At 35.0% G+C, this 63,379-nt stretch overlaps 4 protein-coding genes, 1 long non-coding RNA gene and 3 pseudogenes across 5 annotated transcripts; 6 read left to right on the top strand and 2 right to left on the bottom strand.

Annotated features, from left to right (window-relative positions):
- The first annotated feature begins 7,277 nt into the window (after window positions 1-7,277).
- LOC147533455 (inositol-tetrakisphosphate 1-kinase 3-like) lies at window positions 7,278-12,189 on the top strand. Its single transcript, XM_086646830.1, has 10 exons — window positions 7,278-7,837; window positions 8,578-8,659; window positions 8,922-8,954; window positions 10,105-10,225; window positions 10,415-10,507; window positions 10,896-11,015; window positions 11,114-11,290; window positions 11,370-11,425; window positions 11,532-11,616; window positions 11,811-12,189. The coding sequence occupies exons 1-10, from the start codon at window positions 7,647-7,649 to the stop codon at window positions 11,906-11,908; spliced, it is 1,056 nt and encodes a 351-aa protein (XP_086502956.1). The 5' UTR covers window positions 7,278-7,646; the 3' UTR covers window positions 11,909-12,189.
- Window positions 12,190-13,084: 895 nt separating this feature from the next.
- Window positions 13,085-13,462, bottom strand: PSRP6 (plastid-specific 50S ribosomal protein 6). The gene has a single exon (XM_086650040.1). It carries the CDS (start codon window positions 13,460-13,462, stop codon window positions 13,085-13,087), a length of 378 nt encoding a protein of 125 aa, XP_086506166.1.
- Window positions 13,463-21,594: 8,132 nt separating this feature from the next.
- On the top strand, window positions 21,595-22,284 carry LOC147533453 (agamous-like MADS-box protein AGL61 pseudogene; annotated as a pseudogene).
- A 1,181-nt stretch (window positions 22,285-23,465) lies between these two features.
- Window positions 23,466-24,287, bottom strand: LOC147533452 (uncharacterized). Its single transcript, XR_015228030.1, has 2 exons — window positions 23,881-24,287; window positions 23,466-23,802 (listed from the first exon to the last, which is right to left on the bottom strand). It is a non-coding gene; the product is annotated as an uncharacterized LOC147533452 (long non-coding RNA).
- A 4,645-nt stretch (window positions 24,288-28,932) lies between these two features.
- LOC147533451 (agamous-like MADS-box protein AGL62 pseudogene) lies at window positions 28,933-29,466 on the top strand (annotated as a pseudogene).
- Window positions 29,467-36,642: 7,176 nt separating this feature from the next.
- Window positions 36,643-37,233, top strand: LOC147533450 (agamous-like MADS-box protein AGL62 pseudogene; annotated as a pseudogene).
- Window positions 37,234-42,777: 5,544 nt separating this feature from the next.
- Window positions 42,778-44,855, top strand: LOC147533449 (small ribosomal subunit protein uS17-like). Its single transcript, XM_086647881.1, has 6 exons — window positions 42,778-42,874; window positions 43,048-43,088; window positions 43,211-43,311; window positions 44,127-44,271; window positions 44,375-44,464; window positions 44,549-44,855. Exons 1-6 carry the CDS (start codon window positions 42,863-42,865, stop codon window positions 44,640-44,642), a joined length of 483 nt encoding a protein of 160 aa, XP_086504007.1. The 5' UTR covers window positions 42,778-42,862; the 3' UTR covers window positions 44,643-44,855.
- Window positions 44,856-55,884: 11,029 nt separating this feature from the next.
- LOC147533448 (formin-like protein (DUF1005)) lies at window positions 55,885-58,336 on the top strand. Its single transcript, XM_086648728.1, has 2 exons — window positions 55,885-56,889; window positions 57,317-58,336. Exons 1-2 carry the CDS (start codon window positions 56,261-56,263, stop codon window positions 58,026-58,028), a joined length of 1,341 nt encoding a protein of 446 aa, XP_086504854.1. The 5' UTR covers window positions 55,885-56,260; the 3' UTR covers window positions 58,029-58,336.
- The last annotated feature ends 5,043 nt before the right edge of the window (window positions 58,337-63,379 follow it).

The raw sequence follows: 63,379 nt of genomic DNA, 5'->3' as shown, positions 1-63,379 counted from the left end.
TGAGTATGTTGTAATAAGAGTACAAATTATGACATCTAGAACATGTTGGCCCAGGAAAATGGAATATGATTTCAGGGGATCACATTCCCATAATGTGATTTCTATGAATAAGATTATTTTAATTTGTTATTTACTTGGATAGTGATTAAGAATTCGGTTCCTAACAGATTCCTAACTTGGTGTTTGGTTCGTAAAAGATCATAATTGTGATATTTCGTACAAAATTTGTAATAACTTTACTTAAACTACATAAGTTACATTTTAACTTTGTTATATTCACTTTTGTAGATATGAAACTAAATCTCAATAACATCAATGTCCCCGCTGATATAAACCCTATAAAATTGGCGAAAATGTAAACCCTAGATTGTAGTTTGGCATAGACAAAGATCTCGGCTACTGTTTATCGATTATGATGGTAGGCGTAGGACAACTCTCTACCACAAAATTCATCAAAATTGGGATGAACAAAGAACAAATTATCTCTTTTTACTCCATCAGCTTCACTCCATCAAACTCCCCTACTCCTAGAGCTTTAGGAATTAATTTCATCTTCTCATACGACAACTATCGGCTAAATTTTTTTTTATTTTTAAACGTTAAATTGGCTGGGATGAACATAAAACGAGAAAGAGAAGAAAAAATTGAAGAAGATGAGTTACTTTGAGTTAGAGCTGCTATGATGGTGGCTGAAAACCTACATTCTTTTTTAATTGTGATTTATATTAAGGACAATTTTGTCAATAAATATTAAAACAAATAATTTCGAGGGAATGAGGATCACAAACTTACCCTCTTTAGGGAGAATCCCATTCCCAAAGGAATATGATTTTCCAAGTATTCTCGCGAGTCAAACAATAACTTGAATTTTGATACACAGAAATTACATTTTATTCCCACATTATTCCCGCGCACCAAACATGACCTTAAGATAATTTTTTGTTAAAGAACCTTAAGATAATTGATATAACTTTTGGGGTCGACAAGTTTTTTAGGACAATTTCATAATAATTATGAGTATATTCTAGCACTTTCAACCGGAGACTTCAAAAAAATCTTAGATGTCCATTAAGTGTGAAAGGTAGATCTCTAAAGTATCCCTTTCAGAGGTGGTCATTTAGAAATACTTTAACCAAAAAACTTCTCCACTCCTTTAACAAAAAAAAAAAAAAAAACTTCTCCACTTGTAACAAAAAAAATGACATCTCCAACGTAACCATTGTAAAAATCATATTAAATAGCTGATGTGACTCTTAGAGACACTTAACTTAGAGTGTCATCTTGAAGAACTCTACAATATTTTCCTCCATTACATCACAATATCACATAATTTTTAATAGAGTGTCTTATTAGAGATGGTTTTAGAGCAGCTCCAGTGAGAGACTAAAGATAAAGGTTTTAGGTTTAGGAAGAGCACTACCTGGTATAGTGGTGCATGAAAGAGGGAGAGCAACATTTTTGGTATGGAGAGAAATAAATCTATTTGTTTACAAAACAACCCATAAATTTAGAGATACAAAATAGTTCCTCTTAAGCCAAAAAGGAGATGGAAAACTCAAAACATAGATTGATTAACAACATTACCATCTGCTTTAACAATAAAAGAGTTTCATACCTCTTAATATTTTCATTGATATCCTTACCTTGTCATGGATTAAACCCTTTAGGTTTCAAGAGTTTCAACTTTTGTAAACGTTATTTGATGATTTCAACTCCATTAACAATTACAAACTTTACGATGAAGAATACGAGCAAAGAAGGGTAAAAAAGTTCGATTCTTCATCTTTTTACCTGATCGATTTGTTTTGGTTAATTTCGATCGGAACCTTTATAAAATCTCTGCAATTTTGTTTATTGGACCGAAAAATCTCTGCAATCACAGTTCCAAGGTCGCAATTTCATTATCTATTTCTTTTGGTTATAATTCCTCATCTTCTTAATTAATTGATTTCATCCACTTCAGGTGAAAAGATAAATAAATTTCATCCACTTTGGTCGAAATTTTCTATCTTTTTCATTCCGCGCATTCAAAATTCCTTTAGAGATTAGAATTAAAAAAAAATCTATTATCTTACAAATATTTGTTCAAACATAGAGAATGACAAATGAAGAATTTTCTTTACCTGTGACATATCATCTTCATCGTATGTCTTTGTTTTAATTGATGTCTTTGTTTAAGTCGATTTCTTCAATTAAGTCGAAAGACTCTTCTTTCTTAATATCAGTTGACTCCTTCTTCACTAATTGTGGTTCTTCATTTATGAGATCTTGAGTCTTCTTCTAACTAAGAAAGTAATGATAGTGAACATATGTATTTCCTAGTTCTTGTTATGTCAATGGTGATGATGATGGTAGTGATCGATACTAGAGTTGAGTTATTTATTAAGCGATATGCTACAATTACTTAGAGGATGACATAATGTCACATTTTTCACTAAAAGACAGTTTTTTCAAAGTTTGACTACGATGTTGACCACTTTTTTATCCAAATAAGGAAATTGTCATCCTCTAAGTAAGAAATTCTAAGTAACTTTAGCATTTCCCATTTATTAAATGATCTTTATAACGCTTTCCTTAAAATAATTTGGTAAAGGAAGAGCAAATACATAATTAACCTTCTCTAATGCACTGCCTATACCAAGTAGTATTCTTCATATACCAAAATCCAAGAAAAATTATAAAAATCCAAAGTGTCGAGTCTTTTATAATGCAAACTAGAAACCCTCTAAATTTTTTGTGTCTCCAATGTAGATCGCTAAAATAACTTTGTTTGATAACATCTCACTAATAAATATAATAGGAATTAAAGAAGCTTGTAACTGTTTGGTCAGTTTATTGTGCATCTACTTCGAAATTTTGAGGTCACAGATTCGATTCACAGTAGATGTGAAATTCATCATTTATTGACTTGTGTTAAGGTAGTTTTATTCCTATACCGAAGACCAAGAAAATTTATAAAAATCGTAAGTGTTAAGTCTTTTATAACGCAAACTAGAAACTCTCTAAATTTTTTGTGTCGCGAATTTAGATCGCTAAAATAACTCCGTTTTAATCACATCTTACTCATAAATATAATAGGAAAGAAAGAAGTCTATAACTGTTTAGCCAGTTTATTGTGCATCTACTTCAAAATCCAGAGGTCACATATTCATTTCACGGTGGATGTCAAATTCATCATTTATGACTTGTGTTAAGGAGTATAAATAAAAGTATGAATGGGCTTTTATTCCCCTAGGATATTCGGAATGGACTTTCATGCTCCTATGATATCATTAAGGGTCTTTATATAACATTTAAAGCCCAAATGTCTTTGCCGATAGTAGTTATAGAAATTATTATATTTATTTATTTATTCATGATACATCCATGTCTAAAAAATAATGAAAAGAAGAGTTTATGTTGGTTTAAATAACTACTAGAGTATTCTCTAGGTGATTTAAAGATCTTCTAGGTGACACCCTAAATTTAGAGTATTCTCTTGAGAGTCCAAAATAACTACTAATCATTAAATTTCATATAAGGTGTCCCATTAAAATTAATTTTTCAGTAAAAATTTGAAAGATGCCCTATGTAATGCTTATAAGTTTTAGAAATTGAACCACTCATTAAAAATGCTCTTAAACAAAAATCTGAAAAATATGATGTGACACTTTAAATTTTTGAGTCTCAGTCGAGACGCTCGAGATGGTGTATGAAGTCAATTCTTTGTAAGAAATAAATATATAGCAGCCAAATATTGCGAAAGTTCTTTGACATATCCAAATTTCCAATCCAGATGGAACCCGAACCCGAACCAGAACCAGAACCAGAACCAGAACCAGGACCAGAACCAGAACCGATAAACCCTGGAGCACTTCAGCATCAAGTTTTATTGGAAGGCTAAACATTTGATTGCGATACCTGTCCCTACGAGGATAGTTTCGTCAATATCTCTATTATTTTAAAATAGGGAGTATTTTAGGAAGAAAGTGGTCTCGTGCTTAATTTAGGGAGTTAGTACAGGGAGGTATGCTTACTGTAGTGGGAGCAAGAAAATTAGAGACATTCTTATATTTAGGAAAGGGAGTTCAGTTGTTCCAAAGGAACTCCAATGTAATTTTTTAATTTTTCGGGGCCAAATCGAGATAATAAAAAATCATAATTATCTTTGGTCATCTTCATTTTTGTCGGTTAGATATAGATAAATCCGATGAATATTACGGAATATTGATCTAATCATATGTTGTTGAGTTGTAGATCTTTTCTTTCTCTCCCTCTCTCTAATCGTTTCCCTCTTCTCTCTCTCATCCTCCCTCTGTGCGAAAGAAATGGTAGTTTCATTCATTCGCCGAAGCAAAGACGAATGAGTTTTTATCAGTCTCACAACTCTAAAGGGATCTTCTCTACAAGCAATCGAACGGGAAATCCTCTTCTTCGCATGATGAGAAGAGGGGTTTCTGTTGACAAACCAACAACCTTTTTCTCTCTCCTCTTTTAATTCTAATTTGACTCTCAATTTGTGATAAACTGGCTTCCATATATTTTAGTGATCCAAGTTAGCTTCCAAATCATGATTCCGTTAGTCAAACTTAAAACTCAATAAATTAATTTTTAATTAGTCTTTATTTCAGATTTTTGTATCCTCTCTTTCATAAAGCTAGGAACTAACAGTGGCAACAGACAACTGCCATTGGTGACAGGGACGGAACTACAACTAGGTCGAAGGGGGTCATGGCCCCCCTCGACCAAGCCGTAGTGACCTCCACGATAATCTACAAAAACCATGATTCACAAAAAATAACCTATTAATACATATAATATTGAATACGTAACATCAACTCTTAGTAGCTTCTTGGTAGGATTTCATCATTATAACCCAAGTGACCTGTGTTCGACCCCTCATGATAGCAAATTTTCTTATTTTTTGTGTTTCAAGACTTCTCTAGGGGTGTTTGAAAAGGATATACAATCTATTTTCTCTAACATCTTAACCAAGGTTATCTATTAGTCTACATTGGTCCCCTTCGATCTTTGATCCTGATTCCGTCCCTGATTGGTGACGACGACCTTTAAACAAATTTTCGGTCTCTCTTCTTCTTTCTCTCACCACCACCACCACAATCATCGCCATCATCATCCTCCAAAATCTTAATTTTCTCTCTCAAATGATCTCTCAAACTCTTTTTATCTCTCTCTAAAGCATCCAAAATGAAACTTCAGAGAGAGGAAGAAAAGAGGGAAAAAGTTTAAAAGAAATACAAAGGGCCAAAACCCCTTTTTTGGTAAAGCAACTTACCCTTTCTTATAATCCAAGTCGGCTCTTTGTTGATGTTAAATCCCTGCCTTGGGATAAAACGGGAAGAAGAAGAAGAAGAGAGAGAGAATTAAAAACAAGAAGTATTAAAGGCAGTCGATAGTGGCACTCTTGAGTCTTGTTGTCGACGATATTTTACCACGACTTTCTCCCAATAACATAGACAAAGAACAAAAAGTTAAACATTTAAAAACAAGGCTACAAAGGGAAAAATTTACTTGTTAAGTTTGACCGACACAATGATAGTTTTAGGGCATCTCCAATGCAAAACTTAAAAAAAACTCTATTTGGCTTATGTGTTGAGTCTCAATTGAGATTCTCTTTCCTATGTGGCTAACTTGAGTGTCTCTAATTCTAGTCCTTCTCCAATGCAACACTCTAAAAAACTCTAGTAGATACACATGTCATACATACATTTAATAGGAAAAAAGTGGTTGAGAAAGAAAAGCTTTCTATTGGTTCAAAAATTAAAGTTGATGACTAGGACACTTAAGACTCTCAAAAGAGATCTCAAAAATAGAGTTTTTAGTTGAGACATCTTAAAACTTAATGCTTCCACATCAACTTAAGATCTCAATTGAGTTTTGCATTGGAGAGGTTTTTTCTCAAAAAAACTCTAAAGTCCTAGGTGGCACTTAAGACTTTAAGATTGAGTCTTGCATTGGAGATGCTCTTAGGGGAAATTGAAATCCCAATAAAACCAAAATTTCTGGTGAGTCACAAATTGGGCCAAATAAGAAGGTGGCCAATATATGGACAACCAATTTTTATATATGGACAACTATTTTTGGGCCCAGACGCAAGTCAATTATGTTTGACTTAATTGACTTGGATTCATTAAGGGGACAACTCCATAATGTCTTAAATATTAACATTAATTATTCAAAGGACCATTAAGAAAAACAATAATTAAAAATAAAAACCTAATTATCATTCACCTTTTTCTTCTTCTTTGGTAAAGGACAAATCTTTTTCATCTTTTTTTTTTCAGTTTTTGAAGTTTACATCTTGTTCACAAATGAAGCCGGATGTGGAGAATAATATCATTGTAAAAAGTGGAGAGAGAGAGAGAGGACAAAACTAGATGGAGAAGAAGGAATTGAACCCCTCTTGATGGAACATCTGTTCCCTTGGTTGTGCCAGTCTAAATATTGTAAAGACATTATTACTTTAAGTGATGAAATTCACATTATTACTCTAGGTAAAACAGTTACACCTACCCTTGCTGATGAAGGAATGTCTTCTCAAGCAAAACGAAATGGGGGACTTGCCTCTATCCAGTACCCCCATGACGTGCAGGTAGTGATTTTTTGTACCCCTGTTTCGAGGAAAACACCCGAAACAGTAGCAGTGAACTGCTATTGTTTCGGAAAAACCTCCCAATGAGCAGATCAATTTAGTGTTTCATCAAAAAAACCCACGAACTGTAGTTGTGATTGCTACTGTTCATAGCCTCATATGTCTTAGCCTGACGATTGTTATTTAATACCAAAAATCGAATCTTTAGACATTTTTTGATTTCAAAGAGTTCTAAAGTTAATGAAGAAGACCCAATCTGTCATAGATTGGAATAGCTTTGTCTAACAACTCATGTGTGAGAAAAATTCTTCAACAATTTCTTTGATTTTTTTGGTGTAATGATCAAAAATGTCTTTCTAAAATTTCTCGATGTACAAATTTGTAGGTGATGATAAAGTAGGAGAACAAGAAGACTAAAGTCTAGGGTTTATGAAAAAGATGAGTTAAAATAAAAGAATTAATTCTTTGAGGACTTGAGCAAAAGATAATACGGTGATGTCCCCTTAAACATAGTTGTCCATGTAAAATTTTAACTTTTATAATTGTCCACATAAAATAGTTGTCTATATAACAAAATTGGTTGTCCGTATATTGGCCACCAATAAGAACTAACAAAAAAATTGCGTTTCTCAATAAACAAAATTGCATCTCCCTATACTAGTCGTCTGAATATACTCTCTCTCGCACGCGCACATCGTCTCTCTCTCTCTAACAATCCTCACTGCTCATATAACGTTCTCTCTCATATTCTTCCTCCACAACTTCAAGCTTTTCCTACCGATTTTTTATCACTTTCTTCCCTCCTCCCTAGTATCTCTCTCTCTCTCTCTCTCTACTAGTAAGACTTAGAAAACATCAATCGTATTTCTAGGGTTTCGTTTCTATGCAATCAACTATCTGATCTATTTTCCCTTGCTTTTCGGATTTCTCTTCTGTTCTTCAAATCTTTTACGTTCTGTAATCTATTGTTGCTGGAAGAATTTCCGAAGGCGAATTCTCAGATACTTTTCTTTCTACTTCATTTTAGTATCTGATTTGTGAGCTTTAGAAGGTGATGAGGTTCAACGAAGAAATCTCTTATACAGAAGAAGAAGAAGAAGCAATAGAAATAGAAAATGAGAAAAATTCACAGTCCTATTCGATTAGTGTTGAGTTTCCACAACCGAAGAAACTCATTGTCGGTTACGCTTTGACGTCCAAGAAGAAGAAAAGCTTTTTGCAACCGAAGCTCGAAGGCCTTGCTAGGTAAAAATATCGCGCCTTAATGAAATTCAAGTTTTAGATTCATTTCTGTGTCTTTTGATGCTTTTTTGATTCTCCGTTTAAAATTGAGTAGCGTTAGTAGATTTTCCCGTTGATTAATAGAGAAATCCTCAATTAATTCATCTTTTACTCTGTTTTGAGAAAGGAATTAGGGTTTTATTTCATCTGGTTTTCTCTTCGTTACTGTTTTCATCTTGGTTTCTTTACTGAAAACAAACTGGATAATAATTTTCTAGCTCTTAAAACCAGTTCCAGGTCACAGTGCATAAAATTTGGATCTGTAAGTATATAATTGTGTATAAATTTGGAGGGAATTTGGCATGTGGAGTCATGGACACCCTGCTACTATAATTGAGATCTCAAGTGTTTGATTGACTTGTCATGTTATAGAACCTTCTGTTTTTATTAACTAGAAGACCCAATTTTGCGATTTCACCCAGTGATTTTGGATCCAAATTAATGTTATTGGATTGGTGTTGAAAGATACTATAGTCTTTAGACCACCTTATGATTGACAAAGAATATTTAATTGATGTTTCTTGGTTTTTTTTCTCTATGTGCAATTCTTATCTTTGAGATATTTGTAGGTACTATAGTAAGAGATTTGATAAGCTCTGAATTAGCTTAATATATTATCTAATTGATCTTATCTTGGTTATTGGAGTTATCTATTGTTTGACTTTTCTATGTATTTCTTCTCTAATCGATATATCATGGTGTAGGAATAAGGGTATATTATTTGTTGCAATTGACCTACAAAGACCGCTTTCTGATCAGGGTCCTTTTGACATTGTTCTACATAAGGTTAGTAGATTACTAGTCATTTCTTTTTTTGTTCTTTTCTAAATCTCCTCGTGTGATAAACTAAACATAATTGCTCAGGAGCAACCACTTCGTGTCCAAACTCTATAGGATGTCTATGGTGATTCTGACCTCTGACCCTGATTAAAACATCATTCTGAAATTACACCAAGTGTTCTTTGTTTTTTGAGAATTTCCTGGATGTAGTGAACAGTTTGTGACTTCAATATTAAGTGATTCTTTTTCGTAATTTTGTTTTTCACAGTTAACAGGAAAGGAATGGTCCCAGATTCTTGAGGTTAGTGTACATTAAGTTGCGCAAATTCTTGCATCTTTCCTTAGTTTTTCTTATGCTGAAGGAACAATTGATGCATGTGATATCATGTTTATTTTGTCGTGGGTCGGCTTTTGCTTCAGGCTTTTTATATGTAGTGGATTCTCTTAGGGGATTAAATATGCATCAAGAAGTTGAGTAATTATATTCCAAAAGGCTGAAACTCATTATTGTCTGACATAATTTACGGAGTTATTGCTCTTTATCTCATGAATCAAGGTATGATAGTAAAGTGCGAGGACTCTAGATTTCTCATTAGGATTATTTCCTGCATTGACCAGCTAATCAGTATGTTAGAATGCATGGGCAAGTAACTTACGAGCCGTGAGTTCGAATTTTTTGTAAGTACTCATGAACACTCGTTCTGGTTCTTCCTTTGCATTTTCCGTAAAGAGCTTTCAGATATTCTTGCATCAGAATCAATGCTATTAAGAGCAGTTTAGTAATTTGGTATACCTGTTTAGTGCTTTACATGGTCAGAATAAGATGAAACATCTAAATATGTGCTCGATCTGGTCATTTTAGTTATTTATTCCATTAAAGGGAAAAAAATTGCATGCAGCAGAAAATGAAGAAAAGTGATGGATTCCCTAGCATCCAGCTGTGATACTAATTAGCTTTTACAGATTTTGTTGTTTTTGTTAAGAAGTACAAGGAGTACTTTCAATCATACTCTCGGAAACTAGGATAACTATGTCAAATGTATTAGGCCGATATGTAAGTAAATATGTTGAGATGGTCGTGAGTCATGAGCCATGACCTTGACCTAGTCCACATCTTTATCGGATATTAACACATGAGAAAGATGTAGAAAAGCTAAACACAATATCAAAATAGAAAAGATTATGCATCCTCTTTTACTCTTATGGGTTTGCTGAGCTGTATAGATTTGGTTTTTTGCATTGCACAGGCTAAAAAATGCCTGCACAGCAATAAGAAAAATATTATATTTGAGTATTCAGATGTTTCAGAGTAATTGGTTGGCTTTGAGATTCACTGCTCGAGCTTAATTCTTTCTTCATTTCATACAAAGATCTCTTATCATTTTCTACATTTATTTGTATATATCTCTGGTTCAGTGGTCTTACCTTTTTTTCTCCTTTCTTTCTTGAAGGATTATGGGGAAAAACATCCAGAGGTCACAGTCCTTGACCCTCCTGATGCCATACAACATGTGCACAATCGACAATCTATGCTTCAGGATGTGGCTGACCTGAATTTAACCGATTCTTATGGTATTTCCTTTAGCATCTGGAACGGAAGTTCTAATTTTATATTCTACTGCATATGGGGTATTTGGGAGTATGCTTGTAGATAAGCGTTATGATGCTACATCTTTATGCTGATATATAAAAGTAAAAGCGTGAAAAAAATCTTCTTCTTAGAGTATGCTAATGAGGTGTGATGTGTATATACTGTTGTAGGCCAAGTATGTGTTCCCCGACAGTTGGTTATAACTAAAGATCCATCCTCCATTCCTGATGCAGTTACTAAAGCAGGCTTGATGTTACCTCTTGGTAAGATTGTCTCCTTTTCTGTCTCTAGTTTAGTTTGTACATCTGCATTACCGATGAACCTTTTCTACTTGCTTCCATGTCATACCTTTTCTTGAGAAAATTTCTGATTTTTAGGTAGGTAGTCGACATCCCAAACTGATTTTTTATCGAGCTGCATTATGCCGGCCTTGTGACATTCTACTTGTTGAAGCTATGTAGTTCGCCTCAGGACTCGAGCTTAGTTAGGCCCTAGCTCCAACTACGTAGTGTGGATATCTATGTAAACAGGTTCCAAAGTGATCTAGAAGATAGTATGACGTAATGTTTTTTGCTTCAGTTTATACTAATTTTCATGATTGTCCCAAATCAAGTACTTCCTCTACTAATTCTTCAGTTGATTATGTTCCAGTTGCAAAGCCACTGGTTGTAGACGGAAGTGCAAAATCACATGAACTTTCTCTTGCTTATGACCAGTTTTCCCTATCAAAACTCGATCCTCCTCTGGTTCTACAGGAGTTCGTTAACCATGGTATGTCGGTCTGACCATTCAAGTTATATACGAGCACCTATGTTATGACTTGAACTTTTCTCTCTAACCTGATCCACGTTTTACTTTTGTTGTTGTAGGAGGTGTTCTCTTTAAGGTTTATATTGTTGGAGAAGCTATTAAAGTTGTTCGACGTTTTTCTCTCCCTGATGTCAACGAACGCGAATTGCTCAATAATCCTGGTGTCTACCGTTTTCCAAGGGTTTCTTGTGCTTCAGCTTCTGCAGATGATGCAGATCTAGACCCTTGTATTGCTGGTCAGATCCTAAACCTTAAACTCTACAGCGTAAACTCTTATTAAACGTTTATTGATGTTGGGGTCCTTTTCTAATGCAGAGCTTCCTCCACGACCTTTGCTTGAGAAGCTAGCGAAGGAACTTCGTCGTCGATTGGTAGTCATTCATTTCCCTCTTTCTTGTTTCGTATTTTACGAGAAATAAATATCGGTTTTTGGTGTCTAGTTCAACTCAAGATTGTTATTTGATGTATTACTGGTAGGGTCTCCGTCTCTTTAACATCGATATCATCCGAGAGCATGGAACTAGAGATCGGTTTTATGTTATCGATATCAATTACTTTCCAGGCAAGTAAAACGCTATTCTCTCTCTTTTCTTTTGACTTCTTTTCCTGTTTTTCCTCCATTGGAATGGTTATATCTATCCATGAGTTGGTTCTAGAAATTTTGTCCTCTGTTTGATAAACACGATCCTTTTCGAATTTCTCCTATTCATTACGACGACAAAATGCTTCATATCTGACACAGTATTCGTATTACAGGACTTGGGAAACTGCCAGAATACGAACACATATTTACAGATTTTCTACTGAGTCTTGTTCAGAGTAAGTACAAGAAACGATTAGCTAATAACTCTTAAAGAGGAAGGGAGATTACAATAGATGTAATTCCTAGGGAAAGAGAATCAGAATGCATGCTTGAATAGATATGTACAGAGGGTGATCAGTGTCTTGGGCTGAAGCAGCTGAAGATTAGTTGTTTTTAACACAGGGAAGACAGGAAGGAAATCAATGAGTGGTCACAACTTATAAATCTTTTTCTGTATTACTAACTGGTGACATGTTCTTTGATCTATCATCTTCTCTTGTTTTCGATGTATTTATTTCTTGCTAATAATATCGTTCTTTGCCAGTTTTACTATCTTATTTCTCATTAACTCTTTTGTTTCTAGTTCAAATTTTGAACTCTTGATTTCAAAGGGTATCCATTTCTAGTTCTAATTGTTTCAAAAGAAAAATGCCAAGTGGACAACTGACATCCTATTTGTTAGGTATGGAAGTAATACTACTGAGAGATTGCTTGGTTAATGTTTTTGGTTTCATCGGTGATCGTTAGCCGGAGGTTGAGATTAGGCCAGCAGTGGCCCCCCTGAACCAATATTTCCTCTAAAGAATTGAGGGAAGGGTTTGCGACCTATTGGATCATATATCAGTGTTCTGTAAACTACTCATCAGTAGGAGACGAATTGTTCTATTGGATCATATATCACAGTGTTTTGTAAACTAAGCCTACGTCGAAGTGTTCTATTGGATCATATGTCACAGTGTTCTGTAAACTAATCCTACATCAGTAAGGGAGACGAAGTGTTGTGCCTCTTAATCCGTCTTGTGCTTCTTGTAAGAGATTTCAGACCTTTTCCTAGACTTTGGCTTTAAAACCGTGAGGTGAAGTGCTAAAACGGATAGTGTTGAAGCAGTTCAAAAGGCTGGCGGGCATTATCCTCCTTCATTGTGAAAATAATGTGAACAGCTGGTGTACATAAAATCTCTCCAAAAGAATAATTTCACTCTCAGACACACACATTAAGTTTCTAAAACTGAATAATCCTCTAAAATTAGATATAGATTATGAACATAAGAAAATCAATTAAAGAACTTAAAATTCAATAAAAGGGAACAACAGACAGAGAAACAAAAGCGGGAAACTAAACAAACAAGGAACCCTTCTTCCAAAACAACAAAATGATAAGCAAATTAACTGACACGGTTGAAACTTCTAAATCTTTGGGTCTCTCTAGAAATTAGGAAAAAAAAACCTAGTTATTGGCATCGGAAGTTTGGGGAGGAGGATCTGATTCAGTTGTGGTGGTTTCAGTGGCGGAGGCGGCAGAGAAGAGAGTCCACTCAGGTGGGAGAGGAGGAAGAGGTGCGTAAACAGTAGGTCCGCGCTTAATATCCCATGGCTGACTCTTCTTTGGCCTTGTCTTTCGGTGGTGCGCCGTCGCCTTCTTCTGTGGTCGTGAAGAGCATTCTATCACTAGTCCGTTTCTTTCTTCTGTCGCCGGTACTGTTACGGTCCCTGTTGCCTTCCTCCACATTGGAATACCACCACCGCCGCCATTACAAAACGAATTAGTGTTGGATTGGTTCAATACCACAATCCCAGAACCAAAAAACGATGATGAGATTGACATTTTCTCTCTCTCTCCCACTCACTCCTCTCTATTCGATTCTTTTCTACTTCAACTTCAACTTCTCGGCCTCTCAAATACCAATTGTCTGGATAAGAAAATTAGTCCCATCTATTACTGGCACGTGCTAAAACTATTATATCCTACTCCTCCACTTCACAACGGCTAAACACACCCCATCCATAGGTAGGTGTGGGAATGGGTACCGACCGACGGGCAGTTCACGGACAACTATCCCATCCGGTCTAGACGGAATGGAAGCAACTCAGATTTGTCTTCTGGGGCAAGCTAGCAAACTGGACGGGTGTTTCGTTTTTTCATGGCGAAAATGCCTGTTCGTGTTCGTTTTTCTAGTTGGTCGTGTCGGACACCGATGGGTCGAACACCACATATACATCATCACAAACTTCATTAGCTTCTTGAGCAATAACTATAAAATAAAATAAAAACAATAAAAAAGATTATCAATTAGAAAATTCTTTGTTGGTGACAAAAATAGACGTTGTCGATTTTAAAGTTAGGGACTTAGGATTTCTCAAAGTAGACAGTTAGAGAAGCAAATGATTCAACACTTCCAAGTGAGAGAAACACCTCGGAGAAAAATCAAAAGAGAAGATGCATCGATTCTGATTAAGGATTAAGATTTCGCCGTCAAGAATCAGGAGAGACAAAAGTGGACATAGTCGAATAGAAGAAGGAAGAAAAGTGTTGGGCTTCTTCCGATTTCAAGGATTATATATCCAGTCGAAATCGAACACCTAATGGTTCCATCTACCAAAAATTTATGGGGCAAACGAGTTTTGATGACCTTTCGAAAGCGGGTGGAGTGGGCGGGTTTCTGATCATGGGCCGAAATCCCACCCCTATTCATAGGCAGCACCAGCGTTGGAAGTCCAAAATTCAATCTTTTCATTTCAAAATATAAATGGATAAATATAGCTAAAAATTTGGAATTACTTGGTTACTTCACCTTTATTTTTTGTTGATGGAGATAAACTTAGTGGTAGAAATCAAGCTAGACTCAGGCGCTCATGGGTAACCCTAGATCGAGGCGTTTGGGGCATCAATATCTTAAGAGCATCTCCAATGAGACACTCTAACAAACACTCTAAAAATTTAGTTGTCAAGTGTCAATGGAGAGTCTCTTTCTTAGGTGTCAATATGGAGACATTCTAAATTTTTTTGGTCTCCACTGGAGATCTCTAAAATCTCTCTACTTAATATACATATCACTCTTAAATTGAATATGGAAAAAGTAGTTGAAAAGAAAAGACTTCTATTGGTTTAAATATTAAAGTAACACTTAAGAGAGTCTCAAAGAGAAACTCTAGTTTTAGAGTTTCTCTCTCTAGACACTGTACAATAAATGTGTCCACCTCATAATAGAGTGTCTAACAAAGTGTTCCATTGGAGATGATTTTTTAACAAAAACTCCATAAAATAATACGTGGCACTCTAAGTGTTAGAGATTGAGTGTCCCAATGGAGATGCTCTAAGAGCATCTCCAATGGGACACTCTAACAAACACTCTAAAAGTCCTAGTTGTTAAGGACCAATAGAGATTCTCTTTCCTAAATGTCAATATAGAGACACTCTAATTTTTGTTGGTCTCCAATAAAGATCTCTAAAGTGTCTATACTTAATACACAAGTCCTTCTTCAATTCAATAGATAAAAAGTAGTTGAAAAGCAAGATTTTCTATTGGTTGAAATTTAAAAGTAACACTTAGAGAGTCTCCAGTAGACACTCTCATTTTAGAGTTTCTCTCTCTAGACACTCTATAATAAATGTGTCCACCTCATATTAGAGTGTCTAATAAAGTGTTCCATTGGAGATGATTTTTTAACAAAAACTCCAAAAAGTCTATGTGACACTCTAAGTGTTAGAGATTGAGTGTCCCATTGGAGATGCTCTAAGTAGAATACTGTTCTTCGGCGGGCTTGAACAACAAATCTTGCACGTGGCCCATGTGCATGGTTGAAACAATAGACTTTGCGGCCATGGGGATGATGGGTCTAGTCTTGTTCACACACCACACTCTTCTTCAGTTTTGGGTGGAAGGTTTCTTTTGCAGAAAAATCTCATCACATGTGCAAAGGCACATAAATATAGACACCCACACTCTCTCTCAAGTTCGTTCTGTCTCATAATTTTCTTTATCGTTTTCCCTTTTCTAACCCAGGGGCGTGGGTAAGGGGGTGCGGGCGCACCAGTCTTCTATGTAGCTTTTTGTTTTTGTTTTTTGTTTTAGGAGACAACACTTTAAGTTTTAGAGTCCAATAATATTATTTTATAGGCCCCCACTAATAACTTGTTAGCCGTTAATAGGTTAGTTGGATCCATTATAACTCTGGATGAAGTTTGCAAAGAACAAAAATAACTCTAGATGACCTAAAGTTAAACATGAAACACAACATAAAATAATAAAATTAAACATTAACGTTTAAATTTTGAATTTTTGGGTTTATAGCCCAAAAAACGGGTTCTAATAAGACATTTAGTCCTCTCTAATCCTATAAAAGGTTTCAAAACCAAAAAATAATATAAATGGATATCTAGTCCATTTGGTGTCATCTAGAGAAAAAACACAAATCCCTATAATACCAAATAAATCATAATTCCTAATCTAACCTTCTTCATATATTATAAGTGATTTATCTTCAAAATCCATAAAGATCTTCTTCCATTTTTATCTCTCACATTCTCTCTCCAATCACGTTTTTAAACAAAGAAATATATATTATAACTGATTTATCTTCAAAATCCATAAAGATCTTCTTCCATTTTTATCTCCCACATTTCCTCTCCAATCACGTTTCTAAACAAAGAAACGTGATTCATTATTTTCAGTAACCGAAACCTCTTTATTCTCTCACTCTAAATCCGATTCACATAACAAAACCTCCATTAAACTCAGAAATCTTGTTTCATCTTCATTAGATTGTTTTTCAAACATTCGTCTTCTAATCCAATACACAAGCTCAGAACTCCATTTCCATTTATGTCTCTTCATATCAAGTTAATCAGGTAAAACATAAATCAATATAAGTTTTTGTGATTCCATTTCAGTTTATAGTAGTTGATTCTCTCTCTCTCTACATCTTAATCTACTGAAAATCTTCCATTAAAACAAAGAAATTGTTTCATATTCATTAGAATTTTTCAAAATCAGTTTCTTAATTGTTTTTCAGGTAAACAAAATTCTTCTTTAATGATTCTGTTTCAAATCGAGTATGTTATTATTGTATTTCTCTCTCTAAAAGTTTCTTTAATGATTTCGATATTGATGAGATAATCCTTCATTACTAATTCCTATAAATCGAGTATACTTATTGTTGCAATCAATCATCATATCAGAGATCTTTAGATATGTAGTTTAAACCTAATGATATTCGTACTTTTTCTTCAGATCTGGTTTTCAATCCGTACGGATTTATGAAAATCCTGTATACTTTGAAATAAATTACATATAATTTACGTAAATGTTCATGTAATTTATTGTAAATAATATACTTTTTTATATAATTTATATGTATTAATCTCTCTCCATTTGTTATCACAGATGGAGTTCCAGGCAGAATCATCAAATCAAAATAAGCAAATCAAACTTGAAATACCCTTGTTCTTGTTACTTGATTTTTTGATTGGCTCCTCGAAATATTTCATAAGAAATGCACACTTGAATGGATCTTGATCATGATTCCTTGGAAAAGCCTCATATTCGGCCCCCTCCATTAGCATTCCAAGCAATAGGGCAACATGGATGGGCACCATTATTAAACAAGAGAAGATTTTGTACGTTTTTTTTTGTAACGGAATGTAAACGATGTGTTATGTAAAAGAAATTATGTGTAATGTAAAAGAAATTATGTGTAATTTACTGAACAAGACCCAAATACATTTGATAAATTACGTTGTATACTTGACAAATGATGGTTTATTCGTCATAAATAATACATAATTTACGTATTTATTTCATAATTTGTATTTGATGAGTATTTATGTATGAGTAAAAACGAAAACAAATGCTGCTTTAATGTTCCCAGAAAAATATACTATATCCAAAACCAAAAGTTAAATGAGAGAAAGTGACATATATGTTTTGTATATTAACCCCCAAATCACGCTAAATTGATCCTAAATTGATCCTAAATTATATACTATTTCCAAATCTGAAAGTTAAGTGAGAGAAAATTGTTTTGAATCGAAAAAAAATTTACATAATAAGATAGAGAAAATTGATTTGGTTTCCAAATCTGTAAAGAAGAGAGAGAAAATTGATTTGGAAATATCCGTGGTGATGACGTATTGGTTTTGGTTAGGATTTTGGTTTCTGATTGATTCGGATAATCGGAAAGAGAAAATTTGATTTCCAAATCTTTTTAGAGGAGAGAGAAATTATGATTTGTTGCTAATAAATCTCCATATTTTTGGCTAATAAATCTACATATTAAATTTGTAAAGAAGAGAGAGAAAATTGATTTGCAAAAGTTTGGATTTTGTTTCTAAACAGATTATAGAAGAGAGAGAAAATTTCGTGAGAATCTATCCATTTTTTCCTAAATTTATCCTAAAATCAAGGTACATTAAACCGTTTGAAAATTTTGCCCGGCCCCACATATTAAAATCCCGCGAAAAACGACTAGGACATGGAAGGAATTATGTAATATATATTAAGGGTTTTTAGTCCCAAGAGCAAAAGGACTAAAACTCCATTTTTTGGGAAGATTGGACCCTAAATCCTTTTTGAACATTTTTTTGGGCTATATACCCACGGACCCTTAAATTTTTCTTCTCAATTCTCTAATCTTTCTTTCTTTCTCTTCCACCCTCTTTAATTTAATAGGTTTGATATTGGCCAGAACTCCTTAAAGAATTTGGATTTTGGGTAAAACAAGATTAGTCAAACATTTTTAGTCTTCAGCTCTCTGAGTACTTTTTAATTTGCAGCACCTTCCAACAGCTTTGCAACGCCTTGCGACAATTTTGTAACGCTTTGCGACCGCTTACAACATTTTTCGAGCACCTTACAACTGTTTTACAACACCTTGGAACCCCTTGCAACACTCTTACAAAAAATATCGACCATATCTTTCGTCGATGTAGACTAGCAAGGGAAACATGGATGAATTATCCACTGAATCAAAGATTAGAAGGTGACACTCAAATTAGAAATATAATATGCGGCTGGTTCGAGGGAGAAGAAGGAGAAGAAACTGTGGCGGTAAGATTATATGTGTTATGGGAGTTGTGGAAAGCAAGGAACAAGTGTATATTCGACGGAGTGATGCCGGATAGTTACTCAATTATACAAAGTGCTCTATACATTTCTCAGGAATACTTAAAAGCAAAGAAAGAATCAGATCCAGATAAAGAAGAAAATCGAAGGGAGCCTATTCGGTATTGGCTACCGCCACCAACAGAAAAATTAAAAATAAACTTTGATGCGGCTTATAAAAATGGAAAAGCAGCCCTAGCCGCAGTTTGTAGAAATGCAAAAGGTGAGTTCGTGTTGGCTTCAACAAAGTTAACTATAGCTTCATCATCGGTGGAAGCCGAAACAAAAGCTGCTACACTAGCAATGAAAATAGTATCAAATTTACATCAATACCATTTCTTAGTGGAGGGTGATGCTCAAACTGTTATTGAAGCTTGCAAATCAAAAGAAGATAAAATGCCGTGGAAGATTAGGCCATTTATAATGGAGATCAAGAAGGAAGCGCTACATCTACAAAACTGCATCTTCACACATTGTTTAAGAGAAGCAAACAAAGTTGCACACTTTTTAGCGCAATCTATTTTTAATTCGAATCATGTAACCATCGAGGAGTTAACTCAACCTCCTATTTGTATTTTGACTCAAGTGGCTATTGATAAGGCTCGCTTAGACTCTTCGATTCAATTAATAAAATAAGGCAACTGCCTAATTTGATCAAAAAAAAACAAAAAATATTGAGTTTTAACCAAACAAAATAAAAATATTTGGGGGTTTAACAAAAATATATATATATATATAACTTGTCTTTTTAACAAAAAAAAAGTTTAAAATTGGGTCTTCCGCCCAATCTCCTCTGGGAAGACCCAATTTTAAACTTCTTTTTGGTGAAAAACCCAAAATTTATATTTTTTTGGTTAAAAATCCAAATTTTATATTTTTTTTGTCAAAAACCCAAATATTTGTATTTTGTTTGGTTAAAAACCGAATATTTTTTGTAAAGCGTTGCAATGTATTGTAAAGTTGTTGCAAAACTGTTGCAAAGCTGTCGCAAGTTATTGCACATTAAAAAAATAATTAAGGAGATGAAAACTATAAAAAAAATTGAGTGATCCTCTTTCACCAAAACAAAAAGTTTTCGAAAAATTTTGACCAAATTTCCCTTTCCCTGACTACCACCCACCATTTTTGCCCTATCTGCCTACCACCAGTCCACCACCACCATAGTACTAGTAGGGAGTGTGGATGGTGATATTGGGCCAGGAGCGGGATTGCGACATAATTGATGAAAGGGTTTTTTGGGCTTACCCCCTCGTCATTAATTGGTAATTGAGTTTACCTCCCTCAATAATGGGTAATTAAGCTTACCCCCTTGGACTTACTATTAGTGACAAAAACACAAGGGTTATGTTTGGCGTACGTGTATGTAAACAACCGTGTGTTATAGTAAAAAAAAATGTGTCTATAAATTTTTTTCCCAAATACACCAGATACCTCTAATTTGGGCTATAAGTCCATACTCGGCATATATTCAAACCCAAACCCTCCAATACTTTCTCGAATAACACACGCGAAGAGTCCACTGGTTTACAACTTATCCTATAAATCGATGACGAACACTATGATTGTGTATCGTTTATGTTATCAGGAAATCTCATTTAGAACCCCATTTAACTCTTCTTAAAATTCATTACAAAATCAGTTATGAAATATATTATGCAAATCTTAGTAGAGAGAAAAATCTTCTCACCGGCCTGTCCGAAATAAAACCACAATAATCGAGATGAACATGCCTTTAAAGGACAAATCTATAACCTATGACCTGGTAAATTTTCAATTAAAGAAATATGGATGTACTCATTTCATATCTTTAATTTTTATGATTCTCATATCCAAGTTAGTATTGGCAATGAAGTTTACTTCAGGAAAGTTTGTAACTCCTGATAATTAACTCAATATTTATGCAATTAAATACAATCAATATGGCATAAGATGATCATTCATATTAGGTACCAAATTTCAATTGTATAGCTGGTCTCACACATGTAAAATGTTATTTCTACATTTTTTTCCGTTTTATGACAAATTTACCATGAAGTAATAGATTTTTTAATACACGAAACTGTACCAACTTGTCACACACATTTCACCTGTGCATCTACCATTTTTGACTTCGAGAAAATATTGTTTAACAAGTTATATTTTGTCTATAGTTTTTTTTAGGGACAAGTCCATTCATGCAAGATTTCACATATCTTTTCTATATGGAAGGACTGGATGTGGGTTATGGTGGTTAATTGAACCGCTTCACCGACGTATCAAAAAGGCAAAAAATATGTAGGCAATCTGCGTCTAAAAAGTTTGTTAGACAAGAATTTTATTCTGATGATTGTCGAAATAAGTTTAAGTTTATTGGTTGTGAATTTACTTTCTTAACTTGTCACTTACATTTTGTTTTTCACGTTATACGATTCAAAATTTGTAGGTTTGTCGGGATGGTAAACTGTCCAAATCACAACATTATATTGACATAGGCAAAGTGGGGTTAAGGATAAAAATAATCTAACATTAAGGGCTTTATAAGAATGTCCTTCTTACTCCTATGACTGATTTCAAATTTTACATGCATGGCTAGCTAAGAATATAGATAAGAATTCAGTTTCTCATATTGGAAACAAATCTATGTAAAGTAAGAAAATGAAAATTATTAGCCCCATTATTAGTATTTGACAACCTAGTATGAGTATGAAAATTTATTGCAGTAGCAAGGTTACCCCTTTAAATCCCCATCTCTTCCCTTCCAACTCTACTCAAACTCAATAGAGCAAGAAAGAAAAAGAAGAAGAGAAAGAATCAGTTCATTCCCAAAACATCCATTTTTCTTCCTTTCTTCAACCACTCTTTCTCTAGAATTTCCTTCATGGTGAGTGCTAGAAAGCCAAGTATGGGTCGTCAAAAGATAGAAATCAAAAGGATTGAGAAAGAAGACGCTCGTCAAGTTACTTTCTCCAAACGTCGATCGGGATTGTTCAAGAAAGCAAGTGAACTTTGTATTCTATGTGGTGCTGATATTGCTATCATTGTTTTCTCACCTGCTGGAAAATCTTTTTCCTTTGGGCATCCTTCGGTTGAATCCGTTGTTAACCGTTATCTTTCCGGAAGCTCTCAAAGAGATGGTGGTTCAACCGGTCCGTTAGTCGACGTTCATAGAAATGTTAGTGTTCGCGAACTTAACAGACAATATGAAGAACTAGTTAACCAATTGGAAGCTGAAAAGAAAAAAGGCGAAGAACTTGAGAAGTTGAGGAAAGCAAGTAGAGATCAATTTTGGTGGGAGGCACCGACCGATGAATTAGGTGTAAATGAGTTAGAGGTGTTAAAGGCCTCTATGGAAGATCTTAAGAATAATGTCGCTCTTCGCGCTGACGAAATTTTGATTAATTCTTCTTGTTCAACTTCATTTTTGCAAGGGAATTCTTCTGGAGTAACTAATGATCAATTTTCATATGAAGCAAAACCCAGCCCAAACCCAAACTTGCAACATCATCATCACAATAATTCTGTGGTTTCTCATGGTTATGGTTTTGGGTTTGGAAATAGTCCTTATTAGGTTATGAAAGATTTTCAGGTACAAGAAGATATGGAAGTAGTAGTTTTTCATTGATATTAAGCAGAGTAGAAAGGGTTTCATTTTATGAGTTTCTAAGTTAGTTATCTAAAAATCTACATTGTTGTCACTAAATTGGCATTTTAATGAAATAAAGTAAATGTACTTTGTGGTTTTATTTGCATTTAGGGCATGAAGGTTTGATGTACTAAAAATATACACAAAATAATCTTAGATTTTGCTCATTCGTGCTAATTATAATTTCCGTCTAGAGCATGTTTTTTATCATAGATTTCGGATATGGCGCCTATTTATCTTTGGGTAGTTTTAAAGGCACGTCTCTAAAGTGTTATTGACGCTCTTTTTCTACACACTTTCCCTTTAAAAGTTGCCTCAGGTAGGAGTCGATTACACTTCGGAGGGGCGCCTTTAAACTTATCCTTTATATTTTCGTATGTAGACTTAAGTGGTGACTATTATTTTCCCAGTATTAGTAATTTTGTGATGAAAAAACATTGGGGAGTCTTTTATCTAAACGCACAAGACTTTATATGGGAAAAGGAATTGACTAACATCTCCATCTTTTGGCTCCACAAACTAATAGGCTTCTAATGTATCTCCAAACTTTGTACTTCTAATTTCTTTTATGAGTTAATTCTTATTTGGCCCCCTACTTTGTGACCAGCTTCCTTTATGACCTCCTATTTTCTGTTAATTCAAGTTTGACCCCCTATTTTCATGTAAATGACATAAGTACCCCTCCCATTAATATATTTTTAATTAGTAAATATCTCTTTCCACCTCATATCCCTCTCCACCTCTTCTCTCTCTACACCTCACCTCTTTCTTCCGACGAAGGTCGCCGGCCGGAAAATTTTCCGGCCGGCGACCTTCAACAAAAAAAAAAAAATCTCTCATCCTCTCTCCCTCTCTCTCTATGTAATCCAACCGCACCACCACTTCGATATGTATACTTCACCACTTCTGATCTTGGGGTTGGTTCTAATCTGGGTGAAGTAGAGATTTTGTTTATTAAATTGGTTCATTGGCATCACTAATTTCACCATAGCTGCTACAACACCAAGACCTGTAACTCCGATTTCGGAATTTCTTGGAGATTTGGTTGGATTCAAGGTTTCAACTGAAGAAAATGATTCAGCGAAATTGATAAAGAGATGGATCGATTGATCGTTGTTACCTTAATTCTTTGATAATGAATCAAACATGTTCATTAATCTAAATTGGGAAGAATGATGATGTGGGTTTTCTAGAGTGAGAAACTAATTAAATGACAGAGATCCAAATTGAGAAGAATGATGATGTGGATTTTCTAGAGAGAGAAACTAATTAAATCATAGCTTGGTTGATTTCTCTGAATTTGCATTTCTTCATTATGCAAGATATTTGGTTGATGATGGTGGAACGATGGTAGTTGCCGGTGATTTAATTGGAGTTGCTCTTGGTGACGATGATGGTATGTGTGGCAATGCCGATCATCAAACTCTTTCGAATCAATCATACCTGAAAACAAAAATCAAAATTGAAATTGGAATCAGAATTGAAATTAGGAATTGAAAATTAGGGTTTACTTTGTTTTACCTATACATACACCAAACTCATCTCTAGAAATCAAACCATCTTTAGAAAGAGAATGAAATCTCGATTCAAGTTTTAACCAAAGTTGATTAGAATCAACTTTTCCAGTAGTTTTACTGATGGATCCAAGTCCTTTAAGTGCTTGTTGAGCAGTAGCTTTTGTTCTTTCAAATTTAGCTTTTCTAGCATCACGACCTAAAACCATTCGATCTTCGCTGAATAATCTTCTGCTTCATCTCTGCTTAATTCAGATCTTGTCTTTGGAGTTTAAGAACAGACCGACTCCGGCGAAGGGAAACCCCCTTCGCCGGAGTTTTTAGAGAGAGAGAGATGAGAGATTTTTTTTTTTTTTTAAGGTCGCCGGCCGGAAAACTTTCCGGCCGGCGACATTAATCGGAGAAGATGAAGGTGAGTTGGAGAGAGAGAGGGGTGAGTTGGAGAGAGAGAGAGAGGTGAGTTGGGAAGAGAGGTGAGGTGGAGAAAGAGAGAGGTGAGGTGGAGAAAGAGAGAGGTGACGTGGAGAGAGATGTGTGGTGGAGAGGATCATGAGGTGGAATTAAGATTTTATTTTTAATTTTAATTTTGAAAAAAGATTTAAAAGAAGGGTAGTTAGGGCATTAACTTAAAAATAGGGGGCTATATTTGAATTTACGAAAAATAGGGGGTCATAAAAGAAGCTGGTCACAAAGTAGGGGGCCAAATAGGAATTAACTCTTCTTTTATTCCTCAGAATTACCTACACTACCAAAAGACGTTTGGAGATGAGAAATGCTAAGTGTACAAAGAATCTTTAACAAAATCTTTGACTCGATGAATCACACGGTTAAAAGAACGGTCCAGATCAAAGTCAAACTTTGAAAATCTTTTGTCTTTTAGTGGAAATGAGTCATTAAGTCAAGAATTTTGTCAAAGATTTTGTCATTGTAGCACTCCCGGAGATGGGGTGAGGTAGTGTGAAGATTAGGAAAAGTAAACTAAAAAATATGATTTTTTTTGCCCAATGTATTTTATATGTTTTTTCATTTGAAAAAGAACAATGTAAAACTCGGTATAGGTAATTTTGAGAAATTTTTTATGGAAATATGGACCTTAATAACTCAATCAGTCTACTATTACACAAAATAGACCAAAAGTTCAAAACAAGATAAAAAAATTTGAAATGCACCCAACAAATCATTCCTGGATATACCTAGAATTCACCAAATGAATCGTTTTTTGCATGACATCGTTATCTTGTTGCAATAAACAAAACGTAAATAATCATATACATCTTACTGTTTAACACTACTTTGGTTTATCTTGCGTACAAAACAAACATATCCTACACATATCTACACATTTACTAAACAATCAACACATTAATGATATATTTGTGTATTTGTAGACAAAAATCTATATAATAAAACAGAAGGGAAAACGATGACTAGGACAAACATCCTTTTTTAATAAAGGATATTGTCTAGAAACCCTTCTCAAAATTTAAGATATAGTCCTTCGTAGAAATAAAGTTACCTATTTAAAAAATAATAATCTTTTCCTAAATAAAATAACTAATTTAAGAAAAAAAGAAACAAAATAAATTTCAAGAGTTAAAAAAAGAAATTAAAATCTCTCTCTCTCAATAAAATAATAACTAATTTAAGAGAAAAGAAAAAAAAATAATACAAAAAAATAATAACTAATAAAAATCTCTCTCTCTCAATAAAATATAACAATAAATTTCGTAACATTTGATTGATACAAGTGTCCGTGCCCTAAGGCACGGGATATACACTAGTTGATATTCAAAGAAAATAGACTTTTTACTTATTTTATATTAAGTTTGGACCTTAAACCAAATATGCTTTTTATTTTGGACTAATTGACGGACCATAATTCTAGAATAAATAAAATTAGGCCGCGGATTTAGGAAATAAAAAAAATTCTCCGGGGAATAAAGATTTAAGTCAATAAATATGGACTGAGGGGCATAATTTGTTTTTAGTCCGAAAATTGACTTGATCAAATATTGTCCTCTAATCTTAATCTTCTCTCTCCCTATCTATCTCTATCTTTATCTCTCTTTCTCTCTCTCTCTCCCACTGTCTCGCGCCATCTCTCTCTTGTTCTCTTATTCTTTCCTTCTTCTTCTCTAAGTCTCTCTCTCGATTCCTCATTGTCTATTTCTCTCTATTGCTCTCACTATCTATGTCTCTCGATTTCCCACTGTTTCCCTCTCAATCTCTCACTGTTTCTCAATTGATCCCTTATTGTTTCTTTCTCTCTCACACACACACGGCCTCGACAAAGGAAAGTGTTCCCTTCGTCGGAACCTGACATCGAAGAGGGTTTCTGGTGAAACATTCCCCGAGGATTTCGTGGCCACGAAATTTATATATTCCGTAGAAAGATCTTTATAGACCGAGAAAGAGAGAGGGAGATAAACTGCAAGAAAGAGAGATAAATATTGTTAGAGAGAGATATGTCTGCAACGAAAGAAATGACGAAAGAAAGAGAGAGGAGGAACGAAAGCAACAAGAGAGAGAGAGAGAGAGAGAGAGAGAGGGAGAGTGAGAGACAGGGGGGTAACAGTGAATTAGAGAGGAGAAGAGAAGAGGTCACGATGGTGGTTGGCATAGCGGTGGCCGGAATGATGGTGGCGGGAAGTTGTTGCGGTGAAGGTGATAAAGAGGATGAAGACTAGAAGGCATTGTTTGATCGAGTGAGTTTTTGGACTAAAATAACATTTTATTCTCCCGAAAATATACAAAAAAACTTAGATTTCCTAGAAAATTTATTCCTCGATAATTATTCTTTATTCCCCAAAGACTGGCCTAAAATTACTGAGAAAGGACGATGTCGGTAAAAGAACTAAGTCTATGGTTGACTTTTTATAACAAGACTTTTGAGAAGTGACTAATTCCTTTTGGGCCCCGAGTTTATCAACAGTAGCCTTTTTGCCCCTTAAGTTGATTCATTTATAGTGTAACTCCCTATTCTTGCTGTCTAATCCATGGAATGTAAGGTAGTATGTTTTCTTCCAAAAGACCCTTACACTAAATTGTTTTTCTCTCTCTCCCTCTTCTTTTGTTGTTTCTTTTGCTAGTTTTTTATCTCATCCTCTTCTTGTGATGACCTTTATTTCTTCTTCTAATACATATCTTTATTTTTCATGGGTGATAAAAACGAATCAGAAAAGTGAAGTGTTTGTTTCTCGGCCAAAGTGGGCAAAAAATAGTTTTGCTAGATTGTATCATTTCCTCTATTGGTTAAAAATTAACATGGATCACTTTTCGAAAACAATAGTTTTAGGTCGCAGCTTTGGGGAATAAAGAATAATTTTCGGGGAATAAATTCTATAGAGAATCCATTTTCTTTTATATTTTCGGGGGACTATTTTAATCCGAAAGCTCACTTGATCAAACATTGCCCCCTAATCTTCATCCTCTTTCACTTATTGTTACCCTCTATCTCGATTTTTTTCTCTCTCTCTCTCACTATGATCAATCCCACCTCTCTTTCTTTTCTTCATAGTTCTTCATCTTCCAAACAAACATATGTTCACTGGCTCTTTCCCTATAAGAAAAATAAAAAGAATTGTGAATTCATCATTTATCCAAAGTTAGGGTTTAATTTAGAGATTTAAGATTTTTATTTGAAAACTATGAGTCACCTTGGGCAGTATACAAGAATTAGTGAAGAAAAAAGATAAGACTTATTAACAACATAAATCACAAATTCTAAAATTGAAATTGATTCAAAGCAGACCATGAATCTATGAAATGGAAACCACTTATAACAGATCTAACTGAAACCTTCAATCACCGCCAGCGAAGAGAGTGCGCCCTTAATCAGTGGAGAGATAAATTTATACTTGGATTTCTTCAATTGAAGTAGAAAATTTCTCGATAATGCGTCATACTCTTCCTGTGTAATTTCTTCTTGCTTTTTCTCGCATATACTGTTAGCTTGTTCTTCTTCTTCCGAGTTTACCTCCACCTCTATCTTTTTTTCACGAGCATTCGGCCTCCAAGATTTCTCGCATAGGCGTTTCCCTTTTTCTTTCTAGGGTTTCTTCTATAAGAACCAAAGAGGGATGGTAGGTGCAGTAAAATGTAGAGAGAGATGAGGTTAGAGAGAAAGTAAAGAAGATAGCTAGATGAATGAGGAAGAGATAGAGAGAGATTTATCAGGTTCAGATGGGACATACGAACATTTAGAGCAGCTTATTTAGCGTCTCTCTCTGTTTCTCTTACCTTTCAATCTCTCTGGTTTCTCCACTTCAGCAAGAACCGCTTAAAAAAGCTAGAGAGTGAAGTTAAAAATTCTACAGAGAGAGGGAGGGAGAGAGACATAAGAGAGAAGATGAAGAATAGAGAGCAATATGTGATCAAGTCAATTTTGGGGTTAAAAGAAAAATATGTCTCTAAATTAATGTTTATTAACTAAATCTTTATTCCTCGGAGATTTTTTTTTATTCCCCAAAGCCAATGAAGCCCCAATTTTTTTCGCCCGCTCTTGGCCTCCTAACAAGGGTCGGCCCTGCTGGTGTGAGTCGTGGTACAAGACAACGTTTGATAAACATTATTTGTTTATCTTTAATTTGGCATTGAAATTTTTTATGTTATTTTAGTTTTAATGTGAATTTACCAAACAATAAGTTGGAAATATAGTAGGAACTCTATTACTAGTCATTGTTAAACCAATCCCTAATATGATAAACATGATTATGAAAATTTACATTTTAGGATAGTTGAATCCAACTCTCATGACTCAATTATTCTAAAACAGACATGTAAATAATGTATCAAATCACCAAAAGATTGTCACTATCATAACATTAAAAACAAAATTCACTTCATTTTTAACCTTAATAACAAAATCCATATAACAAAATCCATTTAAAATAAGAAAATCCTTACCATTATTATTCCATACATAAAGATTTTGAGAGAGATAAAAAATTACTATGGCAACTATGCTCCAAATCCTATATATATTTCCATCACTCATCTTTCCAAGTTCATCAACAAAAATCCATGTTTGTTCTCTCAACTCTCTCTCATTTTCATTAAGATGCCAAGAAAGCCTGCTATGGGTAGACAAAAGATAGAAATAAAGGAAATAGTGAGTGATGCTAAAAAGTTATCAACTTTTTCCAAACGTCGAGCTGGTCTTTTCAAGAAAGCAAGTGATCTTTCCATTTTATGTGGTGTTGAAGTAGGAATCATTATTTTCTCACCTAGTGGGAAATCTTTTTCCTTCGGATACCCTTCTGTTGAATCTGTGATCTATCGTTTCCTTCGCGGAAACTTTCCGTCAATTGCCGTTCCTGCTCCACTTCCCGTGGATGCTCTTCGAGAATTTCGTGTTCGTGATCTTATTGAACAACATTTAGAAACAACTAACATGTTGGAAGATGAAAAAAAGAAAGCTGAGGAACTAGAAAAATTGGAAAATGCAAAAGAAAACAAATTCTTGTGGGAAACTCCAATGCAAGAATTAGGTTTGGATGAGTTGATGCAGTTAAAAGATGTCATGAATGAGCTTAAGAAAAAAATCTGTTGCCGTGCTGATGAACTTTCGATCAACTCTTCTGCTTCTACCTAGGAAAACTCTTATATTTTCTCCAATGGGGGTGGTTTTAAATTTGATATGTTTTTTGTAATTTATGGTTTAATATCTCAATAAGTTACCCAAATTTTATCATCACCTACTTAACTAGGGTATTGTATGAAATAAATATATAAATGAATAAATCGATAAATGTTTAGTTTTTGCTTTCTGTAGATTAAAATTTTCCATCTTCCTATGGAATGTATTATCAAAAGAATTTAGAGAACTCCATTATAAATATCTCAGATATTTTGTAGACAACCATTGTGATCGTACCATGTGAGTACGTAGATCTCGTCCATCCATTTCGAGTCCCAACCCTTTATAAACGGGTGAACCCCTCATTTGTAAATCATTCAAGACTTGCGAGAGTCGAGTGACTTTTGAAATGTATAATCATTTTAGTGTTCTCTTGTACTCTTTGAGTGTAGTAATAGAGTGTTCTAGTTGCCTTTAAGTCATCTTTGGGTATTTTGTTCTTTCAACATCTTATTCTTACTTGTGTTGGACCTTTGCCTCGGTAGTCAAGGTTACTTTAGGTGGAAGGCTAAGATTTGTGTTAGTCAAAGATTACTTGTGAAAGTTGTATCAGTTGAGCGGAGTAGAGAACGTAACTTCGTTGGAACTAAGGAAGGAGGGAAGTCCTAAGACCAAGGGTGAAAAGTTTGCTAGAGAAGTCTTTAGATGAGGAAACTTCCATAAAAGCACAGTAGGAGAAACTAGAGACCAAGCTTGACATGTTGTTGGGACGAGTGGTGAAGGTCCGAAAAATCTTTCCTTAGCCTCACTAGAGCTGGGAAAAACCCCCGTTGGCCCGAAACTCAATTCGGAGTGGGTACCCGCAACCCGAAGGGCTAATTCTTGCCTCAACTCAGAGTGGGTACCCACAACCTGAAGGGCTAATTCGTGGCCGATACCCGCTGCGGGCACCACCCGCCCAGTCCGGATGAAGTAAATGGACTGGCTCGGGTTTCGACCCCAGACCACCTGTCTGCCCAAGCCCGGACCATTTAAGAGCCCGATATATGCCCGAGTTTAAGGACTTCTCCTTGCTCAATTACTAATCTCCACATGGTTCTTATATTATGCTCCAAGTCTTTCTTATCTCTAACAAACTTTCTATGTGGGGTTTAACTAAAAGAGGGAAGCTAACAACCCTTGATTGGAGTGGTAAGAGGTATAATCTTCCACTTTAAAGGTCAAGGGTTCGATACATACGCTCAACAATTCAAAAAAAAAAACTAAAAGAGGGAAAGCTCGTAATTAGACAACACTCATAGTTGGAAGATGAGTATAGTACTATATTCCCACAACTATAGTCCCATATAGGAGTTTGTTAAAGATGGAAGAAGCTTTAGCTTTTATAACTAGCCTCAAGGACCTCTAGCACTCTCCACCCAACTAGGGGTGGGCAAAAACCGAACCAATTGGCCGAACCAAACCAAGTCGAACTGCATCGATCGATTTTTGGGTCGAACCGATCATCGTTCTACTCGGTTCGGCCGAAAAACCGAACACCTCAAAATTGGCCTGGTTTGGCCTCGACTTAACAGCTCAAACCGAATCGACCGACCCCTAAGGAAAAATGAAATAATAATTTTATAAAGTTAGAAAGTGCTAAACTAAAAAGGAAAAAATTAGAAAACCCTTAATCAAGTATTCCAAACTACTATCCGTCCTCCTTCCTAGTTGTTGTTGTCGGCTTCATCAACCACCTGTTCAACTTGATTGAAAGGTTTTCAAAGTAAGTCTTCTTTGATTTTCTATTTACCACAACCTAATCTTAGTTAGTAACTTAAAATTATAGATTTTGTATTCGTACTTCTATTTTTATTTTTATTTTGTAATGGTGGAAAAGTAAGATGAATTTTTATTTTCGGCATATTTAATGCGGAAAAGTATGATGAGTTCTTAATTTTTATTTGGTATGTGCAATGAAGTGAATAACATTAGTTTTTACAATTTTCTCTAAATTGTGATCGGTTAAACCGATCAATCGAACTCAACCGAAGCGAACCAAACCGAGTCGAACCATGTCGACCGGCCGAATGATCGGCTCGACTTCGGCCGACGATTTAGTCAAATCGCCACTTATTGGTTCGACTTCGGCTTGAGCCAAAACCGAAAAAAAAAATCGACCGTTGCTCACCCCTACACCCAACTGATCCAAGTAACAACTTGCATAAGTTACTCCATGGTCCCAGGCCTAACGCCTAGAATTGGGCTTAATGGTAGCGGGTTTAAGGCCTTCTATTTGGGTTTCAAATTTAGGGAGGTTTGTTGTTTGAACCCCCTTTCATATAATCGACTTGCTATTTGGACTCCCTTTTTCTAAAGTTGCATTTTGGACTCCCTTTTGACAGAATCTCTCAGGAATATTCCGTTTCTAAAGTTATATTTTGAAAAATTCTCACTTTACCCTTATATTATCAATATTGCACTTTAGACTCCCTAATTTATTTAAGGGTTATTTTCCAAACGGCCACATCATCATCTCCCCGACAGGGGTCGCCGGCCGGTCAAATCTTTTCTCTCTCTCTAAAAAAAAATTCCTCTCTGTAAATCTTTTTTTCTTTCCTCTCTCTCTAGAACAGATCTAGAGAGAGATGATCTGTTCATCACGAACAGATCTCTGTTCGTGATGAACATTCATCACCTTTGTTCGTGATGAATCATCTCTCTCTAGATCTGTTCTTGAGAGAGAGAGGAAAGAAATTTTTTTTATAGAGAAGAAATTTGTTTTTTTATTTATTTTTGAGGGTCGCCGGCCGGTCAAATTTCTGGCCGGCGACTTCTGTCGGGGAAGGTAACTGAACTTGTTTTTAATATTAGTAAAGGTAATTGAAATATATTAATCATTATCATGGGTACTTGTAGTTGTGGGTTACCTACTTAGGTTGGGTTAGGTTAACTAGAGGGTAAAATAATATTTTTCTCTCTTGAAAAGTTAAATCTGTCTCTTGAAAAGTTAAATCTAATTTTTTTTTAAAGGAGTCCAAAATACAACTCTGGAAAAAGGGAGTCCAAAATGCAAGTCGATTATATGAAAGGGGGTCCAAACAGCAAATTTCCCTCAAATTTACAAGTATATAATGGATTGTTGCCTTTTCTTTAGGGGCACTATAGGGAAACCTGAGTGTTACCCACCCTGTATCATGTGCTCGCTCATTTAGGCAGGCACGGGCGGGTAAAGGCGCCTGGCCCGTCAGAATAATTAAATGACCATTATGCTATGGTGCATGTACCCGCCCGCCGACCCATTTCTTCGGTTTCTTTTAAAGCCCGCGGGCTGACCTCCAGTCCCTATTCGATCCCACCCCTAGGCCTCACTGAAGCAGTGGTAAACGTGGTAGCATGCACGATCCGTTTGAAGAACTCAAGATCCGGTTCTCTCGGTTAAAGAAGGTTGTTGCCAGTTATGTGGGTACCTCAAATCAAGATAGAGCAAGGGGCAAAACATATCAAAGAGTCTTTATTAATAGTATCCTGGTTTCAAGTTATTGCGTATGTGACACTGTAAATAACTTGAAGCATGATTGTCATGTAACATTTCGTCCGCACTATTCTCTCAATAACAGTATTTAAAATACCTCTTTATTTTAGATTTTAATCTCGCTTCCACAATCTATTTCGTCCGCAAATAGTGAGTATTTAGAATACCTCTTTATTTTAGATTTTAATCTCGCTTCCACAGTCCACTAGATACAATCAATCGGCTACAAAGGCTTAGAAAAGGTAACGATGTGCCTTGAACATGGTACGAACTCAACAATCCAACAATCGCAAAAATTCGGGTTCATCCAATATTCAATTACTTAACTGAAAGGGAAATCTTACTGTTTTGAACGTCGAAAAATCCGAGTTCCTTACAAGTTTTGGCCCTAGATCGTGAGGAACAAAACAGGATACAATGTAACCGTTTCATTAATTTCACTAATTCTAGAAAAACAAATTTTGACATCAGCAGTAATGATATAGACACACCTATTTCACGGGCAACCACATTATAACATATTATTAGTATTATTGTATTTATTATTGCTATTAGAGGAGAGTATTTGGCCATTAATTAGGTTAAAAATTTGCCACATGCTTGTAAATTTTCATTTATTTTTAAAATGTTTTAAGACTATTTACGCTAAAACTAATACAAATTTGTAGACTTCAAACCTAATCTTTTACACTGAGTGAACTAAAAGTCTATTAATGTGTTTGGAGGACGGAATCATGAATCCACAGATTCATGAGTCATTAGGAGTCATGATTCCAAAAGAAATTCATGAATCCAAGTAATATTTCTTTGTTTGTTTAGCAACTCATAAGAATCCTATGATTTATTATTATTTGAGTATTTTTAAACACTTCTTTAGAAAAAACGATTGCCAGAAAAATTGGATTTAGAGAAAAAAAAATATTTTTTGAAGAAAAAAATGATTTTCAGAAAAAAAAAATTTGGGAAAAAAAGATTTTTGAAAAAAGTAATGATTTTATAAAAAATAATGATTTAATTTTTGAAAAAAATATATTATTAAAATGATTAATTTGTAGAAGGAAATATTTTTTTGTTGATTTTAAGTTTGAAATTTAGGTTTATTAATTCAAAATCCTAGCAAATCCAAGGGGGTAGGGTGAGATTTTGGTCCAATACAAATTTTGGAATTAGGAATTCTTAAGATCCAAGAGTCCTAGGATTCTTGGTAGCCAAATAGACCAAATTTTCATGATTCCTACCAAATCTTACTTAGGAATCCTGCAACCAAACACATCAAGTAAATATTACAAAACAAAAACACAAACAACTGAAGAGAAATTAAAAGTCCGTGTTTTGGGGAATAAGAACAAAAATTGGGGTACAAACTTTTTTGTTTACTCTAAACACTACCCACTTTTATTATTTGTTTATTTTCTTTTTCCTCCATTTTCCCTTCCCACCACCATCAACTCGGGCGACCGATAACTCCGGTGACTCCTGCAACACTAACTTCGGTCGTCATCTCTTTCTCTCCCTCTCTCCTTTCTTTATCTCTCTTCATGTGATGCCCCGTGATTCTATCATGATTGCACTTTTAGTCTTGTTTTAACCTCAACAGATTATTAAATAGTCCTTCATCAAACCTTATGCAGTCTTATATTTAACCTAAATCTTTGGATGTACACTTTATCGCTCACTCTTTTCTCTTCTCTCTCTCTTTCCCTCTCTTCATACTCTCTTCCATGTTCGGAGAAAGGGGTCCTCGTCTGGTTTTGCAAACGAGGTGGTCTGGTTTTATCAAGTATAATCAGACTGCTTCGCCTGTATCTAGAGCTCGGATCCAAACGAAGGGTTTCGACGAAGGGACCATTCCTTCGCTGGAACTTAGAAAGAGAAGGATGGAGAAAGGGAGAGAGAAAGAGAAGAGAAAGTAGAGAAAGGGAGAGAGAGAAAAGACAATGAAGTCGTCGGCCATCTCCAGTCGACAACTTCCTGCCGGTGCGTTTGGTGAATGTGTTTTTTTTTTGGAAATTGACTACGATGTATGGTAATCATTACAATGACGTTGATACATCAAAGATGTGATAAGCACGGTACTACCAAATTTAACAAGAACGGGCCTAAAGCCTAACTAAACTATGGCCTAAAGCCCAACTACATTATTTATACCCTAATAATCTCACCTTAAATAACCCAAGGATTCCACTTCCTCTTGGGATCAAACCCGGGACCTCTAGAGACTTTTGGAGTAGATGTGAACACTTTAAACCACTTAGGCAACCAAGTGTTGACTTGGTGAATGTGTTTTTGATTTCCACGTTCTACCTCGAAATATTTCTTGTTTTCCCAAAACATCGACCAAATTAAAATATGTTTACATGGTTATTTTGGGACCCATTTGAGTTAGATGACTAGGATTCAGACAAGTTGGTGAGCGAGCCTCGGTAGAACCAACTGAGGAATGGACTCGAAAAAACTATGCCACATGAGCCCTAAAACGGGCGATCAACACGAGTATTCTCGGCACCTTGACCTCTAACATGGCATAAAGGCAAATACAAGGATGAATCTGAGTGAACTCTGTAACTTGAGCATTGGAACGAGAGGCCTGCATCAGTAAGCTTGATGGATGTGATCAGAAATATTCTATTAACGGTCCTGCTACTTGACCCCCATTTAGTCGTTGATTCACCAGTACCATCATGCAAGTCTATATAAACAATACATGTTTGTTCTGAAAAGGGGATCTAATCCTTAACCTTTGAATCTCGTTAACTTATAACATGCAACAATGAATGGACTCGAACGTTGGAGTGTGTTTGTAGGTAATCCCTTCCCTCATCCAATTATCGACGACAAGAAGAATTAGTTAAATCGAAAGTAACAAGAGAGATTTTGAGGACGATTTCCAGAAAACCACTTTCCGCATCATTAACTACAACCTAATTAACATACATAAAAATATTAACAGTTGAATGTAGTTACTTCTAGTTAGGAAAATTAACTAGTAATAATTTTTTTAAACGTGGAACCAAAATTGGAATAAAAAAATCTATTCAAAACCCCGAATTTACGGATATCTGGTGACACTCCTAGACAAAATAAAACAAATTTAGAAAATATACATTTTCACGCGTATAGTCGGAAAAATATTAATTCTAGCCGTGTTTCTTTCTTCTTTTTCATGTTCTGATCTTGTTTCTCAAATCAATATTTAGATATCACATTATACTGACAGATAATCAGACAGGCGAACAATTACCATATTTTCAAAAAATATGTAAAAGTCAAACATTAAATTAAATTGTTTACTGCAAAGAATTCAAAATACATTCTAGAATCATCTATATATACAAAATGATCTTTCAAATTAAACATTTGCCAATATTACCACCAATTAGTTTAGTCTTTTAGAGATTCAAACATGGAAGTTGGATAAAACTAAATTATTATGATTTATTCTTTGGTAGAATTTGTCATATTAATAGTCATTTATTTAGTAACAAAGATCTCAATCTATTGCCCTACTAATGATGATTTTTTATATTGCAAAATTGAGATAGAAAAAATTAATGCACCAAGGAGGACCCTCCCCTTTATATCTCCCCCCTCCCCCCTTCATTCTACACTAAAAAAATTCCAAGTTCAACAAAATTCCATTTCTTTCTTTCTTCTTTCGAGCTTGAGCATTTTTGGTTACCATGCCTAGAAAGCCAAGTATCGGGCGTCAGAAGATTGAAATCAGGAGGATAGTGAGCGAAGATGCCCGTCAGGTAACTTTCTCTAAGCGTCGAACTGGCATGTTTAAGAAAGCCAGTGAGCTTTGCATTTTATGTGGTGCAGAAGTTGCTATTGTAGTCTTCTCACCAGCTGGAAAATCTTTTTCCTTCGGACATCCTTCTGTGGATTCCGTCATTAACCGTTACCTTACTGGAAGCGCTCCTCGTGATGCTAGTCCTATGGCACCCTTTGTTGATGCTCATCGAAGGGCTAATGTCAGGGACCTGAACAACCAGTACACTGAAATCATGAACCAGTTGGAAATTGAGAAGAAAAAAGCCCAAGAACTGGAGGAGGCTAGGAAAGCAAGTGCAAACCAGTTCTGGTGGGAGACACCTATCAGTGAACTAGGTTTATCTGAGCTGGGGGTCTTGAAATCATCCATGGTTGATCTTAAGAATAGGATTGCTTTTCGAGCTAATGAACTGTTGATGAATGGAGCTGCTAATGCTCCTCCATATGAAGTCCAACCACCAGATCACTTCTTGTTTGGACGTGCTTTTTATTAGATTACATCCTAAATATCAATCAACACATCTGGAAGTAGTAGTAATGTTTCTTCTTAATTTCAGAGAATACTAGCTAGGGTTTCATGTTTACTGATTTTCTGATTTAATTAGTTGTACTGCTTCCATACAATCACATTATTTCACATAAATGAAATAGCTTCTTAATTATAATTATTATGTTGTGGTGTGTGTTGTATGCTTCATATTAGATCTGCAACGAGAACTAAAAAAAAAAAATTATAGCTACATGTTGTCAGGGACGGATCTCAAATTTCGTCTATGGCGGGTTGGATTACGTACCAAAATAACAAAAAAAGAATTCAAACACAGTTATAAACAAAACACTAGCATTTTTATACAAATATTTACATATGTATATGTAAAATATTTACATATGTATATGTATATGTGTACATCAAACACAATAAAAAGAAGAGTTAATTCCTATATGGCCCCCTACTTTGTGACCAGCTTCCTTTATGGCCCCCTTTTTTTCGTAAATTCAAATATGGCCCCCTTTTTTGATGTAATTGTCCTAACTACCCTTCTTAATTCTAAATTTAAAACATTTAAAAAAACTTATTTCCACCTCACCCCTCTCTCTCTCTCCACCTCATCTCTCTCTACAACTCACCCCTCTCTCTCTCTCCAACTCACCTCTCTCTCTCTCCAACTCACCCCTCTCTCTCTCCAACTCAACTTCATCTTCTCCGATTGAAGTCGCCGGCCGGAGATTTTTCCGGCCGGCGACTTCCCAAAAAAAAAAAAAAAAAAAATTTCTCTCATCTCTCTCTCTCTAAAAATCCGGCGAAGGGGGTTTCCCTTCGCCGGAAGCCGTGAACAGACCGATCTGGTCTGTTCACGGCAGACCTTCAAAGGTCTGGCCGTGAACAGACCAGATCTGGTCTGTTCACGGCAGACCTTCAAAGGTCTGGCCGTGAACAGACCAGATCTGGTCTGTTCACGGCCAGACCTTCAAAGGTCTGGTCGGCCGTGAACAGACCAGATCGGTCTGTTCACGGCCAGACCTTCAAAGGTCTGGTCGGCCGTGAACAGACCGATATGGTCTGTTCACGGCAGACCTTCAAAGGTCTGGCCGTGAACAGACCAGATCTGGTCTGTCACGACCAGACCTTTGAAGGTCTGGCCGTGAACAGACCAGATCTGGTCTGTTCACGGCTTCCGGCGAAGGGAAACCCCCTTCGCCGGATTTTTAGAGGGAGAGAGAGATTAGTGAAAAAAAAAAAAAAAAAAAAATTTTTTTAAGTATGAAGGTCGCCGGCCGGAAAATTTTCCGGCCGGCGACCTTCATGAGAGTGCTGATTGGAGAGAGAGAGAGAGAGGTGAGTGAAAAAAAAAAAATTTTTTTTTTTTTTTTAAGTTTGAAGGTCGCCGGCCGGAAAATTTTCCGGCCGGCGACCTTTATGAGAGTGCTGATTGGAGAGAGAGAGAGAGAGGTGAGTGAAAAAAAAAAAAAAATTTTTTTTTTTAAGTTTGATTGCTGACTTGGAGAGAGAGAGAGAGGTGAGTTGGAGAGAGGTGACGTGGAGAGAGATGAGTGGTGGAGAGGGAAGTGAGGTGGAATTTAGGTTTTTGTTTTTAATTTTATTTTGAAAATATATTAATGTGAAGGGTAGTTATGACATTTCTATGAAAATAGGGGGTCATATTTGAATTTACAGAAATTTGGGGGCTATAAAGGAAGCTGGTCACAAAGTAGGGGGCCATATAGGAATTAACTCTAAAAAGAAAAACAATTATTAATATTGTTTAAGCGAATATCATATCCTCTCATATAACTATCCTCACATTTCTCTTTATTTACTAACTCGGCAAGGTAGCAAAACCAGTGACGGATCCAGGATTAAAGATTACAGGGGCCAATGTAATTCGAAATCGGTTGTTTTCGACAATTTATTTACATTTTATATTTATGCTTTACTTGTAAGAAATGGTTTTTGTATGTAATGTGAAATAAGAGTAGAATCATTGATAAAAACTACGGTTTTGGTTAATTTTAGTTTGTTTTCATCACTTGGGATCGTCAAATAGAGTTATTTGAGACAAACTTTTGCTAAGAGAGTCATGGTTTTTTTTTGGAAATGATAGAGTGCCCAGCTAGAATGCCCACTAAAATGTCAAATTACCTCATTTAGAAATAACAACGGTCCCTACCGTAGTCAAACTTTGAAAAACCTTGTCTTTTAGTGAATTCACGTCAGTTGTGCATTTTAGTGGGCACCGAGCTGGGCACTCTAGCATCTCCCTTTTTTCTGTCAATCACTGAAGGCTCTATTTCTTAAACTCAGAAAGAAGATTAAAATGTCTAATATTAAATGAGGTTTTCAATAAAAAAAATTGTTAGCGTTTTCTAAATTAATAAGATTACAGCACACTGCAACCGAAAAGCCTACAAGACTCCTCATGTTAGTCTTTACGGTTCTTTTCAAATGGGTTTGTGGGTATATATACCAAAATAATGTTCAAAAAAAAGTTTAGGGTTCAATCTTCCCAAAAAATAGATTTTTAGTCATTTACCATATGGACATAAAACCCCTCACTTTCTAAACAGAGTACCGTCAATGTCCCACACTCAAATTTCCCGCGTGATTTGAATAGACGGATTTGTGCGTGATTTGGTGGATTTATTACCAAAAAATGGATAGAAACAAATCATAATTTCTCTCTCCTCTAAACAGATTTGGAAATCAAATTTTCTCTTTCTTATTACCCGAATCGATCAGAAACCAAAACGAAACGCCATCACCACGGATATTTACAAATCAATTTTCTCTCTCTCTCTTCTTTACAGATTTGGAAAACAAATCAATTTCCTCTATCTTACTATGTAATTTTTTTTTCGATTCAAATAAATTTTCTCTCACTTAACTTTCAGATTTGGAAAGAGTATATTTTCTGGGATCAAGTAGCGTGATTTGGGGGTTAATATACAAAATGTATGTATCACTTTCTCTCACTTAACTTTCAGATTTCGAAATAGTATATTTTTCAAGGAACATTACAGCATTATTTATTTTCGTTTTTACTCATACATAAATACACATCCAATACAAATTATGAAACAAATACGTAAATTATGTCTTATTTATGACGAAGAAACCATCATTTGTTATGTATACAACGTAATTTATCAAATGTGTGTGTGTCATGTTCAATACATTACACATAATTTCTTTTACATTACACATCGTTTACATTCTGTTACAAAAAAAAAGTACAAAATCTTCTCTGGTTCAAAAATGGTGTCCATCCATATACTCTCCATTTGTAGTCTTGAGCAGGACAAACAACAGTTACACTATATTGTCGAAGAGCATATCCAAATGATTTTGCACCACTAGAAAACAAATGACCAACTCCAGGAAATTCCATAAGTAACAGCAAAACTACAAAAATAAAATATATACTTTGTCAACAAAACATATAATTGACTAGAAACGACATGTATAATGGAGTTAATTATGCATACTGTTTGTTAAACTTCATAATGTGTTGGGAGACAAACAAAATCTTAGTTTGAATCAAAAAGTCACTGTTATGTGAAAAAATATGTATAATGTGCAATAATTTACATATAATTTTTGGAACATTATGTTTGACAAATTTTGACAATACTTGAAGGATTTGAGTAGTTTGGTCAGCTTAACATGACTACTGGTATGGGTGAAAATTACGTGTAATGGTAAATAAATAATACATAATTTCTGTCTTCTTATGAAATGTTTTATATTTTATATAATTTATAACAAACTACTTATATTTTGTATTCTCTGATAAAAACATAGTACGGAATATGTTTGTGTGATGTACCAGAAAGTATGAAAATGTATTGTAAATTACCTATATTGTATATTCTGTTATAATAAACGTACGGAATAACAACTGGTTCGTAAAATTTTACGAAACAAAAAATCTGAGGTGAAGAAATATCAGAAAATCAAAAAGCTTAAAACTAAATATAATGAAAAATGATATGATAATCGGATGAAAACAAAACATAATCGACTTGAAGGAATCAGTAAAGAAGGATTAAACATCAAGATCATAAACAGTTATAAATATCTTAGAGAGAGAAAATAAACCTCACAAATACGAAGTTAATGAATTAGTAAACAAACATTTGATGACAAAATCAAAATCTGTTATGTTTAATGATAGAGAGTGAATCTGTTACTTTAACCTAAGAAGGAATATTAAATCTTATCAATGGAACGAAGAAATACTTTGACAATGTAAAATCTGATAAAACTTGGATGATTCAGCTGCTATAATGAAGAAGGAACAAGATTTCTGAGCTTAATGGAGGTTTACTGTAGGTTTATGAAGATGATTCGATTTTAGAGAGAGGTGAAGATAATGGTTACTTTGAATAGAAACGTGATTGAAGAGAGAAGGTGAGAGATAAAAATGGAAAAAGATATTTGGGGATTTTGAAGGTAAATCTGTTTTTCTATATAAGGAAGGTTAGTTTAGATATTAAGATTTATTATGTATTCTAGAGATTTGTGTTTTCTCTCTAAATGTATACAAATGGACTAGATATCCATTTAAATTTATATTTTGGTTTTTAGACCCTTTATGGGATTAGAGAGAACTAAAACTGTTATTAAGGCCCGTTTTTTGGTCTATACGTTCAAAAATTCTTCTCAAATTAACATTCTATGAGGATCATGGTGACAACGCAAACCATTGCGACTAGGTCGAGAGGGGCCATGGCCCCCCTCTGGCCTAGTTGTAATTCCGCCCCTGCAAAACGGATCTTTTTGCTAAAATTTACGAAGTAACAAAGCATTTAGGCTACTCAATTGAGTATTATAATGTCTCTAGATTTTTTTTTTCAAAAATTAAGCTCGTTGAATTGCTTCCTAGGAGTTTCTCCTGGATAAATCCTCCAAAAATTATCAGGTGGGAAACAAAGTCGTATCAGAAACGGGCAAAATTATAGTTATCCAATCTATACTCTCTTTCATATTTGTATTCTTTACGAGCAATTGTCTCCTACTCAAAGGTATCGTCAATCAGCCCGAGGAGATGGAAATAACTTTTGGTGGGTTCATAATGAGGGTTACCATAAACTTCATTTCATCACTTGGAACAACATTTGTCAACCTAAATGAGATTGTTAGTGAATTACAAACCTCCAATTTGTTAGACGTCAGTCAGTCTCTTGTGACGAAACTAACTTTTAAAATCCAAATATTTAGAGGGTACCAAAATTTAAAGAGTATGGAGAGGGAAATAATACGAAGAAAGTAATTTTAACACAAAGATGAAAAAAATATACTCATAGAAGATTAAATTTGACTAACAAAATCATGGTTAGCGGGGCAAAACTAAAATGGTGCAGTTGGTTCCGAATTGGGTCCAAATGGAATGAACCCAACCAATTATGAGGGCTAAACGGGCCGGTCACAATAGAACTCGAATGGGCCCTTATTTTGATGGATCTACTCGATAGCCCGAAGGTCCGGCACAAACGGTTTCGGATCCATCTATTAAACCCATATAGAATTAGGGTTTCAAGAAGTATATATTAAGCCATTATCTTTCCCTCCTCTAACTCTTCTTCTCCGCAAGCTATACTTCTCTTCGCATCCAAGCAGTTGCAATGGCTGAACAGGTTCGATCTTTGTCTCTCTTACCTCCTCAACTTACACACCTTGTATTCGTCTAGGGTTAGGGTTTATTGTTTTACCAATCTTATCATCTTCTTCCACTAGTTTGCGTTTGTTCATTCAGTTTCGGTAGATTTCTTCACTTATTCCTGATTATCAATGATTTTGTTAAATACAGACGGAGAAAGCTTTCCTGAAGCAACCCAAGGTGTTTCTCTGGTAAGAACAAATGAAAACCCTAATCTCTGTATGTCAGATTGTAAGTGATCTGTAGTTAGATCTTCATTTACTTGGTCATTCTGTGTATATTTACTTCTTTTCATGTGGGTTGATGAATGCAGCTCTAAGAAGAGTGGAAAGGGGAAGAGACCAGGAAAGGGTGGTAACCGCTTCTTTAAAAGCATCGGGTTGGGATTCAAAACCCCAAGAGAAGCAATCGAAGGTTTGCTTTTTAGATTGTTAAAATGGAGCTACTGATTGTTAAATTAAGTTTAATTCCAGAGTCGTCAAATATTGCTTCTACTAGTATACCCATAGATCAAAATGATCATAATTTTTAGATAGGGAAAGATATTTCTGTAGTCTTGTATGATTGAAGATTTTTAACTAATGAAATGTGAACATGTTTTAAAGATAATTATATGTATGATTTTGGAAGGATAACGTGGTTTGGTTAAAATCAAAATTGCCCTTTGTGTTTCTCTGGTTTAAATTCTTCATTTTGACCTTTTTTTTATTAATTTTATGTGAGCTATTAGCTTACAATGATATGATGATTTGCCTGTGTTCTTATCCTAGTGTGTGCGACACTGAGATATATTTTGTCTACTTTCCTACCTTAGTTTCACTCTATCTTGATTATTGTTGAGTTTTTTTGAAAATTTAGAGGTTGGGTATTGAGTGGTTTGCTTATAACAGGTTGTTCTGTTTAACTGGAATTGAGTGAAAACCTAAAATAAAAACTTCTTTAGGAGTGCGTTTTGCTATGATTGTTTTAATCGATATGTGGGAGAACCTACTTGACTTTTGCACGTTTGGAACTTTGAAGCATATTCAAGTTTAAGATACAAATCACGTGTGCTCTTGGATTACCATCTCATGTTAATATCAAAAAAGTTTATTTTGTTTTGGCAACGATTGATTGAATACAATTCTTTTATGCAGTCCAAGACACATGTGCAAATGATGCATGCTGTTTATTCATCTACATAATCTCTTTGTATCATAAATATTCTAAAATCCCGGTAACTTTTACAGGAACTTACATCGATAAGAAATGTCCCTTCACTGGCACAGTTTCTATTAGGGGTCGTATCCTCACTGGTACTTGCCACAGTGCAAAGATGGTGAGAACCATTATTGTCAGGAGGAACTATCTTCACTACGTGAAGAAATATCAAAGGTTTGCATTTCGTCCCACTATCTTATACTCGAAATCCTTCATTTCTGATCAAATTTCTGAATCTGTGATTTCTAAACTAACTAGTTTTCCTTGTATTCTCAAGATATGAGAAGAGGCATTCAAACATACCAGCACATATATCCCCATGTTTCCGTGTGAAGGAAGGTGATCATGTTACAGTCGGTCAATGCAGGTAAGTTCTAGTCTTGGGAAATGACTTGTTCTTGCCTGATTCCTAGTTTAATTGTTCACTCTATTCTCTGCTATTTGTTTACAGGCCGTTGTCGAAGACAGTGAGGTTCAATGTTTTGAAGGTCATTCCAGGTGGTTCATCTGGTGGTGGCGGGAAGAAGGCTTTCGTTGCCATGTAAAATGTTTCTTGCTTGGATTTGCTTCCCTGGTAGGAAAACTTCGAACGTTTGTGCTTTCAGATCTTATATAGATGAGCAGACAATATGGCTTCATATATTGCGATTTCATGTTCTGATCTCTTTTGTTTGTTTAAATCTGTCATCACTAGTTGGGATTTTGTTAAATTTTGATGGAATGCTAAATTAGATAAGATTGTTTACTGTTTATTATTATTGGTTTTGAAGAAGTAGATCTTGTTTTGTCTGTGATTTGGGTTCTTACATGGTTTTTAACTGAAACCCTAATTCGAAGGGAAAGGATTATTTTGAAGATAGGATTTTGCAGTACTTTTAGCTTCCCCTTGAGATTAATTGTTGTTTCAATATTGTTGCCCTTTTTATACATCCAAGTCTACGCCCAATAGATACGTATTTTTGTTCTTGGAGAATACAGGCCCATTGAACAGCTCCAACAAGTATATAAGGGATCAGCTTGAGCTTGTACCTATAACTAAGGCTGGCGAACCTTTCTACCCAATATACAACCATTATGTCTCTCTAGTCTCTAGTAATGTTTGCACCGGGTTTTGTGATCAAGTTTACACATTAGGTTCGTAATATTGTATGATAAAAGGCCAACAAACCACCAGGAGAGGAGAGAGAATGAGAGAAAGTTTAGTAGGCCTGACCTATGGTGACCTGTTGTGCATGAGAGAGAAGGTGGCGGTACGGTAAGAACAAAATAGAAGTTCTTAATTTTGGGGTGTAATGTATTTCAAGGTATTGTTCAAACCTTTAAAAATATTGTTAGGATCTTGTTATGCAACTGTCAGATTAGGAGAAACAAGAGATTTTTCAGGATACGAAATTTAGAAGGTCGATTTTATTCAATGTTTCAGTTTCGTGAAACGAAACTCCACGATTTCAATTAGCTAAGAGAGATCAAGAGAGGAAGGGAGATACTAGAAGAATTAATGAACTTGTGAGTGGTGGAAGGTCTTTAAGTATCTTTTTTATTAATCATCGTGACAGTATTGACCTGGTTGTGAGAGTGAGTGAATGAAATTTGATTCGGTCAGAAAAAATTGACCAAGTCAACCAGATTGTGTGTGTGGCAGGTAAAATTAATGAGTGTGTATAAAATTTCACTTAAACAATTATGGTGCACATTGGCCCCAACCGAAGTCTTTCAAGTTGGGAATATTGTTAAATGCACTCATCATTTTAGTTATATGTGACATCTCCTTTGATGTTGAACAAGAAATGCATTTGATGTGGATGTATATAACAAAATGGGTGAGTGCGTCAACACTTGTTTACCCAAGTGGTTGATACTGTTGACAAAAACTCCAAAAGCCCTGAAGGTCCCAAATTTGATTCTGATTGGAAGCGGAATCTATAGTTATTGAATTTGGGTTACTAAAGGTATATATAATAGTAATTAATTTTTTAGGCTTTAGGCCTCTTTAATTATTAGTTCGACTTAGGTGATTATCGTGTTTATCACATCTTGGTGATGTATCAATGCATTGTAAAGACTAACGTAAATCATAGTCGAAATCTCAGGAAAAAAAATTTTGGTGAATGCAGTTAAATTCTCTTTCAAGTGACGTATACAATTTTTGTGGACCTCCAAAGTTAGCTGGTCGGTTGGCCCAAAAGGTAGAAGGAGCTACAAGCGGAGGCCTATGGGAAGGTTTAAAGGCGCCTCCCAATAGTGTTATTGGAGTCTTCCTGTTATTGGTGCCCCTCATATTTTAGAAGTTAAAAGCATCCCTTCTCAAAACAGACATTCCCGCACCTCTTTTTAACATAAGATCAGTGGACTCGAATCGTTTTGGTTACAAACTCGGCTTAAGACCGTTGATTCCGACGAGGTCGGGAATTACTGAATACAATACAAATTGGGGATTCGTGATGAGTTTCGTTACAAATTATGGCTCCTGTTCACCAAATTCAACTCTAACTTCTAATCTAACTTCAACTATAGGATACTGTAGTTAAATTCGGTAGACTTTGAGCCAAATCTTGTAACAAAATTTGACTTGAGACCACTTATTTTGGGGGCGCCTAAAATTTGGACCGAGGCCACCAATTTGGAGCCGCCTATAACCAAACACAATCAAACTAGATTTACCAAGTCAAATGAAGTGAGGGAGCGAGCTCCTTAAAACTTCTCAAGTCCTATAATCGTCCCAAGATGTCGTTAAAAGCTTTATTTGCTTACTAGATGGGAGAAATTTTTATGGAGAACAATGCAGTAGATATTGAACTCTTTTGTTACTTTCTCTAAATCAGAGAAACTTCTGAAATCTCAATTTAAGTTTTGGACTCTAATCATATTACTTGCAGCAAAAAGCAAAAAATGGAAAAACTCCTATTATATTACATGTTTTCATAATCAATCTAAACTATAAAACAAATGCAACTCTTCATCTTAAATTCAGATTTACACAAGTTGATGTATCTTTGTTGTACCATGTTCTATGAATCTCTATTTGATTTATCCTCGTGGAAACAGTGGTTCTCGCCGTTGTTTTCCTTCTCTTCTTAGCTAACAAATAATAAATTAGTTATTTTTTTTTTCTCCTCTACAACTCTCATGCAAATTGTTGGCCAACTTGTCTTGTTAATAATGGGAAAGAAAATGTCCAACTAATGGGTTTATTTGTTCTCATAAAAAAAAAAAGGGTTTATTTGCAATAAAAATGCTACTAAAATTTTAGAGATTTTGGAAGAAGCCAAAAAAATGGTATAAAGATTTTTCTTTGAATACTAAACACACATGGCTAGGCATTTCCTCTGTCACATTTAAGATTCAAGATTTCAGTTTTTTTTATTCAGTTCAGTGTGTCACGTTATTCGACACTCAATTTTCTGTAATTTATATATGAGCGAAATTGTATTTTCTTAAGAATAACCACTCTCAAAAGAATATATTTATATTAGTTGACCATATATTTCAATTGATTAACATTTGACTAGGTAGAAGTATTTATTACATTCAAGCTTTTATACTAATAATTAAGAAAGAAAAAATGTAGAATACATTTCTTTTAGTTATGCAATCTCTTTGTTCCTTTGTTTATCTTTCTTCTTTAGCTGGATCTTTGTTCCACCATGTTGTGTCATTGATTAAATCTCTGAAAAAACGACGATTCCAGACGTCATTTTCTGTTTTTCTCTCTTTAAACTACTCGGTACTCACGTGCTAGTAAGTTTTTCTCTCTTTCTTTTTCCTCGTATTATGATTTCATTAAATCCAAAGTATCCTAAGTTAAAAGGTGACCTGTTTATAGATCTTAGGCTTAACTTATTGACATTATAAATTAAATTACTGAAATCCCAAGTACCCAACTTGTTATTTTTAACTAAGATATTGTCTTACTAGTCTAATAATGATTAATGTGTGTGATACTAATTAAATAGTTAATCAGTGAGATAATGGAGGTTAGGATCCTATGCAAGTTCACTTGCAATTTGTTTATTGTTATTTTGGGTAACCATTATCCCAGTTTACTGCAGAAATATCATGTTGATTTAATAAAACGGGCTTGATCTTCATTTCGCACTTTTAAATGTTGTGATTAATTTAGGATTTGAAATATTATTTAATTTAGATTCTACCAGAGTTACTACCTTCTTGAGAGGTGCACAAAAAAAGATAAAAATAACGAAACGACCTATTTGATTATTCACCATATAAATGTCCATAATAATATCGGACAAGACCGAAAATAAAATTCAAAACACAATGAAAATTATTGTTGTTGACATCAATTTTCTTTTCTTTTTTCCATTTCATTGATTCATTCATTGAATGGTCCAAATATTGAAGGTGGATTACTTCAATAATACGTATTGGTTGGCTGGGAGGGGAAATGGGAATCATTCAGATTGGAATTCAGATCTCCTAACTCCTGTACCTTAGGAGTTTTTATATATTTTCTTTGGTACCTTCTTCTCTCTTCTTCACCTTCCATGTGACACCCTTATTTTGGGACCCATTGTTCCCTTATGATAGTTTCAAAATGATTCATGCACTGCCCATTTATATGATACTTCTCTTAATATTATTGAGATACACAATTGGTTATTTTATTCGATCACTTGAGTGATTGTATTGAAGACTATACATTTTCACCCTTCCACGACTAAGAGCAGTTTCTTCTCCTTTCAACAAAAAAAAGAGTGGTTTCTTGTTTTCGGCTTGGTAGACACATGTTACAATTCAACATTATCCGACTTCACTTTGTTGTTTTTCCTCTCTGTCCTTAATAAAAGAAAACAATGGATAAAGGGAAGACAAAATTAGAAATAAAAAGCTAAAATTTAACCCACAAAAATAAAACACAAGCCAAAAGAGTAGAATTTTTTTGGTTGAGATCCAAAAGAGTAGGTTGGTGGGGCAAACGAAAAAAATCAACACCAGAGTAGGTGAACATCCATTGGATAACCGGCTTTTTAAGCCTATCCGTTGACCGACCCAAAGAGTTCGATTATTGTAAATCTCAATCCGAACTAATCCGTTCATGGTTTGTTTCGGTTACCTAACCAAACTTTGCATGAACAGTTTGGTTTGGTCATCTACATGTACGTTCTAAAAATTTATTATCCCACAAATCATTAAGTCCACATGGTACGTGATTAATTCGACATAGTTTATCAACATTCGAAGAAGATAAAAAACGATAAACAATTGAATCTCCACCATACTTGCCCAACCATATATGCTTACATATATATATATATATATATATATATATATATATATATATATATATATATATATATATATATATAATATGTAAAAAAAATAATAATAAATGGTTTGGTTCGATTTTTTCGGTTATCAATCAAACAAATCTATGGACCGAATCAAATCCATCGATTTCAAAATTTTGGTATCTGAACCAATCCAGATAACTATTGAACCGGTCCCCAAACCACCCAAATCTGTTTGGATACTAAAATATACACCCCTACTCTGAAGTAATACAAAAATTTTACATGTACCCAAAGGAAGAGTTGTGCATCCTAATACAGACCAACATGGTACCTTATACGTCGCTTGACCAACAAGGTTTGTACTCCTAATACAGACCAAAAGGTGGCACCCTATAGGTTGCACGATTAATCATTTGTGAGTTGATCTTAGATTTATTTTGCTTCCCTCAAAATTCAAATTTTTTTTTGTTGAAGGATCCCTCAAAATTCAATTAGAATATGTAATTCAACGAATAGCAAAAGTCTAAATAGAGACGTTTTTTCAGTACGTATACAACTATAAATCAAGAAAAATGTTATTTGGCCCGAAAATAGAGGTGGACCTCCACTAGAAAGCTAATGTGGCCAACTCAAATGGGTTGAGGTCGGCTCCCATTTTCGAACCCTATAACAATATTTTTAAAAATAGATAGTAGTCAACTACCATTTCTTAAAAGAAAAAAAAATAGTACTCTGTTGTAGGATCTGCCAAAACACATGAGTAGAATAGATATCTATTGTACATGACATGGGGCATAAAAAACTAGTACTAGTTTTTTTTTTTTTTTTTTGTTGAAACAGAACTAGTACTAGTTGGGTACTTGGTAGTTGGGTGCATTATGCAGTTCAAAGTTTTCTGATGAAGTAAGAAACGTTTAGTTGGAGAGAGACTGAGTAGTGAAGTGGATGCACGTAAGCTATGTGAAGTAAAAGCACCGACCAAACTCTCGTTTTCAGGAAAGATATGGCTAGAAGCAATTTAAGAGGGAGGGAGGGAAATATGGGAAAGATATGGACAGTAAAAAGAAGGAATCTGCATGCCATTCTAGAGAGAGAGAGAAGTTAGAGAGAGAAATAGAGTGTGTGGGTTGAGGTGTACTTGGGGTTGGGAAGGAGAATTGATTGCCAACCACTCGGAACACGAAAAAGGTAAAGGGGGGTCCTGCTGATACATATCACCATAGTTCACGTTTTGTAAGACAGCCACAACAGACTAGTATCCCCATCCCCATGACCCCATCCTAGTCTCTCAATACCTTAACTAATCCAGCTGACCAGCCAGGTCTTGGAATGAGGTATACACGAGCTCCAGCTGAAAACGTGAAATTCAACCATGATATATGTGCCAATATTAGGTTTTATATGACGAAGAATTAGTTAGAACTTGATACATATCAATATATTTATCATTTAACAAGATTGAGATCGTCACTTGGTTGTTCAAGTAATTGATAGTGTTGACGTGAATCATGGTAATCTAAAGACGAACAAGAAATCATTTCATAGAGTTTCTATTCAATCCTAACATAAAGAGTAAATTTCGAGTTTAACGGAAACATAAGGGTAAAAAAAGTGAATAAAAAAATGGGAGGTGAAAATTAAGGGCCATAAAATGATTAGCCAAAAAAAGAAGGTGCAGACGTGCACTGGAGGAGGTTCAAGTCTGGGTCTCCAACATGAAGATCCATATCTCACCCAACTAGGCATAGTTGAAATCAATCTATCTTTGCCACTCCGTCTTTACTAAACCCAAATTTCAGTCAGGGTCATTGCCCTATTTTGCCACCCTGGCTCAGCCCCTACGTGCATGTCTAAGTTATGTAGTGTCTACTTTTGAATTTTGAATTGCAATTTAAATTTGGAAAATACTAAGGGCACAAAAGAAATTGACTTAATTAACATACTGACTCACTCAGGTAAAAGAACGGTCTACGTAATCAAATTTTGATTTCTTTTGTCTTTTAACGAAGCTGAGTCAGCATGTCAAAAATTAAATCAAAATCTTTTATATACGTACTACTCTCTTTTGGGTTTTAGTCACGATATTTAATTAAACAGTAATAATGAAGAGAAAGAGTTGAGATAGTGTCTTAAATGTGGCCACCATTACAAGAACAAACATCTAGTATAAGGATCTACCAATATGTCACGAATCTAGCCACCCTAATCAAATCCAAGTGTTGCAGTCTTCGTAGTAACGGTTAGAGTGGTTGTGGCGAAGGTTAAGATGATTAGGGTTAAAAATAGATTATTTTTTTTTGTAATTTTCAATTGAATTTGTCTCCAAAATAGATATATCTCCTTGTTTTCCACTCAACCAAACTTTACAATTGTTAGTATTTTGATGTATAAGTGGGTTGTTATATTTCGCTCTCGAACTAATATACTGCAATCTTCACAAGATGTTATAATCGGATGTAGAATCTCAATTCTTATGTGGTACTCAAGCTCTTGTTTGGGAAATACAAAACCACCTGCCTGAAATACCGGATCTATGCTTCATCTCTATATGAATCTCAATATTCTTATGGGCCCAGTATCTGGGCCTACTTCTATCTAAATAAATACGTTAGTGCAGATGGCCTTTAATTCGGGCCATAAATCTCATTTTGAAGTGCTAATCTTTTACACACTTTACAAACGGCCCCACAGCACTTTCGAGTTGGGAAATAGTACATTTAATTACCCTTGTTAGTCCACACTCACATTTATTCGTACGCAATCTAGTAGGACAATCTTTCAACAAAAGAAATCCAGTAGCACGATTATTGTCGTTTGAACTAAATTTGTAAAACATAATTATGATTTAGATATCTGATCGTCTATATTTGTCGTAAGGAAAAATGAGAGCAATTTTGCACGAGGATAGGTCTCGGTTTTATAATTGCAGCCGACCACGATCTTTCAACAAACGAAATCCAGTAGCACGATTATTGTCATTTGAACTAAATTTGTAAAATACAATTTTGATTTAGATATCTGATCGTCTATATTTGTCCTAAGGAAAAATGAGAGCAACTTTGCACGAGGATAGGTCTCGGTTTTATAATTGCAGCCGACTTTGATAATTCTATGTTGAACTTATTAATCTCCAGTAGGACGATTATTGTCATTTGAAGTAGTTATTCTCTATCCTAGGTCAGAGGCTGCAAGCCCACATCCTTTAGCCGAGTCACGAGTGATGAGAAACTCATAGGATGTTCTACAAATAGATCGATGTTCATGAATTTGTTCTCTCGTCTACCAAAAGATTCAGGTTGATGGGTTATCAAACTGATATCCCCGATATGTGGCTTCTATGAAGTAGCTCGCTTTCCACCTAAACCACCACAGGCATTATAAAAAAACTAAAAACATCAATTATAGAAGGATCTTATACATTTTGAGTGGGTGATTCTTTTGTATTCATCGTTCAGGGTATGGATCGAAATAAGAAACTATTTTTTTGTTGGTCATTGATTTTCAAACATGAATTACTAATGTAAACCCTGAACTAGAAAATTATATTGCAAGACCATATTGTTGTGATTTTGGTGTTCACACTTCACACCCAAAATTAAGCTGCTTGAAAGTGGTGGGATAGAGTGCAGCTAATGGAGCAGTTACTACATTCTGGGATTGTAGATTTTTTTTTCTATCAATTTGACCTGGCTAACCCCCTTGGTGAGTAGTGTGATTTGATAATATTTATCTTTGTCTGATTCGTGTCTTTCACTCACCTAGTATAGTTTATTTACAATCGATTGTGATACGATTAGTGTCCGCATAAAATAATTAAAATTGAAAATCCAAAGTAAAATGATTGAGATGGAGAAAATTCTGACTTAGAAAGTTGCAATCCCGAAAATCAAATTTGGACAACTTGAACTTAGACGTTTGAGACGAACCAAATTCAAATAAACGAGAGACCACTCTATTTTGAGTATTTTTTTCATGTCTAACAACGAAACATATCAGGAGTGAAACCGGTCTGCGTGGACCGGTTTTTTTAACGTATTTAAACGGGTACCTATTGTAATATCTTGTTTTTATATGTAAAGAAAAAAAGCCGACCACCCATTTAGAAACTGCTCTTTCAATCGGATTTTTCGTTTAAACCCAATTTACAATTTATATAACCAAATATTATCAGTCAAAAGATTATTTCGAGGTTTGTCTTGTGCACAAGAGATCAAATGAATATGATACAAAAATGACAACAAACTGTGTTAATATTTCCTTCATTGAATAGTTTACTGAAACAAGAATGAGAACAAGAGGGATGAGTTTCAATAAAAATGGTGTCTAGCTTGATTGTTACCCAAAAATAAAAAACAATAGTATATTGATTACATATTCATAATTTTTCTTCTTATCCTTTTTTTTTTTTGAAGTTATATATTTATTATTTGATGATTAATAGGTAAACTCATTACAATATATAATATTTAATTATCTATTAATATTTTACTATAAATTGTGTAATTAATATATACAGTATTTAACTTTGTTCCGAATCCACGTAGTTATCAGAAAAACGACCAAATAACCTAAAGATCAATTTAAAAAAGAAATTGACCATTCCAATTGGAGTTTTTCTTAGGCCCAGGCGATTCAAAATGTTCGCGGTCTTTAGTTTCACCCCTTTGCCCGTAAGACCAAAGGTATCATACTCGGCTGTTTTGATTGATGAAACAAGTCATCTAGACAAGTAAGAAATCAACAATGAAGATAACAACTAACATTCTCGAAGGCTCTCACCTTTACTATTTGATTTATGCATAGGTATCAAATTTTGATAGAAACTGATATTAAAGTGAGAGTTTAATTTGTTAATGTTTGACTGACGCAAAACGACAGGTAGTTCATAGCTGGATGCCACCAAATATGCAATTAATACCTGCTTGTGTGATGTACCGGTTCCAGCTAGAGAGAGAAAGTAGATAGACCAAAGAAGACGTGGGTGTTGCTAATGAGAGAAAAATAATAAAATATAGCTAAAATAGAGCTGAAAATATTACCAATAAATTAATATTAAATATGGATATAAGTGACTGGTCCCACCTTAAATATAACAATATGAAAGTGATAGAAGTCATTGACATGTAATTAGGGCTGGATGTATAGGGACCTCTATTTCTTGTAAAACGGCACACAACATTTTTGTTTTTCTTTCCTCATCTTTTATTTCTTCCCTGAACAACCTATAATTTTCATGTTTTTTTATTTTATTTTTTATCTCCTCTATGAACAACCCATAATTTTCATGTGTTTTTGGTCTCCCGAATTTTTAGAAATATAGAGAAATCATTTGTTTCGTACGAAAAACGATTGATTGCTCGACATAAAAGAAACGGAAAAGAGTAAGAAAAATAATTCAGTGTCTGAAAGTAAAAATTAAACAACAAAGTAAGTATTTGTGAGCTGATTTGTAAAATTATATTTTTTTTTTGAAAAAAATTATATCTACTTTGAGACTTAGTTTGATTAACAGTTTGAATCTTATCTCATCGAAAAAAAAGTTTTGGAGAAACCTTAACATCTCTCTATAAGTTTCTTAACAAACCGGTTCAGATCTAGTAGTTTCTCTCCGGCGAAGGATCCTCCCTTCGCCGGAACCATTTTATGTTTTCTGTCTCTCCCCTCTCTCTCTTTTACAGTTACATCGTTTGTGGTGGTGCGATTCGATCATGATAAGATCTGGTAGTGGTGGAGCAGATTGTGGATCTACTGGTTCCTCTCTGACTTTAGTCGTGGTGGTGGTGATGTGTGTTGGGTTGTATGGCGAGATCTGGTGGTGCGTGGTGATGGTGATGTGGTGGTGGTGGGGGTTCAGTGGGGGTTCAGTGGTGGTGTTTTGTGATGTTAACGGTATGATGGTGGTGATGGAGCAGTGGTGGTGGGATGTTGATGATGAAGCGACTGGATATCTGTGGTGTTTGTAGTGGTGGTATGGTGGTGTTTTGTAATGGTGGCGTGGTGGTGGAGTAGATATTGTGGTGGTGTTTAGTGATATTGGTGGTGCGGTGGTGGTGGTGTGGTAGTGGCAAAAAGGGTGGCGGGGATGGTGGTTTGGTGTGTTTGTGATGGTGGTGTGGTGGCGGTGTTGATTCTCGCAGTGTCGACGGTTTTTCTATGGTGGCGGCGGTCTTTTCGGTGCCGACGGCGGTTCCGGTGATGGAGACAGTTTTCCGGCGGTGAAAGCGGTTTTTCGGTGACAACTGCGGTTTTACGGTGACTTCTACGGTGGTTCTTTTACTATTAGTACTGTTATTTTGACTTTTAGGATCTTTTAATTCGTGATCTTTAAGATTCTTTTATCTTTCTTCTTTCTTTTTCGTCAAAGTCTTGTCAATTTCTCTCACCTCATGAGGTACTTTACAGTTGAAGTTATGAGAATTTACTTTTCTAACTGTTTCAAAAAAAAAAGAAAAAAAGACAGTTTGAATCTTAATAATGGATACTCCACAAAAAAGAGGTCCCTATATAATTGGTGTCCCTAAAAACTCTAAAAAATGTTCCTTATACAAACCAACGAGATTTTGGAGAGAGAAAGGGCTAGTTTTAGAGAGAGAGAAAATAAGGAGGTTGGTGTACGTGCGCATTGCGCACCAGCACAAATCTCCCTTGACGCACGCTTCCTGTGGATTATTCCCAGCAACTCCAGCCTGTTTTTAGCACACAAACTTTCTCTCTCCCTATATCTGTCTTTCTCTCTCTACTATATCACTCCGAAGAAACTTCTCCTCAAAATTATCTCCCCATGTTCAATGCTCTCAGTCAATCCACGACTTCTTTGATCTTTCTCCTCCGATCAAAGTCGAAGGAAAGTCTTCTCAAACCCTAATTAAACTAAAACCAATTTCCCGGCTAGGTGAATCAACAGGAGTATAATGGATCCTTGCCCTTTTGTTCGTGTACTCATCGGAAACCTAGCTCTCAAAATACCAGTAGCTTCAAAACCTGCTCACTCCGGTGGTGTTCATCCTTCAAGTTCTCCATGTTTTTGTAAGATGAAACTCAAGTACTTTCCTCATCAAACAGCAATTGTTCCTTTGATTCCTTCAGATACTCAGTTCCCTGACGGTCAAGTACAAACCCTAGCTGCTACTTTTCACTTGAGTAAAGCAGATCTAGATAAACTTGCAGCAAGATCAATTTTTGCAGAGAAACCTTGTCTCAAGATTTCAATTTATACTGGAAGAAGAGGAACTACTTGTGGAATTAACTCTGGAAGATTGTTAGGTAAAGTTTCAGTGCCGTTGGATCTTACTGGAATGGAAACTAGGGCTTGTGTTTTCCAGAACGGTTGGGTTTCAGTTGGTAAAGATAATAAAGGAACTAATTCTACTCAGATGCACTTGAATGTTAGGTCAGAACCTGATCCAAGATTCGTTTTTCAGTTTGATGGAGAACCAGAATGTAGTCCTCAAGTTTTTCAGATTCAGGGAAACGTTCGTCAACCTGTTTTCACTTGCAAGTTCAGTTTCAGATGCTCCGGTGACCGGAATCATATGTCTAGGTCAGTCTAACTTCTATGTCCCTAAATTGTTTTCATAATATTGAGTTTTAGCATTTTAGGATTCTGCAATTTTTGCCATTCATGAAACTATAAAAAAACATCTCTTTCTGAAAACAATCTTCAATTAGAAGCATGATTAGGTTGTAACTTGTAAAGTTAGGGTTTCTTGATTATGTTTAAATCTTGCTTTTGCTTCTTAAATCAGACGAATTAGTGCGTTTATTTCAAGTTAAGATTGTCTTAATTACTGAATTAGATTCTAAATCTGCTTAAAACTAATTAAAATTCGAATAAAGTTGAAAGCTTAGAGATAGATTTAACTTTCAGAGATTCGAATATACTTGTTTGTGAATTACCCATGTTAATTTAACCATTCTTTTAAGTGTCCACAAAAAATTGAATTGTTTTGGTTATTATTTATGAACAGATCATCACAATTAGAACCAAGCAATTCAAGAAGCTGGTTAAGTTCATTAGGAAGTGAAAGAGAAAGACCCGGGAAAGAAAGAAAAGGATGGTCAATTACAGTTCATGATTTATCAGGTTCACCAGTTGCAGCAGCATCAATGGTAACACCATTTGTTGCTTCCCCTGGTTCAGATCGAGTGAGTCGATCGAACCCAGGTGCTTGGCTCATTCTTCGTCCTGGTGATGGTACATGGAAACCATGGGGACGACTCGAAGCTTGGAGAGAAAGAGGAAGTTGTGATGGAATAGGTTATCGATTCGAACTTCTCTTAGATACTAATGGAGGAATGAGCACAACTGGTATACTATTATCCGAGTCAACATTGGGTACCAAAAAAGGAGGAAAATTTTCTCTTGATATGAGTGGAAACGTAAGATCGAATGTTAATTCGAATTCAAACTCACCAGCTTGTTCACCAAGAAGTAGTGGTGATTATGGAAATGGGTTATGGCCTTACTGTTTATACAGAGGATTTGTGATGTCTTCGACTGTGGAAGGAGAAGGGAAATGCAGTAAACCGGCGGTTGAAGTTAGTGTTCAACATGTGAATTGCACGGAAGATGCAGCTGCATTTGTTGCACTAGCAGCTGCCATGGATTTGAGTATGGATGCTTGCAGACTCTTCTCTCAAAAACTTAGAAAGGAGTTATGCCAAGATATGTTAGGATGATGATCTTAATATTGTTTGTTTTTCTTTTTAGATCTTTTCTTTTTGAGTGAGTTTTTGACGATTAGTTTTAGTTTTCGTCGCCTCTTATTTTACTAACAGACTGGTTATTAGGTTAGTTTTTTTCTTCAGTTTCATCTGTAAATTGTACAGTTAGAGAAGAGGGAAGGGGGGAAGAGAGAGAGAGAGAAGGGGAAGGCAGGGGCACACACTATTTTGTGTGTGACTTGTTTATTTGGTATTTTTCAGCTTGTTTGAGTTGTTTTTGATGTCTGACTGAATTGAATGATCAAATCTTATTTTGTTAAAAATTTGTTGAGTTTGATCTATTTTGGATCTCATTTATGGTGAAGTTTTTAGTCTAATTTGGTTGGTATTTTTGGGAAGTTGGGAGTTAATGTGCAAAGACTGCTTGTATAATTGATCAAAGTCATAGTCTCTAAATAAGGCTGAGATCACTAATTGGAATCTAAAGTTATATTTCTTCATCTTGAATAGTAAAATGTCAAATCTTGGGGCCTCAAAACATCTTTTATCACACAAGTTTCTGATCCAATCCTTCCATGTTTGGCTAAATCCAAAACCTTTTTGTTTGTAAGCTAACCACCAAGAAGATTTATAATATAAGAAAAACATCTTCACTGTGAATGCCGAAGTTCAAAATAGAATAGTTCTAATACAGAACAATTAGCATCATTGTAGCTTAACTACATCTTAGGGTAAATGTTAGTATAAATATTGTACTGTAGTATTTTTTTTTGTTGAACTATATAAATATTGTAGGAGTTGTCTTGTCTTTCACTATGTTTAGTAATTTCAGCTTTGGTTTGGACAAGCTACAAATAAGAAAACAATTTTCAACAATTGAAGGAGAAAATTTGACAGTATCTCACAATTTTTTTTAATTATAATGATACACAATTGTCCTTCAAACAATTCTTCATCTTACCTTAATGTAAGTAATATTTTTCTAATGGTAGGATAGAACAAACAATTGTTATATTGCTTCGGAAACAATAAAATTCCCACAGCGTTACCATTTACCATTGGGTGTCTCTTTAAATGCCCATTTTTATTACACTCAAGCCTCCCATTCTCTTCGCACCCCACAGATTGGGGCTGTCCGAAGACTCCCAAAATACCCCAATCCGTGGTTCCTGCGACTGCTCCGTCGAAGTCCCACAGAAAGTGTCAAGAGAGGAGTGGGCTGAAACTAAGAGCAAAAGTGTTAGGACACTGATTAGACGTAGTCTGAATGCTTTCGGACTGATTAGTCCGAGACCCACAAAGAAGGCCAAGAGAGATGATCCAAGGGTAAAAGGACGTAGGCGTTTAGACCCTTAACCATTCAATCACGTGTGTGGTGTACTGGAGATGTAAATTCTAAGCCAAGGCACATGGTTTTGTCTGTCATATGAGGAGGAGGGGGGGTCCCTTACCTATAAGTCTATAACATTCCTAGCTGCAGGTCTAACAAGCTATGGTGCATGAAAGAGATAAAGAGAGAGAGAGAGAGATGGGTATCACGGGGTGGTGTGAAACATAACTGTTGCACGAAAAAACTGAACCACCCTACGCACTAAAAACTAGCATAAGAAAAGTTTAGGAGGAGACCCACCATTTCTCTCACATCTTTTCTTATTTATAAATGTACATGCAACCAACAATTACCTAACAAAACAACCTGTCCTTTTCAGATGACCTAACAAAACAACTCCTCCCATTTTTTCTTCACTCTATTCCTAAAGTAAATCTACATTTTTTTTAACTTTCGTGTAAGGGAGATGCTAGAGTGCCCAATTTTTAGCACATTAAATTGTCCAGCTGATGTGGAATCACTAAAAGACAAGGGTTTTTCAAAGTTTGACTACGGTGGGGACCGCTTTTATTTCTAAATAAGGAAAGTTGGGCAATTTAATGGGCAAAATTGCTGGGCACTCTATCATTTCCCTTCGTTCGTGTAAACCCTTTAGTGGGAGTTCTTTCTTGCCTTCTTGGGTTGTTCTAATTTTTGTTCGTTTTATGGATGATAATTTTCAAGAAAGTAGCAAAATTCTTTCAGACCACGAGTATATTAAGTAGAAGTTTATATATATATATATATATATATATATATATATATATATATTCTAAAAGGATCGTTTAACATAAGAGATAAAGAGAAAACTTACAAAGATGGGAGAGCAGAAACCAGACTTAATCTTCAAAAACTTTAAGAAGCTTCGTTTAACATAAGAGATAAAGAGAAAACTTACAAAGATGGGAGAGCAGAAACCAGACTTAATCTTCAAAATACTTCGGCTTTATTAATCTTCTAGCTTTAATTACAAACTACTATTACAGAGCTTGACAGAGAAAGAGAAGAAACTAAAGACTTGAAAAGGAAAAACTTAGAAGAAAAAACTTAGGTTCAGAATGAACCAACATTCGGAATTTATAAAAATTTTTAGATGACCGGAACAGTTCCGGTTTCCAGGTCTACTTTGTCGTCTTCTGATGAATAGTGAATAGTAAAATTGACTTTTACTATTTGCCTTTTACTATTTGTCACAGTAAGCCGCCATCTACTGTTGGCACAGTAAGCCGCCTTCTATTGTTGAGAATAGTTCTTGACTCTTCCTGTCGAAATAGTTCTTGACTCTTCCTGTCAAAATAGTTCTTGACTCTTCCTGTCGAAACAGTCTTGACCTTTACTATTTAAGCTGACAATCACTATTTTGAATAGTGTCTTCTAGATGCTGATACTGTCGAATAATACTGAAATACGGATTTACTGTACAATTGTACAGTAACTGTAGCAAACTACTGATCTTTTTGTTTGCCTTTTGCAGATTTTAGTAACTTCTGAGAATGCACTTCGATGATAGCATCCCAGTAATCTGCCATTGAGGTATCCGATTTTGCTGATTTTGAGTCATCGAAATCCTCATTCGGATCTTGGCTTTCTCCAGCCAATACAGTATACTGATTTTCTTGAGATGACGAGTCATCTAGAATTTCAGTCTCTATATCTTGCTTCTGATGATGAGCTAGGAATTGATTTTTAATTATTTCCATAGCTTTAATCTGTTGATCTACAGATGAAAGGTTCGGATATTTTTTCTGAATATCATCCAATAAAAATTGGAAAATATTATCAGAAGGTGAAATAGATACGGATTTTTGAGTAGCCTTATAGGCATTTTCATACTCAATTACAGTTTGACAAATGAGTTTATGGGTATCTGTAATAGGAAATCCATCCCACCATTTGTAATGAAAAGTTCTGCTAATACATGGAATTAAGAGATCATCAAAGTGAAATTCTAGATCCCATCTCCATATCCATGGTATTTTGAACTCTGCCATATAACAGAGTGCTGATAACCCTTTTGGGGTTTTTTCTGCAGTTTTTCCCTTGAGCTTTGGATGATACTCATACCATTTTAGCCAAGGGTCTTTCAGTGTATCTGGTAAGAAACTCAGTTCTGGACCGAATTTCTCCCACCAATGCAGAAACCAGAGAGGGAAACCTTTTCCTTTAACAATTTCAGGGTTAATACTGATAAACCAGGAGTGTTTCCTGATCGGATTCTGATAATAGAACATGAATGACCATGCCAAAACATAATCCCAATAATTATAGTTTTGACCATTCAATTTCAGGCTTCTGGGTCTTGAGGGGTCAAGAGCCCATTCTGTTATATGTAAGACTTTTACTATATAACACTTAGAATGTGTTATAGGAGACTTACTGTCTTTCAGATTATAATGGTGGTGTACCATTTGTACAGATTCTGTTTCATTCAAAATGGCTTCATAGATATATCTATGCTTGCCATCTTGGATAGGATAGTTTTGTACTCCTAAGTACCGTTCTTTGATGTGCCATGGATCATGTTTCCACTGGACATCTTCTAAGGATACAGATAGAATTTTTTCAGTTATTAACTTTTTAGCATAAATGATTTCTTTTTTTAGGATATCTTTAGCAGTTAGTTTCGGATTGGGTTTATCCTGAGAGGATGATCCTACTACAGGGAATTCTGATAGAGAAGAAAACTTCCCTTTTTTCTGATTTACTTTCTTCGGATATCTAGATCCTCCTGCTCCTTTATCAGGTGGTTCCATCTTTATCCTGCAAAAATTCACGGGTTAAAAAATCAGGAAGAGAGTTCTGATTTCCTTTAATATATTCAATTTTAAAATCGAATGCAGATAATTCAGATTGCCATCTTGCAAAAATTTGTTTAGAAACTAAATTTTTAACATCCTTTTGCAAAATATCTTTTGCAGCACTACAGTCAATACGGAGTAGAAAAGATTGATTTAATAAATCATCTTGAAATTTAGAAATGCATTTGACTATTGATAACATTTCTTTTTTGATGGTGGAATAGTTTTTCTGAGCATTCTTCCACATTCCAGATGCGAATCTAAGTAATTCATCTTTATTAGTAGAAGGGTTTTTCTGTTTTAGAATACCTCCATAACCAATATCAGAGGCATCCGTTTCAACAATTTTGAACCATTGAGGGTTTGCTAACCCTAGACATGGTAATTGTTTTACTCTAAGTTTGATTTTTCGGACTGCTTGGGTATGCTGATCATCCCAAGGTAATGGATTCTTTTTAAGCCTATCATATAAAATAGCACTATCCATTGCTATATTCTGGTAGTAGTCTGCTATATAATTAAGACTTCCTAAAAATCTTTGCAATTGATTTTTGTCTCTAATTTCATCAGGAAATTTAGAGGCAAATTCAATGCTTCTGTCAATAGGGATTATTGTCCCTTGACTAATATTCTGTCCTAGAAATCTAACTTCAGTTTGAAAGAGTTTCATTTTAGGTGCAGATATGACTAAACCATTTTTTCTGATAACATCTTTTGTAATTCTAAGATGTCTAAAATGTTGATCTATATTAGATGAAAATACTAATATATCATCTATATAGACAATAGTAAAATTTGAATACGGAATAAAAATATCGTTCATAATATTTTGAAATTCTGAAGGGGCATTTTTTAAACCGAATGGCATAACATTCCATTCATAATGCCCAAAGGGTACAGTAAATGCAGTTTTATATCTATCCTCTTCAGTTAGTTGAATCTGATAGTATCCAGATTTAAGATCAAATTTAGAAAATATTTTTGCAGAATGCAATCTATCTAAAAGATCTTTTTTGTTTGGAATAGGATATCTAATCCATTTCAGAGCATCATTCAAAGGTTTGTAATTTACTACAAGCCTTGGAACACCTCTTTCCTTTTCAGCTGCTTTATTCACATAGAAAGCGGTACAACTCCATGGTGAATAACTTTTTCTGATAAGCTTCTTTTCTAATAAATCTTGAATTTCTTTCTTACAA

Source organism: Eschscholzia californica, unplaced genomic scaffold, assembly GCF_041429995.1.
Source record: "Eschscholzia californica isolate CP2 unplaced genomic scaffold, dmEscCali1.0.p SCAF_6, whole genome shotgun sequence".
Classification (NCBI taxonomy): Eukaryota; Viridiplantae; Streptophyta; class Magnoliopsida; order Ranunculales; family Papaveraceae; genus Eschscholzia; species Eschscholzia californica.
The sequence above is the reverse complement of the archived record's forward strand: the minus strand, read 5'-3'. Positions and strand labels throughout refer to the sequence as shown.

What these genes read in the sequence shown, in the direction of transcription:
- LOC147533448 (XM_086648728.1), top strand. Translation starts at nt 56,261, where the DNA reads ATGGATCCTTGCCCTTTTGTTCGTGTACTCATCGGAAACCTAGCTCTC. An exon ending in GACCGGAATCATATGTCTAG is followed by an intron (nt 56,890 to 57,316) that starts GTCAGTCTAACT and finishes ATTTATGAACAG; the next exon opens with ATCATCACAATTAGAACCAA.
- PSRP6 (XM_086650040.1), bottom strand. Translation starts at nt 13,462, where the DNA reads ATGTCAATCTCATCATCGTTTTTTGGTTCTGGGATTGTGGTATTGAAC.
- LOC147533449 (XM_086647881.1), top strand. An exon ending in CAACCCAAGGTGTTTCTCTG is followed by an intron (nt 43,089 to 43,210) that starts GTAAGAACAAAT and finishes TGATGAATGCAG; the next exon opens with CTCTAAGAAGAGTGGAAAGG. An exon ending in GTTACAGTCGGTCAATGCAG is followed by an intron (nt 44,465 to 44,548) that starts GTAAGTTCTAGT and finishes ATTTGTTTACAG; the next exon opens with GCCGTTGTCGAAGACAGTGA.
- LOC147533455 (XM_086646830.1), top strand. Translation starts at nt 7,647, where the DNA reads ATGAGGTTCAACGAAGAAATCTCTTATACAGAAGAAGAAGAAGAAGCA. An exon ending in AGGAACTTCGTCGTCGATTG is followed by an intron (nt 11,426 to 11,531) that starts GTAGTCATTCAT and finishes TATTACTGGTAG; the next exon opens with GGTCTCCGTCTCTTTAACAT. An exon ending in CGATATCAATTACTTTCCAG is followed by an intron (nt 11,617 to 11,810) that starts GCAAGTAAAACG and finishes TTCGTATTACAG; the next exon opens with GACTTGGGAAACTGCCAGAA.